Genomic DNA, 72,089 nt, shown 5'->3' on the forward strand with positions numbered 1-72,089 from the left:
TGCCTGCTACAGAGAACAATGGTAATTTGACTAATTCAGTAGGTGACAGTGTGTCCTCTAAGTGCTAGACTGCTGCAGGCTCTCGTGCACTGCCTCATGTGCCATGTAGGCAGACAGTATTTTCATTCCAACAGCTTTGCTGAAGATGATGTTTTCCTTCTCTGCTTCTCTTTCTTATAATGCTCCATCAATTTCTAAAACAATGCAATTAGCAGTAATTATAGGGAAGCTGGCAGAATGAATAGAGTTTTTTAGATTATTGTCTTAAAATTTCCTCTTCTAAATCACAACAGATCTTCCTCATATAAAAAAAGGATACAGAACAGCTCTGTCACTGCAGTAACTCCCCTTCCTAGAAGTAACTTCATTTATCATTTCAGGAAGCTGGTAGAAGAAAAATTGAGGAAATAAATAAACCAATGAAAAAATATTTTTTCCTGCAGCCACATTTATAATAGAGAAAGAACAGAAAATAGTTATTAAGACAATTATTTTTGTTTACATTCTCACTGTACATGGTGGGTATAATATAAACACAACTAGGCAAATATCCAGGTTTTCCATGTGATTAACTGAAAATTACACTGTTTGTGCAATTTTTAAATCACATTTGTAGTCCAGAAGTTTGAAAATGCATTTTCAAACCTTAGACATAGTTTCCTGTGTGAATATTGATCGATGATTTCTTTTCTCTCCAAGAAACATGTGATAGTCTTTCCAAAGAAACAAACAAACAACAAAAAATAGAAAAATTGATTGTTCCTTACATATTCATTCAAGATCAACATATGATCTTTTGATATTTTCAGTGAAATTTTGGATGTATTAAACATGTCTAAATACTTGTATACATATGATTTTATTTATATTTATAGATATTATTTTATTTATGTTTATATATATTTATATAAATATACATAAATGTCTATTCATAAAGAGCAGACCACATATTTTCACATTTTTGCATGATGTAAGAAATTCACAGATGTTATCAGTACAAGACAGTTAGAAAAGTGATTCTTATTTCAAAAACAAGTACTGTTTCCTTTCTGACATCTTGTTGTTTCCATGTATTCTGAGCTCCTAGTATAGGGCCTGAGGCAGTTAAAAGCTCTGTAGCCATGTTCATTACATTCATACAAACTGTTAGAAAATATAAAGGTGAGTGGCTCACACCATGGTTTTGTTATACTGCTGGGCATATTTCATCCTGCTCTATGCCCTGTCTCATATTTATAAAAAAAAAAAAAAAAACACCAAAAACATCACATCCATATTGCAAAACAGTGCTCTGTTCTTTTCATGGACAAGTTCATTACCAGAGATACAATTTCCAGGTAGATGCAGAGAACATCTTTTCAGCTGCTGGGCTCTTACAAAGCAACAAGGCTGACACTCTCAAAATGCTCATTTAAACAGTAAAGGTTATGAAAAATGTGTTTGTCACCGTAAATGTTTCACTGAATGTTATCCACAGATATCAGGTTAATCCTAAGTGACTTGGCAAAAACAAACAAATAAACAAATGAAAACACCACCACCACCACCAACAACAAAAAAACAATACAGGTTTCTTGTGAAAAAAAAAAAAAAACAGTTTTGATAGATGTGGAAATATGTACTTTGATTTTGTACAGTTACAGAAAAATAAATTAGATATGAAATTCTGGAAACAGGGGCCTTATTTATAAATAAACCTGGGAGTGCAGGGAGGGGATCAGGAAAGCCAAGGCAGAGGTGGATCTGAACTTGGCTTAAAGATGTAAAAAATAACAAGGTTTCTTCAAGTACATAGTATAACAAAGGAAGATAAAAGACACTGTACCACCCCCAATGTGTGAAACAGGAGACCTGGCTACAGCTGACACGGAGAAGGCTGAGGTACTCAACAACTTTTTTTGCCTCTCTTTACTGGCTCTAGCCACATTGTCCAATTCACAAAACCAAAGCAGGGACTGAGAGAGTAAAGTACAGCCCACAGTAAGAGATCAGTTCATTAGGCAGATGAAATTGCTAAGCCACTATCCATCCAATTTGAAAAGTTGTGGCTGCCTGGTGAAGTTCCTGATGACTGGAAAGGGGGAAACATAAACCCTGTTTTTAAAAAGGGAAATAATGACCCAGGGAACAACAGGCTAGTCAGTGTCACCTCTGTGCCCAACAAGATCATGGAGCAGATCCTCTTGGAAACTATGCTAAGGCACATGGAAAACAGCGAGGTGACTGGGGACAGCCAACATGGCTTCAGTGAGAACTAATTGTGCCTGATAAATCTGGTGGCCTGTGATGGGTTTACAGCATTAGTGGATAAGGGAAGAGAAACCGATGTCACCTACCTGGACCTGTGCAGACCATTTCACACTGTCCTGCACTACATTATTGTCTCTAAAATGGAGCTAGATGGACCACTTGGTTGACAAGGAATTGGCTGGATAGTCAGACTCAAAGAATTGTGGTCAATGGCTCGATGCCCAGTTGGAGACCAGTGATGAATGATATCCAAGGCTAAGTGCAAGGTCCTGCATCTGGGCCAGGGCAGTCTCAAGAACAAATACAGGCTAGGTGGATAATGGATTGAGAGCAGCCTGGGGGTGAAGTACTTGCAGGTGTTCGTTGATGAGAAGTTCAACATGGCCCAGCAATGTACACCTGCAGCCCAGAAAGTCAATCATATCATGATCTGCATCAAAAGAAGAGTGGCCAGCAGTTCAAGGGAGGTGATTCTCCCCCTCTACTCTGCTCTTGTGAGACTCCACCTGGAGTGCTGAGTTCAAGTCTGGGGCCCCCAGCACAAGTAGGACATGGACCTATTAGAATAAGTCCAAAGGAGGGCCACAAAGATGATCAAAGGGCTGGAGCACCTCTCGTATTGAGACAGGGTGATGGAGTTGAGGTTGTTCAACCTGAAGAAGAGAAGGCTCCAGGAAGACCTTATAGTGGCCTTTCAGTATCTAAAGGAAGCCAACAGGACAGCTGAGGGGGGGCTCTTTGTCAGGGGTTGTAGTGATAAGAAAAGGAGTAATGGCTTTAAACTAGATACAAGGAAGAAATTCCTTTCTATGAAGGTGGTTAGGCACTGGAACAAGTTGCCCAGAGAAGCTGCGAATGTCCCATCCCTGGAAATGTTTAAGGCCGGTCCGGATGGGGCTTTGAGCAGTCTTGTCTAGTGGAAGACATCCCAGCCCATTGCAGATGATTTTTTGGTCCCTTTCCAACCCAAACCATTCTATGATGCTATGATTATATAATACTATAATTCTGTGTTTCTGTGTTTCCATATTTCTATGTTTCTATGATTATTCTATGATTTTATGGCCATATAGCTATCAATAAAATAACTTTTCTCAAAACTATTTCCTAGTCAGAGGCCTAATGTGATACAAGTAATACCCTTTGGTATTAGGCATATAAAGCTCCGAGGTTTCAAGATGTACCCTGCCCTCCTGCACTGCTTAGAAGTGATCCTAGGTTTCCCTGTTGCCAGCATGCTACTTGTTATAAAAGACAGTAGAGAGGGTATGTATCTGGGTCCTGTGGAATTGATATATGTTCCTGGTGCTCACACGAAACGGAGAAATGGATTTCAGGATTTCACAGGTTAGATTTGGGCTTTTTAGAGCTATACTAATATACCTAAACACTCCCTTGAACATTGCAGTCCTTTGGAGATAATTTTAAATTAACTGTGTGGCAAATAAATAGATCTTACATACTTACAAAATCTCAAGACAAGCTTTTTCATTGATCAATAGATATTTGACATATAGTAGTTGCACCTTGTAATCTAATTAAAGGATTATCTGACATAGTTACTGCCTTGGTACCTAGCTTAAGAATTCCTGACACAGTTCTCCAGAAGAAAGCAAGGTCAATATTTTATAGAACTGTGGACTTCAACTACTTCACAGTGAATTAAAATATTCATGCTATTCAAAAATATCTTCTATAGAGTCCACTAGATTCCACAGAATCAGCTTTTATGACCCTATCAGGAAACTGCTTAAAGTAACTGAAGTAGCTAAATAGGGCAACCATGCCTCCAGGAAACTGACTTCTTAAGAAATATGGTTCAGTGACCTAATGGGGTTCTTTGAATCCTGTTACAGAGTAGTCCAGCCTTTTATTTATTAATTAATTTATTTATTAGTGGTGCCAGCTTTCTGCACAGGGATGTAATTATAGCTCCTATGTCACAAGGTACTGGACTGACTCTCTGTGTTCTTTCTGCCCTTTGTCACTGTCTGTTGTCACTGCTTTTGGTCCCAAGGCCAAGGAGCACCAGCTGGCACCCACTGGTAGAAATCATTGTCTGAAGTGTTTGATTCCGGAGTCCTGTCTAGACTATCCTCAGCCAGGCTTTCTTGGTCAGCAGGGAAATGATGAAACTGATCTTAGCACAAGGACTTGCACAGTATTTCAAAGCAGTACTACAGATTTTTAAAAACTAAGTTTAGTGCACTGTTTAACTTAATTTGACCTCATATCCACTGTGAGTCAGAAGTCTGCCTGAACTTCTGGTAAAGCTCCCCTGTCTTCTGCTTTCCATTTAGTACCAGGTATACAGGACACTTAAAGATGATAAGAGATTATTGCCATCTCCTTCTTCACATTTTTTTGCTCCAGTCAAGACTTTTTTTTCAGAATACACATTGTACCTTGGGAACACAGGCCTGTAATGCAGAGCTGATAACCTCAGAATTTAGCCCTGAGGGCTTTACTGTGATTGTAATTTAATGAGGTATTAAGCCTTGGACCTCAGGAGGGTAGGTATCTTGAACACTTTGGGAAAATAAGACAAGAATTCAAAATATAATACAAAATGACATCCTGGAACATTAAAGTGAGTTCTCATTTTTATAGAGATATATCTTGCTCTGTCAAAATTCAGTGTGCAAAATTAAGGCAAATGCTAGGCAAGTCATCAGCAAATGTCGTCATTATTTTCATCTGATCAATATGTTTACATAGAGGGCATTGCAAATATCTTCTTCCTCAGCCTAAAATGCTGATTTATGCTATTGACATAATACAGGATTATGTCATTCTGCAGTGAAATTACTAGAGTTAGGTTAGAGCAGATGCATTTTATCCCAATACAAACCCTACTTCAGGTTTTCCTTTGCTGTTGATGGCTTGCAATCACTTCCATATGGTATGAGATTAAAATGGGATGCTCAGGGGAATGAAAATAAAAGATATGGCAATTATGCCCAATAATGAATGTTTAAAGAAGATAAATCAAGAAATCCTGTATAGTCATTTACTGTTGAATAAAGGAAGGCCAAACATGCTGTGCATAATTTTTAGATACAATACAGCCTACTGGAATGCCAAACTTATCCTACAGGGTATCCTAAAATTAATAGAAACATTTTTTCAGTATAGGATGTGTCCTGTTTTTGGCTGGGATAGAGTTAATATTATTCCTAGTAGCATAACACCGTACCTTCCCTCTGGGTTTCATATAGAGACATTGCACTTGTTGCTAACACAAGTGCAGACTTCCAAAAAAGATGTACCCAGGTGAGTCCTTCAGATGGCACTAACTCACTGGACATCTGCTTTGAGTTCCAGCATCATCTACCATTTCAACACCTAGACTACACGAGGAGTCTGCCAAAACTTGTTGGTTATGGCAATCAAATGCTAATAAATCAGTTTCAGTCTTCAGTGTAAAATCACCCTTGGGGCATGCTATCACAGAAAGTCATTGTTGTCCTACAAAAGAAGAGACTTTTATATTTTCTCCCCATTACAATTTGTAGTTCATTCCATTTCTGAGCCAACAGTCCTTGTGAAATGTAAAGAGTGAAATGAAATGTAAAGGGTTATGACAACACATGAAGGTTGAAAATTAATGTAAGATTTAAGGAATTCTTGAGCTGCATGTGGCAGTACAACGATGTCACAAATATAGCAGGTGAGAGAATGTTAAAGAAAAAGCATATGTCCTGAATGTTCAGAGATATTTAATGGTTTAAGTGGACTTTAGTAACAAAGCTTGCTGTTAATCTAGATCATCATCTGCCACAGCCTCAAATGAATATTAAATTCTACTGGATTTTGCCTTCAAAACAATTACAGTCTAGGCAGCCTAGGGATGAAAGATATCTTTTCCTATGCAGCGTTAGATCTGTGAAATGGGTGATGACGTGGATGAAGTAAAATACTGATTTAAGTTTTACTATTTAGAACAGAACTGGGTTTCATTTAACAGAAATAGGCAAAGCACAAATTTAATGTTGTATATAAACAATGTATCAATCAAGATCAGTATCAAAACCCAGTAAACCTTAAGGAAAAATGAAGTGGCATGCACTGAATGTAATATTTAATCTGCAGAGAGAGATGTTAATGTTTAACCTGTCATAACATTATAAACCATGATTCATTTTTATTAAGGGGTCCATAGTGAAATAGAACACTCCAGTAAAATGTGATTTGTTGTTTCATTAATGCTAGATGTGGCCAGCCTTTTTTAAGTACCAAGTACACCAAGCAGGAGAAAAAGGGAATTGGTGTTGGTGAAAGGGGTGAGAACAGTGGAAATAGTCAGGGAAGGAGACAGAAAAAGTTTAAAATATCCATGTTAACATTCACATAGGAAACTCACAAGTCTCTGGATCTTCATCAGACATGACTCATACTGTGCTGGTTACTTCAGCATAAGAGCAAAGCTGGAAAGGAGAAGGCAAAACAAATATCAGGCACATATAATTTTGAGTGTAAGATGTAAGTCACATCAGACTTTCTGAGACGCTAATTTCTTCCCCAAAATAATTTTCTTACAAAACTAGTTCCTTCTTTAGGTGTACATGTGTGGCCGTCAAAATTATTATAATAATAATAAATAATAATAATTGTAATATAATAATAATTGTAATAATATAACTTCCTGATCTTTCTGTTACAGCTCTTCCCTCTCTAGGCTTGATAACTATGATGATATTTCATTTGTGGCCTTTTTCTTAAAATGGCAAGGAGTTACAGGGTTGAAAACTTTACATGAGGTAAGGAGTAAATTGATGGTTTGCTGGAGTTTCTGATCTGAGAAGAAAAATCTCAGAAGTTGCTTATCAATTATGTTGTACCAATAAGGAGAACCTAAGATTATTAATTGAACAGAAATGATACTTTGCTGTCGATTACGGAATGTGAAAGCACCTGACATTACCAGTCCCCAGAAATTGCAGGTGGCTCAACGGCTACTCATATAAAAACATGATGTGGGTAAAATTGTTACTGCTAGTCATACATGGGATGTTTGTGAAGTCCGTGCAGCATTTCAAGTTAATGAATCATGTTAACTGGAAGAGGATATAGGTAGCTGTTTTCTCCTAGAGGATAAATAAAACCAGGAGAAAAAGTTATGAAATAGCTCTGTAGCTGACTGAGCCTGCAGCATGGCTTTCAGGGCCAGACTTTTCAGGGTGTTTAGGCACCTAAAGATGCAAAAAGGTGCCTAATGGTGAAAGCTTTGCCAGCTTACTGTCTGCATCTTTAGGTGTCTAAAAACCTTTAAAAATTAATTCCATAGCTCCCAGGGATACAGACCATGTTTCTAAACAGTTGTTAATGGACAACCACTAGGAGCCAAGTGGAAGCATTTGAATGTATGCATGGCTCATTTTAAATGTTGTGCTTGGGTTTCCAGCCAAATAAGGGATCAGGTTTGGAACAGATAACTGAAGTCTTAAAAGGTATTTTTCATGAGATTTTGTATATGGGAAGGTACCTCAAGAAGATTTCCCAAAGAGTTAACATCCTTGCAGTCTGAAATTATCGTTTGTTTCCAAAGGGACAACCCTAACTACCAGGTTATCAGGTAGTTAACAGATTCCTGCAGCCTCTTTTCACTTTGTATAAATAATTAATTGTTTCCCGAAGCAAGACCTTAAACTAACTATCCAAATACCTAGGTGTATTACCAGCAGTTGAATTTGTTCTACTTTATATAAATAATGTATGCATCAAATATTACTGTATATTTTAGTAAATATTTAGTATGTATGTTAGGTATATCTCTTAGCAGATTATATGTTGTTGTGTTGCTGCAGATTTATTTTATTTTATTTTATTTTATTTTATTTTATTTTATTTTATTTTATTTTATTTTATTTTATTTTTTGTCATTTATGCCAAAAGCCATGGTTTTGCAATTTTCTGGTAATGCTGGAACTACAACTAGAAGGTCTTCTGTGTTTTTATTTTTTTTATTTTTATTTTTGTACCTGGAAAAATAGCAATCGGGACTGACCTGACAATTTACAAATGAATGCATTTACATTTGAAACAGTTTCAGGTTCAGGATTCTATTTTTTTACTATAAATACGACGGGTATTTCTTACTTCTAGTAACAATGATTATTGCTAGCGTAACACCACATTTTTTTTTTCCTAAGTCATAATTATTTCTTGTAAGTTTTTTTGTTCTTGCCAAAGTTGTAAGCTAAATTCAATAATGGCCATAAACCATTGACTATTTTAGATGTTAGGTACCCTAACTCTGAGTCATTTTTTCAGAAGCCTGTTACTGATGTCATTAGAGAAAAAATATGTTCTGTCTTTATGGAAAAGAAATTGAAATGTTCTTGAATAATAGATGTTAGTCCTACAGGGAAGCAGGGATTTTGTAGGCTGTGTCTTTTGTTTTCTCCAAATGAGATAATCTACTAAAATTTATGGCTGAAGTCATTACAAGAAATCATGTCTAGTCCAAAGGCCATATCGTAGTCCAAAAACACATAATACAGATGAGATAAGTCATCATAACTGAAATAATGTGATTGTAAGATCTGATGTTTCATGATCCATCAACAGTAACAACCTTCCTCTCCCCCCTCCTCCACATATAACACTGGATAGCTTTTCAGTATTTGGAACTTATTACAGTTTATAACAGTGCTGATTAGTGAGAACAGCATGCTTTGGATGATCATTGGGTTTGCAAATGACTTACGAGCTTCAATACCTTGTTCATATGTGGTGTGCTGCTGAGCAGAATCCGCAGCTGCCCAATCATACTAATTGGTAAGGTTATGACTGCAGAGCTAAACAAATAGGCTCAGGATCAATGGTGGGCTTTGAGACAGTGTTTCAGACTAGTTTGCACTTGCACACTCCATGGGGGAGTTTTTTTTTTTTTGTTTTTGGAGGGAGAAAGGCAGAACAGAGTGGACCCCTTTGCTTTCTGAACTCTTTGAATGAAAGAGGTAAGGAGTCTAGATGCAGCTGAATCCAATCCTATTCCCACACTTGGTCAACGGTTAGTTTATGTCTAAGGATTGTATGTGCACAATCAATCTAAGATATAATCTTAGTGACGCTCACAAAGTTTAGCAAGCTGTTGATCACCTGCCTAGGATCTGTTGCAACAAGGAATCTCTCTCAAGGAGTACAGGACCTCTGCAGCAAGCGTGACCTTGGGAGGTGTCACAACTCAAGGGGAGATCCTGTCGTGCTGTCAGGGGCTGTGCAGAATAGCTCCAGGGTCTCTTGACCTGCTCACTATTTATGGAGTAAGATGATGGACTGATAGTCATACCGTCTTTGGTGCATGCTCCTTTGGCCCTCTGTTGCTGAGCAAGATGTCAGTTTCGCCAGCACCAGTTTGAGACGATAATATCATCATCTGCCTGAACAAGGCCTCGGGTGCAATGACCACTGTTTGAGCAAGGCAACAGCCAGACTGAAGGTGGGGTGGGGAAGCACACCATCACAATAGATGGTTGTTCACAGGATCCAGAATATCTGGATGGGGCAGATACTGTTCACTAGATGCATAATTTAATTAACTGCATAAAGAAGTAAATGCCTGGCTTGATGGTTAGGACACCTCTTCTGCAGTGCTATTGTTGCAAACAGTGCTTTTTATCCTGTGGTGAGAGGTGTTCGACACACAAGGACACATTCATCACTGCACAGCTGGGTATGGTGGACACAGAGAAATGTACAACACATCATGCCAGAAAGTTTTATTCCCATTTTGTGTGTCCAGTTTGACACAGGAGGCATTTGCTGAAAATCACACTGAATTTCACAAACAAGATAAGCCTAAGCATCAGCTAGGATGCTAATAAAGGCATCAAAACTTGGAAGACTGTCTACCAGAAAGATAATACCTGTGGTTACACACCAGCTAAATGGGAGTTTTGAAAACTTCAATGAAGCATAAATGGTGGACTTCAATTTCTAAAGTTGTAGCTATGTTCTTAAATATATTTGTGATTGTACATCAGTCAGATATACTAAAAATCATAAGAAATGTCTTAAAAAATAATTACTCTCAGTAAACTGGGATTCACTGCTTACTAGTCTGAATAATCCTTGTGGACAGATTCTCAGCAGGTATAAATACCTCTTTTCTTAATAACTCATTTCCTGTCTCCTTTGTGCTTGGGAATCTTTTTTGACTGATCATCTCATCTCTTCCTGCAAGATAATCCTTTAATATCCTCAGTCATTTTCTGGTTTTTCTTGTCAAAACATTAGCAATAAATTAACTCATAAGATGTTCTGGACTGGGTAAATACTCTCAACCACATTAATTTGAAGGCATATTTCCATTCTGTAAAGAGTTTTACAGACATATGTAGTCATCAAGATTTAGTTCTGCTTATATTTTGCAGGGAACATTTGCTCTGTTTATTGACTTTCAAGAAGTTTGTGGCACATGTGCAGGTAAGAAGTATACAAATCTTTAATTGTTCAGACTACGAAGTTAAGATATTTCCTGCTGGACCAAGATCAATAAAGGTTTTAGGTGCCTGCCAATGGACTTTTAAGGAAATTATCTTAAACAGCCTTCTGGACAATGATCCTTGCAAAATGTAGTGGAGTCAGGCACATTTAGAGGTCGCCCATTTCCCCATTAGTTCTACCTTGCTGAGAAAAATGCTGAGGGTGTTACAATATAGCAAATACCTTTTACTCCATGAATAAATTCTCTTTTTCTTTTTATGCTACCAGCACATATTGCTACAGTTAAGCCACAGTTGGATGCAAAAGTACAATTATGTGCTCTACATTATTGTAGAAAAGAAAGGATTACTTCAAAATAAATGTTATTCAAATACCTTGGCAACCTGAATGGCTTTAGATGCATACACTTTAAGACAATTTTAGATGAGCATTTTGCAGTCCAAATTCAGTTTATTGAAGATGCTGTAATGCAAAGTTACATATATGGTCTTTTGAAAGTTAAGAATTGACTTTGACACATAGGATTAAATAAAGTACATTTAAAAAAAAAAGTCTATATAATTCTTTTTGGTCACCCTCTAACAAATGGGATCCTTAAAGAACTTCAGTTCTTCAAAGAACTGAGAACAATAACGTTCTCACAGAAATTTTCAGCTGGGCAGATTAAGGCTTCAAGTCCTCAAGAAAAGTTCATTAGATGGGAAGAAAGATTTTTATCATCTTCACAGATATTCGGAGCTGATCTTATCTTTTCTAAGGACCTTGACTAAAGATAAGATTTCCAAGGCAAAAATGAAACGAAGTATTTGTTACACTTTTCTACCATTCTCTTGTCCTAGAACAAAAAGGTTTATATTACAAATTCTGAAGGAAGTATTTTATCTCAGGAGTTCATTTACTGAGCAGGTAGGCTCCTCCTGTTTTTATCAGACCTCTAGCACAAGACATTCAAACATAAAGATCTGTACAACCTCTTCAGTTTGGAAAAGTCTCATACCCCCCTAATGTAGTTAGAAAGGCCTAATTATGTCTGACACTTTTCTGGTATGCTGTTATCGCTACTTTGGAGGCAGCTGAGAGATGGTTCAGCAATCTTCCTCCCCACTGAAATGCTACTTTCATCAAACAGAGCTCATCTCATTTGACCAGAGGAATATGAACCTGCAGATTGTTTTCAGATTTTCATGGAAAGTGAGCATAGGTGTCCAGAAAATTAAAAAGGTAAAATCTTAGTCTCTTCTTAAATATTTCAAATAAACAGTATCTGTGTTCATTACCACTGTCCTTTGTGTTGCCTGCTATGTTCCTTATTATTGTTGTTAAACCAAACCAAACCAAACCAAACAAAACACACACACACACACACACACACACACACACACACAAAAAAAAAAAAACAACTCCTAAAGACTTCCCTAGGTTTACCACTGAAACTTTGTTATGGATAGTCTTTCTGTCTGCTTATGCCTAAGCACAAATGATTGGAGAGTATACATAAAGCTTCAGAAAACTCTTGTTTAATACAGTTGTATCTCTAGGTTACCTCTTTTCAAAGTGACCTTGAGTTTTCAGAGGCACTGTTAGGAATATCTTGTCACTCTCCATTGCACGAGTGGTCATTTATGCTATTAGGGTAATAAGTAGAATGGATTTAACATGTTACAAACACTAGATTTGAGTAAGCTTCTGGGAAACCTCTGCAAATTCACAAAGTTAATGGCTTAACCTTAAAATTCTCAGTTGGAAAATAAATTTTAATGGTTTTGCAAACTCAATCTACATTTCAAGACCTGAATTTCCCCTAACTCCACACTACTTAACTCCTGTTAACAACTAAACCTAAACAAATAAAAAATTATTTTCCCATATGGCTTGTGGAACTATACTGACACAGTTTCCTATTCTGTGAATGAAGAATAGGGCATTTCTCACCAGACACTTGGAACAAGGGGGTTGGAAATTATAATATTTCAAGGTCATTTTATAGTGTCAGTAAATATATGTGAACAGAAAAAAAAAAAAACATGTTGGGACATGGGGAATGCATATGGCACTTACCAGACTAACAGCAAGGTGAGAGGTTATTAGCAGATGTAATATCTGGTTAAGGCCTGCAAGAGAGAGAAAGAAAGAAAAAAGAAAAAAAAAAAAGGTATTTCTGAAAAGTGAGAGTGTTGAAATTCTGCATGAAAAGAATCCTTTTCTACAGCTGTGCTGGGTTACAAAAGCCAAAGCCATGAGAAGGGTTTCAGAACTGTTACCTGCTTCGCAGCCGAAGACCTCAGAAGTCTATGCCAGCCCACGGATGGAAACATTTACCATGCTGGAAGCCATTTCCAAGTGTTTTGTGCAGCAGTATTTTGTTTGTATGATTAAATTAGAAGACTGGTACAAAGAAAATATTTCTTAGTGGGATACTAGATTTTCAGCAGGCATTTATAACATCCTAGATCCTAATTATTACTATGAAAAATTGTCTGTGAAATGCCAGGAAGCAAAGACTACATACTAGAAAAGCTATAACTTGTGGTAAAGACAGGCTCCAAGGCGATAGAAAGAAATTCTGATTTTGACATTCTGTTTTGGTAGTAATGAAATGACTTTCTGGTTTGTAGCTGCTCAGCTGCAACACAAGAGCATTTTCCAGCCAATCAGTGTACAGGACACGCTTTCATGGGTTTCTAATCTTGTTCTTTCTTTTTTTTGCCTTGTTCTCTGACTTTGCTAAACAACGCACATTGTATTAGCAGAGCAATGCATATTAATGTTTCCTAGTATTACAGTGAAAAGGGAATACTGATCTCCTTGCTCCCATTATATGCTAGTGTTATCTCTCTTCGGTGGATTACTTGGAGTTTATACATGTGCCCCAGAGTGATTTGTAATCACCATCTTTAGTTTCTCTGTCCTTGCAAAGTAAAATATTAAATTGTTCACTCACATGTTTTTGCTATGTACTTAAATGACATATTATATAATAATGAAGGGTCAGATTCTGCTACTTTTCATTGTGTAAAAAATCTTGGGATTGCTGGAAAACATAATATTACTTTGTATGTGAAAGGAAATGGAACACAACCAGCAAACAGCCAGAAAATCCCTGAAAACACACTGGGAAAGATTTTTCTCTCTTAAAGAGTTTAAGAGTTTAAACTTAAAAAAATTTGTAAGAAAAGTTTTAAGGCTGTCTTTCTTTTATACATCCTGGTGGGGCTGGCTTCTCCCTTGCTTACTTGGCCTGCAGGGTCCCGTTACAGTGTCTAACTACAAATCCTGTAAGATGTTAATTAGCAGTTTTGAACGACATTCTACTGTTCCAATCCAGACCTCTTACTTCTTGAAACCTTTGTCATAAACCTTTTCTTGCAGGGAGAAAAGTCTCTGAGGTCTGGGGTTTGTGCTACAAAGCATTAACTTGGAAACAGAAAGAGATACTTTAATAAACTGCTATGGTCATGCTCCATAGCAGAAATCAGGATGTGCTGCTGAAAGGTTTGCTTTAATGTCTAGACTATAGATGTTTGTGTTGGATACTGCTTGTTCAGCTATTGATTGCAGGGAGAAAAATCTCTCTTTTCCAAGTCAGCTTTTATGTGGGAAGCAGAAAATGTGAGATCATCCTGGCTATTTCAAAATATGAAGTCCTGATAAAATGATACATCTCCACTTCTATTAATGCTGTTCCTGAAAGCCAGACAACAGAAGATGGCAAAGACAGTAACTAATAATACAGTTAATGTAAGGGGAGAGCCAAGAAACACTAGTATTATACATTTTATTCTAGTGAATTTTATGGTGGGAACTTAACACATATGACAGATTAAAAAACAAACAAACAAACAAAAAACATACATTGCACACTGTCTCTACCAAAGAAATGCATATTAAACAGTTTTATGACTGACTTTCAATACGCAGGTAAAGATGACATTGCCAGAAAGGATCTGCTTGATAGTTACCAGAAGATGATGTTCCTTGAATCTGCCTGCTCCAGAAAATGCATTGAAAATTTAGTCATGATCCTTCAGTCTCATGCTTATGTCATTCTTGCGCTGGACTAATTTCACACAATTTTTAAATAAACTTTTTTTTTAATTGTTGTAATCTCTTATCTGCAGCATATTATTGAAGCGCTGTTAGACGTTCAACTATATATATATATTCAATAGATATAAGCATAAGTGTTGAATTATTTGCCTGTTATTTCCTTCCAAGATGCCTACATGTATAATAATGATAGCGAATTAAAAGCAGTTTTGGCAGTTTCCTTAGGTACATCAGATTTCTGCACCATTTAATTTGCTGCCAGCAGAAGCATGAGAAGTTGACGTAAGAAACAGTTACGAAGAGTACTTAAAATACAAATTTAGCATATGTTTTTCTTTTTTCTTTTTTTTTTCTTTTTTCTTTTTTTCCTAAACAGAACCAGGCAGTAATGACACTGACTTCACTGGCTGTCATACTAGATAGCTCGTGAACTTTAGGAGTTATCAATACCTACTGGATTATACACTGAAATATTTTAAAAATATCTGTTGATATGATGAGATGTGTGAGCTCTTCTGCACAATTTTTGAATTAGGAAGTGACAAGAAAAAAATGTCTTCCCAACGTTGTATTTTATTTGGAAATCACATCATTTACACCAACTGTTAGATCACTGGTGCTAGTTTGTGATGCATGGGAAAGGACCTTCAAGGTGGTGATGATGCTGGTGGGGAAATAGGAATGATTTTTATTTATTTTTTTTTTTTAAAAGAAAAAAGAAACACAAACACCTCAAACAAGTATTTCTTTTTCTTTCCATGTAATCATCCAAGACTGATTATCTGACTGCAACATTTACAGAATGCTCTTCTGTGTAATTTCTTACACAGCCAGCCAACAACTGAGAAAACTGATTTGTGTTTTGCATGAAGTCACTGAAATAAGCTTGCCAGGTTACACCTCTCCTAGGTGTCATGTTGCTATTTGGGCAGAAGGTGGTGCTGTTGATTAGTAACAATACAGCACAATAGTCTTCCAACAAAAATGATTAATTTGCTATCACTGCAGTCATTCTTTATTGAACTTAAAAGAAGCAGCCATCTGGAACTTATTCCAGTATTTGACTTCAGTTACTTTACTACTTAACAGTGACCTACAGAACAATTTAACTGTATTATTCTTCCCCTTTTTATGTAAATCGGAGTAAACAGCCTGAGAAAATGAGGTATAATGTGATACATAAAGTTTTGTGACTTGCATTAAAGCATAACACGATCAGTTGCAAAGAATTAAAAAAAAAAAAAGGCATCAAAATATCATGTGTGGAAGTCAGAGAAATGCTGTTATAGAACAAGTAAGAAAAATATTCAGACATTTTTTTGTCCAGGTGTTTCTAGACTTCTAAAGATTTCCATTCAGCATAGCCTTCATATGGGAAAAATCTTTCTTTTTTTTTTTTTCTTTTTTTTTCTTTTTTTTCCTTCTGCAATACAGTGCAGAGTTTTATTGAAAATGTTTAGTACCTTTAGTGCTTGTGAGACACTGCAGATATCAAGCCTGTGCTCAGAAAAATGTAGAGAACAAGAATCTGCATTATGATTTTCCTTCCTCACGCTGGTCTTATTATGTGAAAAAAATAACTTGTGATGAGGGCTGTAAGGCTGCTCTGCTGGCAGTATGGACATTTCTACTGACACCCTCAGTCAGGATTCCCACCGCAGTTGTATTTTTTTCCTCTGTTCACTACATCTAACTTCACTTTTAGGTAACTACTCTGAGACCATGATAGCCACTATATACTGGAGCAGAACTACAGTCTTATTTTTCCACTAAACGAGCTCAGGGAGCATTAACTTTTGGCCACAGGGTATTAGGACCTTATTAAAGAGCTTGACTGTAATTTGGAGCCTCCTGTGACATGTTACCTGGATGATGGATTCAGTTGTGTAGTGCCTCCTCCACCTCAGGCACGTGGAGGCTGCAGGGATGGCTCTGCACTCCTCAGCGTCTCCCCCAGCCTGCCACCCCTCTCACATCCTGGCCTCGCTTTCCCAGCACCATGACTGAGCTGGCTTGAGGACTGTGACCACAAGTAGTCGGGCTCTTTTTTCCTATTATTTTTTCTTCCTTGCTTTGTAAAGAAACACCGAAAGTGCTGTGGTTTTCATTTCCAGTGGGAGATAATCCTGTGGCGTGAGAATATGAGTGGTTCAACTAGGTCAGAACCAAGGGTCACCTTGTCTCATGGCCACCTGGCAAGGGCGCAGCAGTAACAGCATAAGAAAGAATAAAAGTATTAGGCAAGCCTTCTCCTGATAATATAATCTCATCCTGAGGAAGTCAGCAGTTTAGGCTGTGCCTGAACAAATTAACATCTACATTGTAGTTCCTGCCTCTGGAATATATTTCATTGTTGATTCCCTTTCTCCTTTTGACTCCCACAGAATGTTACAGAGATTGATTGAATTCTATCATTTAAAGGGATGATGTGTGGAAAATTGTTTTCTTAACTTCTTTCTAACAACTTCCTGGTAAAAGGACTCTTGGGATAGAGGTGGGTGTAGGGATATCTCTTTAGTAGTTTTAGGAGGCTTAATGGATAATCATGATTACCTAAATTTTCCACATACTATTTTCATGACTTGTCCATATTCCACTCCCAGTTTGCTTATTTCCTGGAGAATACTTCTCTGTTTTGGCTTTGTGAACTGTTCAGGATTTCATATGCACAAAATAGCCATCAGCATGTACCAAAAGAGAAAAATAAACCCACACCTTGGAATATCAAAATATCAAAATTAGTACATGCATAGTAGACATATCCTCAAATCTGTGTGTTAATTACACATCTTAGAATGTCTTTTAGAAACAAAGTATTTTTATTCCATATTTAGAGATGAGGAATCAGAAATGTATAAATCAGGCTGCTTATCCAAGTTCACGGTGTTAGAGATAGCTGATTTACAAGTCCTGAACCTGTAAAACAACACTAATTCCCTAGGTTACTGCTATTGCTCAGCGTTCAGGAAATATTTATTTTTCTTGTTGCATGAATTCATTACAGAAGACTGACAATTAGATTTTACATTTTAGGTGGCAATAGTAGAGAAATCCTGACTCCAGTCCAATGTCCTGGATGTCCACAGAGAAAGTTCTGTTCAAGGAAAGGTGACAAAGTTTAGTCTTCCAGGTGCAAAAAGATTAACAGTTTAATTGCCAGGAGATCCCCAGGTGGACAACCACTAGAGAGATTAGAGATGAAAAATAGTGACATTTGAAGATGCTGACTATATCTGAGAGTCTTCTGTACAAATCACAGAATGAGACTGCTCCATTAGGAACCCTCGGAGACCATTGTTATTTTTCATAGTGCTTTCAAGTTCTTTCACAAAATAGGCATTCCTCTATGCAACTCCTCCTTCTGTCCATTTGCTCCTTATGTGTTCTTACCTGTTCTTTTTGTGACCTGTATTTTTACTTCCCAAATTGATTTCATTTTTTTTCTTAATAAAAAAAAACAAAACTGTAAAATGGCTACTTTTTTTTTTTTTCTTTTTCCCCCTCAGGCTTCTTAATGCCAGAAAACTTTTTCAATTCTATGGCATAAAAGTAAGCTTTCCATAAGATTTCCTACATATTCTGTGCTTCACAGTCTAATACTATTAAAGTATAGACTGTACAGTTGACTTTTTTTAGCTTCTGCCCACACAACTCACGACTGCATCTATACATGCATAAACAAAATAAACGTATGAAACCATATCAGTGGTTCCAGGTTCAAGATCTTCTGTAAGAGGCTTTGACTCAGTGATTAGATTACATCACACTGGATTAGATTACTATGTATTTTTGAACAAACTCTCTGTTTTGGGGCACATCCATGTTTCTGAGAAAGAGCTGCAGTGAACTCTTGCCTTACTTGTCTTTTCTCAAAACAGGGTTTTAACAATCTAAATTGCAAGCTGAGGATCTTCAAAACATCAGGAAGCTGAAAAAAAAGGCCAGTGATACAACTGCCACATGCTATGTAGAAAGTATTGGTGTACCAAAGTCTGCAGTCATTCCCAGTTATGAGTAATTGATAAGGCTTGTCTTAACATCCCCATATTGCAGAATAAACCAGAAAGCCTTGACGTTGAGGTGTTTTCCATGATGGTCTTTGTATTGCTCTTATAAGCTTGCAACACGTGCAGAGGTGGTAAACTGAAGTGCAAAATGCTGTCGTTTGTCTTTTATTTATGGAACCGGATTGTAGGATAGGCACGTTCAATGTGACTTGTTACTTTATGTTCCATCACTAATATACTTGATTTACTGTGAGAAGGGTGACAAAATACAATCATTAAATATCGATACTTTCTGTCTTTGAATATTAAACCATTTTAATTCCGCCATTGCTCCCCAAAAAATGATAATTGTGCTTACAACAATATCAAGGGCAACAGTAAAAATAGTAACACTTTGTAACAGTGTCTTCAACTTGAAATTGGCACTTTCAAAACAAATTATACTGTGTATTGGAAGCAGTTCACATGGAAATTATCATCATCTGGGATAGTCTTGTTCATGGCTAGTAACCTCATGGCAAGGCCTCCACATGAGAGATTTCTTCTGATACTCAGTTTCCTTTGCCTTCTGACAAGCCCCATATTAGGCAGATCTCAGGACAGTCGGTGTGCGCGATACTCATTTATTTTACTATTATCAAATTCTGGTGAGTTGCTAGAGTAGTCATGTTGTTGAGGTACTGCCAGGCATAAAGATGATTACAATTTATAGCAAGAAAATTCTCTTTTTCTCTCATTAATGTTTCTGTGGGTGATATATGAGAGAAAGAGATGTGCAACTACTAGAGCTAGGAGACACAGACACAATACAAAGCAAACACTAGTGGTTCACTGTTATATTTTTTGTTTGTTTGTTTGTTTTGTTTTTGAAACAGCTACTCCAGAAACTACAAGTTTTTTATTTACAATTTACTGCACTGTGATATATTGCAGGATATTCTTGCTTAACTTTCTGTAGTTCACCAAAACATAGGAGCATCTTTGGGCTTGGTCTGAAATTTTTCCTGATGAAAAAGCTCTTTCTTTGATGCAAAGCAATACAACCCTGGGACAGCACTTCTGAAGCAGGAAGGGACTGGCAGCAAATGTCACAATAAATCCATTTGGCCTACTGAAACCAAACAGTCTGTTGGCTTTTATGAAGGATTACAATTCATGAAATATCTGCAAAGAAAATTAAATAATAAGTTTGATGCTGTATTTTTAAAACTTCCACTATTTTGACAGACATTTCTTTTAGGAAGGGAGAGGAGCACTACTGCTGTTTTTGCTCTTTCCTGCTATTTGGCAGTGCACAAAGACCCATTCCTTGCTATGTACAAGTTTACATTGATATCTGAAAAAGTTGTGCATGCGTGAGTAATAACATCACGAACAGTCCCTGAACTGAAGAGTTCTATACATGGCTACACTTCTATCAACCTCAATAATTACTTCTGCTTACAGCAGCACTTAATTTTTCCCCATGTAATTGCAGTGATGTGCCATGATATTTCAAATCTATGAACATTTGGCAAACTCCTGGAACAGTTTTTATAGGATGTCTTCCATAAAGTGCAGGTCTTCCCTGTATCAGAGATAATAATGCTGGTATGTATGAGATGATGATCAGACCTATTATTAGTTTTAACTTTCCCCAAAATGTTCTTCTGGAAAAAAAGTGCAGTTACTCATTTTCTTTTCATAATTTAAAAAGTGATTTACCAGTAACCTCTTTTCTCACAAAGGCTTTAATCTATTTGCTGTGCCCTTTTTTAAGCACACTTTCATGGTAAGTTACTTTAGTATTTTCTGCTTACGACATAAATAGGAAATGTTTCTAGATCCTGCGTATTAATCTCCTTATTGCCTCTCTTTGAAAGGAAGAAGAATGCACTGCCAGAGACTCAGTTTGGATGCAGTTCCCCTGATAAATATCTTTTCCTTTTCTTCAGCGCTGCAAAGTACTTTTGTCCTTTATTTGCCACTAATGCTTATGATAAAAAATTAAATTACTGTTCATCCTTTCAATACGTTTCCCTCAGAGAATCTCTGCTAAAGAACAAACATTTAAAAGGGATGCAGAAGCTTTAGTTTTATACACAGACCTACTATATTATTCATTGCAATGCATTTTTAATGTCACAGAAAGAAAAGTAAAATATATTTTAATTTCTGGGACTAGGCAGCCAAGTGATCCAGGGAATTGTAAATTCACAAAGGCTGTAGACAAATGCATATAGGGGAAAAAAAATAAAAATAAAAATAAAAAAAACTGAACCAAGTCCAAAGCCTCCTAACCTCTAGTAGCCCTAAGATTTCCATGAGAGATTTGTGAAAACTCTTACTGCTTGAAAATCTCCTGAGACTGTCACCATGGTGCACAGACACCGGGAACCTCTGACCTACAAGTATTCTATGTGCTTCAGACTTTTTTTTTTCTGGTAGGGGAATAGATCAGCAAGACTGAGACAATAAAGGAATAAAGGCTGAAAACAAAAATATAGCTTTGGGTTAATAATACAACATAGCTGTTGGGGTTATGATGAAGGCTCCTCCTGCCTCTCCTCCTTACATTTACTTGTAAAGGAACCAACCTTTTTTCTTTTGGTACATTTGTTCATAAACAAATTCATTTTGACTAAATAATTGCAATGATTTATGTGAGCATCCTTTTTAGTGTTTGAAACGTGGGTACTGTTTTACAAGAACAAAGAGTGAATAATGTTCTTTACTTTGTTTATGAATTGTCAAGGCTAATGGTTTTCTTTGTGTTGTATTCTCTTAGAATTCAGCAATTTATCTTCAATCCACAAGAGTTACAAAACCTAGTGAAGAATCGATTTACAAACCTCTCAGAACATAAAACTACAGATTAAACCTTATGGACACTGCATTCTTCAAACACGAATGCACCTTTTATGCTACACAATGATGGAATTGCATCATTGTTTGATATAATAAACGAAACGCAGAGCAGAATTTTCAGCTTTTGTTCTGCAATTCACAACAAAGAGTCTAATCAACTGTAATTTTCAAGGATGTATTTTGAAGTTGGGAAATGTGTACAGTTAATAGATATTTCCATAGGCTAAGAAACTTAATTTGCTTTTTAGTCTGCCAAACATCTGATAGCAACCCACCCATTAAATGAAACAAAACTGGTCAGAAATCCGAGAATAATAGGCACAGTTTACTTTTAAATGGTGACTGTAAGGGCTAATCATTTTAAAAACATAATTATTTTAATGATGAAATCATCATATTACAAAAACAATTCTCACAAGTTGGTAATGTGTTATTATTTCAGTGGTTCCGTATGGATTTCTGCAGCCTTATTTTAACAGATGATAAGACCATGTGTCAGTGCAGGTAGCTGATAATTCTCGAAAGCGGCCTTTTTTTTTTATTATTTTTACTTTTAAAGATGTTGTTATTCAGCTGCTTGACAAATGTATTAAAACCAAGTAAATCTTGGTAATATTACTGCATTCTGTCAGTCTTTTTTTTTTTTCTTCTCATCATGACCAAGGCAAAGTTGAGAGTTGCCTAATTATAGGCTGCAGGTGGATTTCTCATAAATACATCAGAAAGTTTTATGAAATTCACCACTTACCCAGTCTAAAAGAAAGAGAGAGCACTTTATTATTAGTAATGGCATTGGCTGGTAAAGACAGGAAGATAGAAAATGCCAGTTGTCATGAAAGGCCTGTGGGAAAGATTAAGTAAAAAAAAAAAAGAAACAGAACTCTGAGACTCCAGAAATGGTTGTAGTTGAAGTCAAATTTGATTTTGACAAAAGGAAAGCTCTATGCGGATGGCATACAAGGTGACATTTAGGCCATTTCTCAGCCCATTAATTTGTTTTGATGAAGAAATCTCATTACAGACTGGACAGGAAATATTCAGGGAACCAAAACTGAATGCAGGAAAGAATACAATTGGAAAATAAACTCAGAAATAGCTGGATAAGCTATGCAAAGATTAAGATACAAAAAGAAATCAGAGTTCTGGGGAAAGCTGAAAGTATGAAAGCATCACTGTAAGGCATGAAAATTATTTAAACAGGAGTAGTATAAATTTTGGAAAGAAAACTCAAAAACTTAAAAATAAGCAAAAAAAGTAGAATGAGTGTACAAAATGCATGAGTAGAGATGAGACAGTGGCTAATGCAAAGTCTGAAGTTAAAAGAATTTTTGGGAACATTATGACTCTACATTCAGTTTTGAATGAAACATGTTCGGGAAGCAGAAGAGAGATGAAAGAGCTGACTACAATTAACAGCTGAACTGACTTGATAAAAAGATTCTGCTGAGGTACACATCAGGAAAATCCCAGTGAAAGCAATAATTCACAGACAGAAGCCATTTTAAGAGCATAAGAAATGACACTTAGGGTAATTTCAAGCCAGACAGAAGTTGTACTTACTAGGTATGCATGATCTGATGGCTGATGTAGAAAGTGGGAAGTCCAGTAACGATGTTTGTCATTTTTTGTTGACTTATTTCAGCTTGTTTGGAAGCACTGTGGAAGGCTGCAAAATCTCACGGCATTCAGATAAGATAATTGCAATTATGAAGGTTGTGTTTGAAGACTCCTGCAGTGCTGCAAAAATTAATGAAAAATTAAACAGCTGGTTCAAGTCAAACCTTGGTATAATATAAGGAAGCATAGAATCACCACAGCTTTTCATCATATTCTTAAACTACACAGTTAGAATGATAAATGAGGTAGAGGGCATGACTTGAGCTGATCTAAAGTTAAAGTCCTTAACTAACATAGATGACATCATACAGCTGGGAAAAAATAATAATATATATATATATATTAAAAAAAGCTTGAGTTATTGATGAATCAAATTAGTAATTAACCTTAGAAGATTAGTTTGGTCAGCTTTGACTTATAATAAATGCCAAGAAGATGAAGTGGCTGCAACATGAAGGGAAAAAAATATATAATAATGGGAAGGACAAGTGAAATGTGGCAGCTGTGAAGTTAAGGAATAAGACTCCTATGTGCACTGAAGAAACTTGACCACTGCTGAGGTTTCCTTCAGGATGAGAATAAAAGGAGAACTGCTTCACAGGAACTGATGAAATTATAAACTGATTAAAAACTTACTTCTCAAAGTGCAAATATGTCAAATCTGTGCACTAGCAGAACAGCGATAGTTCAGAGAAAACTAAAATTTCCTCCTATTTAGGAGGAAATTCTTAACTCAGAGGGTGATGAAGCACTGGAACAGGTTGCCCAGAGAAGCTGTAGGTGCCCCACCCCTGGAGGTGTTCAAGACCAGCTTGGATGAGGCCCTGGGCAACCTGAGCTAGTGGGTGGCATCCCTGCCCACGGCAAGGGAGTTGGAACTAGATGATCTCTAAGTACATACCAACCTGAGCCATTCTATGATTCTGTGAATAGTATTACTCTACGGGCTGGAAATACTTACTTTAAATGAGAGAGACAACAGAGGAATTTTGCATGAGAGGTTGGGTGTTAAGTAAAAAGATTTTAAATGAAGAGTCTGAAAGGAAAATAGTAGATGAAGCCAAGGAAAGATAACAAAAATATTGAAACGACAATGGCAGTAAAACCTTAGAAGACTTAACTGCTTACATAAATGCCAAAATAAATCATGGAAATACACCAAAGTCTAGAGGTCAACTGTCAGTTAGCTGTATGGCAGGATATTAATTCAAGGATTAATAAAACAAGATGGCCTGCACAAGAATGATCTTGTCTGAAAAGATATTCTAATGATATAACTTCTGGGCAGGAATGGAGAGGAACAGTATCCTTTGGTATAAATTGTCTTCTCCAGACATACCTTACTAGGCATGTTATGTCTGAATTCTCTGCGGACACTTACTATATAAATTCATTATCTTTTTTTTCATGTTGCTAGTAGAGAGTGGAACTAGTAGTGCTGAAAGGAGACAACCACTCCTGGTGAAAATTCATATAAAGGGATTCAGATGGCTCTTACAGTGTATAAAATACATTAGGATATCACACAGCCCTTGCAGGATTCTTTACCCCAGTTCTGATTTTTCTGGTTTCATGACGCAGACAAGTGTTGTTCCGCTCATTGGGACTGGGTTTGGCAGATGACCAATTTAATGTGGATATGAAGTAAAAAATAAAGCCTCCTCATTTTCACCAGCCCTTTCACCACAAGTAGGAGAATTGCTGGACCATTACTAATTTATTTCCAAAACAGAATATTAACCTCTTTCCAGAACATTTTATGGACGCTGTGAAGGAGTCTATATAGCTGGGCCTCCGGGTTATAGAGGACATTGCAATAGTGTCAGTCCCTCCGGTTTATCAGCTTCTGTTAACTGATTTTCTTCCTACCCTCCTAAGTTGAAGTACTGTGTCTTCTGAAGGTCTACTTCTCTCCCTCCTCAGACAGAACTGTCTTTGTCCTTTCTGCTACCATACAATTTTTCTGCTAGAAAACTGGTACCTGAGCATTTATCTGATCATCTCTTCATTCTTTTTCATCCTGTTTGTTATGCAACTGAGTCTTCTGATTAATGTGAGTATAAGAACTACCCAAGACATCTCAAATCATTCCTATAAGAAAAATATAGGTTTTAAAATAGCTAGCAGTTTAAAGTCCCTATTTAAACAGTTTCATTTTTTTTTCTTAATCCGCCCATCTCTGTTCAGAAATGATCCACAGAATCCTGTTGCCTTATGTGAAGATGTATATATTATAAGCATAAGTATTGCTTCAGATGCCTAGAGTTCAATAATATAAGCCATTCTGCATAAGAACTAGGTGACAAATATTAAATTCAGAACACATACCCGGCATTACAAATTTATCAGTGCAAATAATAAATAAATAAATAATAAAAAAAATAAGCATGTTCTTTCTGTCAAAGATGGTGCATGGAGGTATTCCATTTTGTACTGGCAGCACCTAATAATATTTCAGTCTTCACATTCACTTATCTGAAAGAAACATACTTGCAGGACTGGAAATGAACACTTTCCCCCTTTTCAAATTCATATATTATTTAAAATTACGAAATATTACTTTAAAAGCCGCTACAAAAAATCTGGAAAATGTGTAATACCTACCCTACAGCATAACTAAGTTAAACTCAGATCCACTATATGTGGGGAACTTTGTCAGCCAGCTGACTAGAGTCTATAGATATGTGTCGATATACTTATGCAGTTTTCAAGGACAGCAACTAGGATCAAGTGCAAAGATTGAGGACAGTTAAGTCCCTTGCAACCAATTCTTTTTATTTCAAATCAGCATGTCTATAACACTGTGTCTGACACACTCCTTTGCCATAGTACTGCAGAAGAAGTCTTTGAAGTCTTATTATTCAAGTGTGTAAGATTGTTTTAAACATGCTGGTGTTTTGAGCCAAAACTTAACTTGGTCAAGTGATCTCTGGAAATTTTTTTACATGATTTTATTCTTTTTATTATAGATCATCTCAAAATAAGTAAGTGTATTTTTACAGACAAATTATTCAGAATCATTAAAGTGTGATGTACAGCACACTTTATGGCACAAAACCTGTTTTGATTGCCCAGCATTTTTTCCATTCTGTTTCTTAAATTCCTTTCTCTTATTCCTGCCGCATGGGTTAACACAAAGCATTACTAAATTGGGAAAATAAAACTCAAACTACAAAATAACAGAGTGAGTATTTTTCAGCATTTTTGTACACACAGCTTGTACCACCTCTTTCACCTCTTGGTAAGATTATTTTTTTTTTTAACCAGAAATGATCTGCAAAATATAGAACTCAGGAGTAAAAAAAGTCTGAGCACTAATTCAATGTTCTTAATTTTTTTATAGGTAACATGCATTCATCACAAACTTTTTACATTCTGTTTTCAGTACACAAATTTACAGAGACTTGAAGGTTTCCAAACCTCTGAATTTTCCAAAGAAGTTATCACTGTTTCCAAAAGCAGACTGACATATTTTTTCCTTTATGTGGGCAATGAATATGCAACATATTCATTCTGTTTTTAACAGAAGGTTTTTCTTAAAAAATATTTTCTCAGGATTCTGAATTGTAAACTTTTTATATAACAACTATTGGTTACCTAAAATATATTTTAAAATGTTTAACATTCTGCTTTTCTTTACTGAATGACTCAGTAGATTAAATAAACTTTTGTAAAAGCAATTTCAAAAATAATGATGAAGAAAACATAATTTTCTTGCTTTCAAGGATTTCTGATATAACGAATATGCAACAATGATTAAAAAACAACAACAACAAACAAACAAAAAAACCCCACCACCCTAAACCACAGGAATATGGATTTGAGAGTCTGACAAGAACATAAGAACATAATGCTCCCTGTCTTTCATGCCTTGCTTCCTGATCTGAAGAGGTTACTTGACCTTCAGTCTTCTGGAATGCTGAATATCAGTAAAAATATACTCTGGAAGTCAGGAAAAGGGAAGGTCTCCTAGCAGTTCATGCTAGTTGAATGGAGATGTCACAAGGCTAATTGAACTTCTATCCCAGCTCTATTAGTCACTATGACCTAAGCTACTTTGCTCCTCTGTTCCTTGCGTTTCCCTCCAAGTTTTAGAATGAAATATCTGATCAGGCTAAAATAATTTTGGGGACATGTAGTTTTAGGGAGTTTGACACACTGAGGAATTGATCCATTTCAAATGGTTACATACTGCTATGCAAGAAAGAAAACATAAAGGGCATTTAGAAGATAATTGTAAATTTTGTTCTTTGAGGTGACATTAGCTCAAAAAGTAGCCACTTCACCATATCCCAGACCACTGTTGCTACCCTTGTGTTGTGATTTATGATCCCCTATTTTATGCCAATGCCAGATTTTTTGTGGGTAGAGGATAATGGAAAAGACATTTGAAAATATGGATCTTTTCACCAATCTACTGCACAGGCTCAAATACATTTTTTGTGACCATTCAGAGGAGATGGAGAGATGTTGTATGAACCTGAATTCTGACAATCTCTGCCATTATTCAGGACTTTGCAAGAAAATGTGCTAAACCTTAATGAAACATTTGTAGATTTATGTATGTACATATAATGCAAATTTTTTAAACTGATAATCATTTCTTTTTTTTCCCTGCCAAGACCAAAGTCAAAGCTATTTCATATCTTTCTTCCGTAAAAACTGATGAGCAATTAAAAGCAATTAAAAGCAATATAAAAGCAATTAAAAGCAATTAAAAGCAATATAAAGACTGCAGTCTTGAGCTCTGCTCAAGGTGATTGCAGAAGAAATGCAGAATCCAAAATTAAAGCCTCTGAAGGAAAAAAAGTTTGCTGTTTTCAACTTTTAAGCAGACAAAGCATGTCACAAGCTGTTGTATGAAGTGATTACCCATATGGTTCCACACTTGTGAGTTACTGAATACCTTAGGTCTTAAAATATATAAATATACATTTACCTTTGCTGCAGTGTACTAAAATATTGTCTTTTAGAACTGGGTGAAATTCTGTGCTCAGATACTTCATTCAACAAAAACAGATTATTTTTGGCCAAAATTATTTGCAAATAAACATTACTTTGTTTGAGGATTATTTTTTTGTTGAAATTCTCTCTCCAACAGCCCTGAAAGCATATTAAGGTTCCAAATGTTTTGTATCAGTAGTATATACCTGATAAACAACTATATTTTGAAAGTCCTCTTGGAGCATTGCAAAATCAACCTCACAGGGACTTTTCATCCCATGCCTGTGACAGATTCAACTGTTCTGTTCCTATTTGCCATGTGTAGTTCTTGCTTAATACCTACTTTCGGTACATCCTCTTGATCTATTTTTACACTAAAGCCGATGAACTTGACATATTCTGAAAATAATAATATTCCAATCTTTCCTCTTTTTTTCCCCCCATGGATATATACCCAAGCTCCCACTGCTCACAGTAATTTGTAAGGCTTTGTTTCTGCTGACAGATGTTTCAAAGAACTCAGCAGAATGTGGAGTCTACATGGCACTGTGAGAACTTGAATGACCCCATGCAGATAAGCTCATTTGTGTTATGTGTTTATATCAATAACTTGTAGGAAGATGGTTGAGTTGCACAGAATTGTTAACCTAACCTTTGATAATGCACCCTGAAAATACAGTCCCTGGAGTATTTCGTTGTTGTTCAATACTAAGGAACACAACAGTAGCAAAAAAAATAGCAAAAAAAATAGCAAAAAAAAGTAGCAAAAAAAAAGCGTGGCTCTCTACATTAGAGAATCTTTTGATGTTGTGGAACTCCAGGCTGGGAATGATAAGGTTGAATCCCTGTGGGTTAGGATCCGTGGGAAGGCCGGCAAGGCTAGCATCCTGGTGGGGGTCTGCTATAGACCGCCGAACCAGGATGAGGAGACGGATGAGGAGTTTTATAGGCAACTGACAGAAGTTGCAAAATCGTCGGCGCTTGTCCTCGTGGGGGACTTCAACTTCCCGGACATATCCTGGAAACACAACACGGCACAGAGAAAGCAGTCTAGGAGGTTTCTGGAGAGCGTGGGAGATAGCTTCCTGACGCAGCTGGTCAGTGAACCTACCAGGGGTGGTGCCCCGCTAGACCTTCTCTTCACAAACAGAGAAGGACTGGTGGGAGATGTGGTGGTCGGAAGCTGTCTGGGGCAGAGTGACCACGAAATGGTAGAGTTCTCTATTCTTGGCGAGGCCAGGAAGGGGACCAGTAAAACTGCTGTCTTGGACTTCCGGAGGGCTGACTTTGAGCTGCTCAGGACGCTGGTTGGCCGAGTCCCTTGGGAGGCGGTTCTGAAGGGCAGAGGAGTCCAGGAAGGCTGGGCGCTCCTCAAGAAGGAAATCGTGATGGCACAGGAGCGGTCCGTCCCCACGTGCCCAAAGATGAGCCGGCGTAGAAGAAGACCGGCCTGGCTCAACAGAGAGTTGCGGCTGGAGCTTAGCAGAAAAAAGAGGGTTTATAATCTTTGGAAAAAAGGGCGGGCCACTGAGGAGGACTACAAGGATGTAGCGAGGCTGTGCAGGGAGAAAATTAGAAAGGCCAAAGCTCATCTGGAGCTCAATCTGGCTACTGCCGTTAAAGACAACAAAAAATCCTTTTACAAATACATCAACGCGAAACGGAGGACTAGGGAGAATCTCCATCCTTTACTGGATGCGAGGGGAAACCTAGTTACTAAGGATGAGGAAAAGGCTGAGGTGCTTAATGCCGCCTTTGCCTCAGTCTTTAGCGGCAATACCGGTTGTTCTCCGGACACCCAGTGCCCTGAGCTGGTGGAAGGGGATGGGGAGCAGGATGTGGCCTTCGCTATCCATGAGGAAATGGTTGGCGACCTGCTACGGAGCTTGGATGTGCGCAAGTCGATGGGGCCGGATGGGATCCACCCAAGGGTACTGAGAGAACTGGCGGAGGAGCTGGCCGAGCTGCTTTCCATCATTTATCGGCAGTCCTGGCTATCGGGGGAGGTCCCGGTTGACTGGCGGCTAGCCAATGTGACGCCCATCTATAAGAAGGGCCGGAGGGCAGACCCGGGGAACTATAGGCCTGTCAGTTTGACCTCAGTGCCGGGGAAGCTCATGGAGCAGATTATCTTGAGGGTCATCACGCGGCACTTGCAGGGCAAGCAGGCGATCAGGCCCAGTCAGCATGGGTTTATGAAAGGCAGGTCCTGCTTGACGAACCTGATCTCCTTCTATGACCAAGTGACGCGCTTGGTGGATGAGGGAAAGGCTGTGGACGTGGTCTACCTTGACCTCAGTAAGGCTTTTGACACCGTTCCCCACAACATTCTCCTCGAGAAACTGGCTGCTCGGGGCTTGGACTGGCGTACGCTTCGCTGGGTTAGAAACTGGCTGGATGGCCGGGCCCAGAGAGTTGTGGTGAATGGAGTCAAATCTGGTTGGAGGCCGGTCACTAGTGGAGTCCCCCAGGGCTCGGTACTGGGGCCGGTCCTCTTTAATATCTTTATTGATGATCTGGATGAGGGCGTCCAGTGCACCCTCAGTAAGTTTGCAGACGACACCAAGCTAAGTGCGTGTGTCGATCTGCTCGAGGGCAGGAAGGCTCTGCAGGAGGATCTGGATAGGCTGGAGCGATGGGCTGAGGTCAACTGCATGAAGTTCAACAAGGCCAAGTGCCGGGTCCTGCACCTGGGCTGCAACAACCCCAAGCAGAGCTACAGGCTGGGAGATGAGTGGCTGGAAAGCTGCCTGGCCGAGAAGGACCTGGGAGTATTGGTGGATAGTCGGCTGAATATGAGCCAGCAGTGTGCTCAGGTGGCCAAGAAGGCCAACGGCATCCTGGCCTGTATAAGAAGCAGTGTGGCCAGCAGGTCTAGGGAAGTGATTGTGCCCCTGTACTCGGCTCTGGTGAGGCCGCACCTCGAGTACTGTGTTCAGTTCTGGGCCCCTCGCTACAGGAAGGACATGGACGTGCTCGAGCGAGTCCAGAGAAGGGCGACCAAGCTGGTGAGGGGTCTGGAGAACAAGTCTTACGAGGAGCGGCTGAGGGAGCTGGGCTTGTTCAGCCTGGAGAAGAGGAGGCTCAGGGGCGACCTCATCGCTCTCTACAGTTACCTGAAAGGAGGCTGTAGAGAGGTGGGGGTTGGTCTATTCTCCCACGTGCCTAGTGACAGGACGAGGGGGAATGGGCTAAAGTTGCGACAGGGGAGTTTTAGGTTGGATGTTAGGAAGTACTTCTTTACCGAAAGGGTTATTAAGCATTGGAACGGGCTGCCCAGGGAGGTGGTGGAGTCACCATCCCTGGAGGTCTTTAAAAGACGTTTAGATGTAGAGCTTAGGGATATGGTTTAGTGGAGTACTTAGTGTTAGGTCGGAGGTTGGACTCGATGATCTTGAGGTCTCTTCCAACCTAGAGAAATCTGTGAATCTGTAAAATAAATAAATAAATAAATAAATAAATCTAAAAGAAAGCACATTGGTTTAAATAAGCAGATTAAATATTTGACAAGCTTACAAATTAGTTCAGCTAAGCAAAACAAATTAGTAGCATTATGGACAAATAAATATAAATGTTAAGACAAACACCAACCTTTAGGAAAAACAGTTTTCATTATTATTATTTATTTTTAACTTAGGCAAATAAAGACTGCCCCAGAGGAAACTTGCAATGTTTTCAAGTTCTATACTTCTACAGCTGACCTGTACCTGTCTTCCCACACCATCCCAAAGATGTGATCAAAGTTTCTCTTTATTAGACATTGAGAGAGTGATGGGTGTAATTGTGTTGGGTGGAATAATTCACTTTTAATTTAAATTCCTTTCTTTCTCTCTTTCTCTCTCTCTCTTTCTTTTTCTTTTTCTTTCTTTCTCTTTCTTTCTTTCTCTTTCTTTCCTTCTTTCCTTCCTTCCTTCCTTCCTTTTCTTTTTCTTTTTCTTTTCTTCTTCTTTCTCTTTCTTTTTTCTTCTACTTAGAGAAACTTTCCTGTAAGCAAAAAAAAAGCTTTTTCAGTAACAGTAGATTCCCATCAGAGATTATTGCATCTTCTTGTAATGCATTGCCAGGTAGCATTTATGCTTATTCACTTGGGGGAATTGCAGTAATACTAAATAGATGATTCAGATGTCTCTGCACACAGGACTAATAGTGATTAGTATACAGAAATAGCAAACACAGTTTGTGCATTGTCCATGGACCATGTTCCTCTGATATTTTTAAACAAATAGAAATAAAGAGAAAGTGGCTAAGTGAAATACTAAAATCTGCACCTTTCTATTGCATTTTATTTGACAGATTATTTGAATCTTTCTCACTTTTGATGCAGGAGATGATTAAGCCTAGATCCATGTCTGATACTATTGTAATACAAATTCTGTGAATTAACAATCACAAGTAAAGCTTGATATTGACTAAATAGTTTGCTGAAAGTACCTTATTCACCTCTTATACTTTGAGTCACGGAATAATTCCTCTTCCAGCTTTTCACTACATTAAATAACCTCTTATTTATCAGTCACCAAGCCTCCTGGAATCAGTATTGCTGTTTATTTTAAGAGAAGCAAGGACTTCTGGTTAATGACTAACTCTATGAATGTTCACAATGCATCCTTGGTAAAAACCAATCATTGAAGTAAACAAATTTTATTTATTTATTTATTTATTAAATTGTGCATTGTAAATTCAGCACATTGTAACTGCAAGGAATGTGGATGTTTTATATCACAACCCTGCATGCTAACATTATTCAAAGATAAATGCCCTTGATAAACCCTATCATTTTCACACTTTGAAAGTAAAGTGTTGAAATAAAAAGCTGATGAAGCATAAAGTGTTGAAGTAGCATGTTATTTTCAACATTTTATCTGTCATTTGACATTTATTTCAAGACTTTATGTAGTACATTAAATACTTATCTGTCAAGGAAGTGTTTGAAGGCCTGAGGATATGAAAATGCCTCTGAGCAGCAGCAAACACCACTGGTGGGTCAGAGATTGTGGAAGGAATAGTGAAGGTGCTACGGTTTACTATTACAGGGCTAAAGACCACAGGAGAATTTGTGGAGACCGAGGGCCAGTGGTGGTGTGAAGTACCACTAAGAGGATTCCAGCCAGAAAGCTTGACAGCTTTCTGAGACTAGCTGAGGATAGCAAGGCACAACCACATATTTTTTGCACTCTAGTATGAATGTGTGATGAGGAATCACTACCTGCTCATAGCAGTAGGAATTTGTAGGTGTCTTGGTACCTACCAACATGCACTGCACTGCACCTGCTCAGTCATGGATATATTGTGGGAAACCCTCTGACTTCTGTGCAATGGAAATTTCCTCAGATAGTGCCATCCATGTTTCTGAGGTCTATTGTCACCTTTTGTGTAATATCACAAATATTTCAGAAAAAAAGACAAATTTTAAAAGATTTTTACAGTCCACAAAGAGCTCTCAATCCAGTAGCCAAATTAATTCAAGATCTGAAATAAAAGCATATTAGTTAAAGTGCATTAAATCCTCCGGTGAGCATCTTTTAAAGTGACCTAAGTGAAATATTTCCACTATATTTCTGAGGCTGTCCACACGACTGTTTAATGTTCTTTAAATACTATACTTCAAATTCAGACCTTTAATTAATTTGAGCTAATTCATCTTGGTGTCTTTAATACAACACTTTTGGAAATAAGCTTTTCAACTTTTTTTTTTAGGGCAAGATTAGAGAAAAAGGTAGGAGTTGGCAGGCTAGTACTTCCCATTCCTTCATCTTCGAGATTTGTATCAGTACTTGAATATATTAGGGAAGGCAGAAAGGCTGGAAGAACAGCCCCTTCCTTTTCGTTCATTTTCCTCATCACCTTCCCTAGCACTATTTTGTCACTCACCCATTTCAGGTATCTTATGCCTATTATGATCATTATGTGGTACATGAGTGCCCAAGACAAGAGATGTTTCACCAGTATCTTAGTAAGCTGTGTTCAATACATGGCTTGTGGGCTTTTGTTTTGTTTTGTTTCATTATGTTTTTGTTTTGTTTTGTTTTTACCTCTTGAAACCTGGACGTATAGAAGATGGTAACATTTTCTCAGGATTCTCCAGGGGAGGGTTGTGTGTTTGGTCTAGGCTTGAGTATTAGAAATCCGAGGTACACTTCAAAAAGCAACTTATGCTATTTTATTGGCAGGAAAAGCAGAACAAGGAACCCAGGAACATCTCCCCACCCCCCACCTTATTTGTTTATTTATTTATTTTTTGGTACTTCCTTTTAATCCAAATTGATAAGAAGGAAGAGTTCTTTTATCTTAAAGGCCAATATGTTTCCATTTACTGGTTCTATAAACATACCTTTGTACAGTGGTGTGAATGTGATAAGATCCTGGCACAGGAGAAGAATAAATATAACAGCATGTACTCTACAACATCTGCTTGAGCACACTTCTATATTTTTCTGCTTATAAGGAAAGTAAGTGCCAGCAAACTATTACTCAGCTATTTCACAGACCAAACAAAATTAAAGCACAGAAAACAGTCTAATTTAGGTCTGATATTGCAAATAAGGCTACTCTTCTTTGGCACTTATCAAGGTAACCTTGTGTTGGAAAAACAATATAGACATATATTTTTAATTAATTTTTCCAAGACACAGAAGCTACATTTCCACAAAACAAACATATTTAAATATTAAAACATTACAGATAAAATATACATTTATTTGCTTTTCTTATTCCGGATAAAGTCTTTTAATAGAAACAAAAATTATGTGTTGTCCTAACAGTTTGATTTCTTTTCTGATAGGAGAACATGAACTAAAATATTTAAGGTTCTTCAAAGTATCCCCAATATGGGAGTTGTCTGCTGGGAAATTTTGAATCTTTCAGGAGCACGAACTGAGCTGAAGCCCAGCTGTGCAGTTACATTTGGTGACATCATATGGCGGTGTATTCTACACTGATCTGGCACTCCTCTTTGTTCTAAGGAGGAGTCTGAACAACTGTTTTTGTTGTTGTTTTTGTTTTTTGTTTGTTTGTCTAAGATCGTTATGATGGTGACATATTGCTTCCCAAATAAACCCATGATTCAACATAACAGTTGAAAGTTAACATGATGGCTAGCTTTAGCAGGTATCTCTGAATATGCCTAAGAATCCATGTAGATTCACAGAAGACCATAAAATCAAATATAATACAAAAGTACAGAAAAAATAACAATACTTTATTGTAGCCTCTAAAAATCTTTTCAGTGTGCAATTTTTTACCAGTCCTCTTCATATGAAAATAAATAAATAAATAAATAAGAGTAATGAAACTCTTAATCCCACTCAGGTCCTTCTTCTGCCTGTTTACATGCTGTTGTCTTGGTGTTCAGTAATGTCTCTATCCTCTCACTTTCACATATTGGGAAAAAAAACCTCATATCCACTGTTACCTAGAACAATTTCTTAAAGCCTGCAAGCAATAAACCAGAGATTACATTTTCATATACTTTTGATAATTCTTTGAAAATTCAGACTGACTGACTCTAAATTGTCCTATCTAGATTTGATCATTTTGTATTTTCTTAACAAATCTAATGACAGGTATGCACAATACTGTTTTCCTCTTTATGCAAAAATTATTGCATGTGTAACCTGTTTCAGTTTAAGTATATTGACTTGATACTGCAGCAGCGAACTTTTTGGATAGCTGTTAGGCCTCTCCATCTGGTACTTTCATCAGAGTCCATATTTCCCTTGGTCTGGGTAGAGAATAAATCTTACCTGTGGTCTCCACATACACACCAAGTAAACAACTTCCCCCTCAGAAGTCTTTTCCAAGTTTCCAAATCTCTTGTAAGCTGGCTACCTACATGCTGATCCTACCCAAGCATTTTTCATAGCTGCTGCATCCTACGCAGTCTGACTCACCCTGTGCTTTCCTTGGATTATCCTTTTCTCTCTTTTGAAGGTCTTCATGACAGTTTAAGCAATAACAGGGTGAGCAAAGAAAAATTGGAGGTAAGTATGCTTTACAGAGTGCAAAACATACAAAATCTGAAGTTTTATGAAAACACAGCAACTATCTGCAAATACCTTTCTTTTTCAAGCATCCTCATCATCTTGGGTTTTAGTTGTTCCTTTTATATTTATAAACATTTTACCCTTCCACCTAGCCTGGCCTTCGCTTTCTTTTTACTTTTGTGAATGTAAGTGAGATAGAGGCTTTGGTGAGAAAACATCTTCAATTTCCAGTTTTCGTGCCTCATCATGACTTTAAGAAGGCTCCCTGGGGCAGGGTGAGTAGATCCTGCTGCACACCCCAACTGATGAAGGGCAATCCCACTCATTTTTCTTTCTTTTCTACTTTTTCCTTCCCACTTCTGGCCTCATGATCCAGCCACATACTTTGCACCAGTAGTGGATTTCACTGTAAGCTAATCAAATTCATTAACAATTTGGAAAAACAAACAAATAAATAAATATTTTTTTTTTTTCCAAATTGAATCAGTTTCAGGAAATTTCTAATGAGCACTGGGGTCAGTGAAAAGGAGGTATGGAACTACAAAAGGGAGCAAAAATGCACAAGACAGGAACTACTTTTTTGGTGATGCTGGTCTCTTAGGCTGGTTAAGCTTTGTATGGAAACATAGCCTAACTATCTTTGTAAGTAACTCGTTTCTTGATTATCACTCACCTTCAGTCCAGACCGGGAGAATTAGTTCACTGTTGTAGGCTCCCACTAGAAAGAAAGATTATCCAAGTTACTGATTCTTAATTACACTCTCTTGTTTGCCTTTCTACTAACAACAAATGAAACAGCCTTTTGGCATGTCATTACTAATTTCAGACACATGAAAATGAAAGTGTGAAAATGAAAAGCCAATATTATCTATAAGAGAACTGGCATCCTCAGACAAAATTTATTTTGCAGACTGATATGGATATGGATAGACATGTCTGTGTGCAGTAACGTCCATCACATGGGATTCTATTTAACCACCAAAATCAAACTCTTACTACAGGTTAAAAATGGAATGTTTGGTCCTGAGAAAAACTTAGAAGCAGTAAATTGCTTGTAACCAAATGGCAACTTCTGACGCACTGTGAGGCTGAAACCTGAAAACATCAGAGACAACTATCTGATGCCACTGCAGATCAATATAACCAAAGACCAACCACTCCCTGTTTCATAAGCTTTATCTTTTCTCATAAGAAATGCCTGATCTTTCCAGTGCAGCAGAGGCTGCACCGAGAGGTTTAGTTATATAATAGGTTCCATATTAATAGTTCCTTGTCACAGATTTTTATATCCTGTGTCTGAAGATATTCATTTCAGAGGAAAGAATTTCTACTGTGCTGATAGCAGGGAGGCTTCTTCTGTGGAGAATGTTTCCAAGAGCATAATTAAATGATTTTCATTCATTCTAATGCCAAAACACTCATAGATTTACACCTACCTGCAATAGTTTGAGGTTATCTGCACTTGTGTTGAAGATAAATGACTAAATGCAAATGCAGGAGATTCCACAGGTGAAAACAATCCTTACTGCCACTGCAACACAATGAATACTGCTGCAGGCTGAATGCAGTAGCACATTCCCTTTTCCCTCATGGCAGGGATCACAGGCTGCACCTGCTCTGCTCCAGCACTGCCTACGGGAGGGATAAAGCATCCTCAGACCTTCCTCCCTGACACCCTATATCTAACCATTTTAATTGAACTCAAGTTGTGGAAATCTAACAAGCTGTAGAGTGTTTGCCATATAGACCTTCCAACGTTTAGCCCATTATTCCTTTCTTTAGGGTCAATACAGCTTCCACATTCATAGCACAGGACACTGTGGACACAGACGTGAAGAGGTGAGGCATAAACCAACATGCACCAGAGAAGCCAATGTAAGTGCACAGGCTGCTTGTTCTCTTTAAGACATGAGTAAAAGAAGGTGTTTGTGAATTGGAAAGGACACACTGAAGAGAGTGATCAGCTTACCCGTGGGTAAATAGGCAAGGGTAGGAGTAGTATTGAAACACTTGAAGGGCTTTGTCAAGTTTGCAGAACTCATATTTTAGGACTGGGTCAGCTTAAATGTCTAAGGGTCAACATATTACTTATTTTTCCCCTGACTGCCTTAAAAGATAATTCTGCATTTATTCTTACAAGTGACAGCTGTGGAAAAGGCTTTCATTGTATAATGCTGATTAGTACAAACCAGGGTTTTATTTTCTAGCAAATAAAACTTGAGTTTTGTTTCTTTCACACTATGATACTGAATTTCAAATCCTCTGTTGTTCCTCCTCAGCAGGAATACGCACAAAATCTTTCCATGTTTCAGGATAGAAAGCCATCAGATGGTATTTGGTCAGTCCTCCCTGTCAAAGCTGTTTCAGTTGGCATAAATTACTTCAGTACTAATTCAGACAGAAGGAAAGGGAGAACAGGAACAAATTAATGGCTTTGGAATGCCTCTAGTGCTTTGTAGGTGCTGAAATGAAGTAACTAAATTATTGGCTGAAGAAATTTACCTATTCTCCATGAAAATATAACACCTTAAGAGTATTTATATGACTTCTCTGCATAGCCAGATTTTTTCTTGTTTCCTTGCCTTTATTCAAGAAACGTTTCACTAACTGTGAAGAACCTTCTTTTACCTGAATTGAGAGATTTTATTTTGTGCTAGAATTCTAAATTATATGTGTAACTGAAGATGTGCTCTGATAATTCTTTGCCTAGCTACCTGGACAATAATATATTTCCAATTAGGCTTGTGCAGAAACAGTAACTACATTGGCACGCGGTATTTTTCTTGCAGTAGCAGCTAAACTAATAATGGGCTTTCAGAAGTGGGTTCTGGTTAGCTGGGCTAGCTACAGACTAGTACTGTCTTTTTTTTTTTTTTTTTTTTTTATCCTCTATGCTGAATATTTCAATACATAAGGCATCTGAACACCAGTCTCAGTATAGTGAAATAAAATCTTACTTGGAGATCTTTTGGAGATAAATTGCTTATGACCTTTCTACCTGCATTGTTTTCTCTATTTTGAAATAAAAGGTTACCGAGCTAAAAGATTACAGTTACTACAGATGCATTTAAAAACAAAGATAAGAGGTTAAAACACTGCAAATCTGATAGGAAATTCTTTTTCAAGTCATCAGAATAAAATATGTAAAACTTTTAATAAAATATTAATGAGCAACTCCTATAAAATAAACATAAATCAGGTACTGAATGGGCTTCATAAGTGAAGAAAGTGTTTGCATATCAGATAAACTACTGATAATCTCAGTCCCTGTAATGGATACAACTCATCTAGCTGATTTTCAGTGGATTCAAATATCAACCTTTAAGAAGCTAGAATTGAATCAATATGCATGTTACACATAAACTGACAGAGATGAATTAAGCTGTTTTATCTATCATAACCTCTGGATTATTCATACATTACCTTCACCATGTCTCATGCAGTAAGACTGATTCAAGTTTTCTATACCATTGTGCCTGTCATCCTGTCACATTTTAATGTCAACACTGTGTTTATTAAGGACATTTTGCCCAGGGGGATTTTCATTTTTGTCTTTCAGTCAGTGAAGAGAGAAAACACCACTGTGTCCCTGCTTTTTTTGCATAGCATCACACCAACAGAGTAAGTTGGTGACTAGCTGTGCTGTTATAATAAGTATCAAATCTTTATAAAATGTATTTTGTTGGAATTTATAATTCCATTTCTTTATTGTTTAATGACTTTCCTTTTTTATATCCACTGCTTCACATGGCACAGCTAAAAGTCTGCAAGCAAAAGGTGGGCTGACTAAACCAGCAAATCATTATGGTAGCGAAAAGTTCATGAAAAATCGTCTTCTATTAGGGGTGGAGGGAAAAAAATAAACAAAACATCAGAGAAGCAAGCCACTGAACTGACATGACAGCCATGACATCTCCAGTTAGAAGCTGAACGTCAACCGTACGTGCTGTGTAAAAACACTCCTAATTACTCAAAAAGTGTGTCCAACGTTTTCCATTGTGGCTATGAATCCATTTACTGAGACATAACTTATTAAGCAAGATCTGTAGCTATGACCTGTGTATCATTGATTTAATCAACTTTTCTTCTCTGTCACAGTTGGAATTGTACCTTTTCACCAAAGTAGTCTCTATTTTAAGTCTGAACATTAATTGTTGCCAAAGATCAGGACAAAACAAGCAAAATGCAAAATGCACGCATATCTTGTGAAGCTACAAGGGGGTTTTCAGAGGTACAGATCAGATATATGCATGTATCTTTCATAGCCCTCAGAGAGGAGCTTTTCCAGGATGCTATTTACATCTAGTTCGAGTCTAGGGATAAGACATTTGCTTAACAGTTTTACTAAACTGAATTCATGAGCAACAGAATTCCACAGAGCTGTTCATCCTAATAAAGAGAAACAAGTCTCTGTAAAAGTCGTTCCTTTATTCTTAAAAAAAATGTTGTATCTGCTTGACTGCAAGCTCTAGCAAAAATATAAAATACCTTTTCATGCCCCTTCAACCTCCAATACTGAATACAGCAAATATTTTCAACCTTTTTGGTACTTTATTGACTTTGATGACATATAGTTACATGTAGAAACTAGCTGTTTTGACCACAAGTCCCTCATCTTGCAAAGGCTAGGCTGGGACAAGCAATTTAAGTTTGAGACAAGGTAATTTAAACAAAAAATTACTGAACATTCAGCCATACAGGAAAAAATGTAGTGTCAAGCTACGTAAGGAAGAAACCATCTTTGCATAACTAATTCACTTAGTTATTTGGAGGAGTATCTTTGATTCACTTTATATCCCTCAAACTTGACATAAGAAGAATTTAAGCTCCAAAATTCATTATTGAAAGAAGAGTACCTTTTCCTGTTCCTGGCAGTCATGGGGCTCCGTGGGCGTTGTCTTACCAGAGCTGTGAAGTTCTGGCCGTGACTAAAATCAAGCTGCTGTCCCTATGTCAGAGCTGGGCATAGAAACCTTAACTCTGCTCCAGAAGCTCTTTATCTCTAGGGAGTAGTCTGACAGGCTGTGTACACTAATGAAAGAAATCAGGTTACAAGACTTATTTACAGTAGCATGAGTTATGAGAAGTAAGGATAAAATTAAAATGGGAAAAAGACTAGCCTTAAAAGAACTAACTTATGCTTTCTCTGGACAGAATGGCTAAGAATTAAGAACCCTTTCATAAGAAATAAAATTAAATATTTGCTAACCACTGACAGGTAGATTTGTGGGTGAATGGCATATTGTTCTTTGCATTCTCTCATTGCAGTCTTGAGGAAGACTGTAGTAGTTACTTAAACATACTTCCAGCTAATCAAAATCAAGTGGCCATAGAACAGGGAAGAATAAGCAGCAAAGTTAATGTATTTGAATCTAACATTAAAATTCATCAATAATCCTTCGCTCCTTGAGTGTGCCTCTATTTTATTGAGTATTTCAATGCAATATAATTATTTTATTAGTAGCAATTAACATACTGTTAGCAATATCCTTGAACAAGGGCTGTAACTCAAGAGATCATGCTTAATAAAAGAACCTACTGTGCTTCTCATGATTCCTGCATAAGGGAGACCTGATACCCAAATACCTGATAGTAAATATGAAATCAAAACATATTAATCAGAAGATAGAAGAGGACTTATCATACACCTGGTATTCAGTATTAGAAATAACTGCTATACCACATCCACAGTATAGGCTGATGAGAGAATTTATCGTTTTTATTTTTATTTTTTATTTTTAAATAAACCACCTACAGGCATGCATAGTCCCTTTGTCTTCTTTGTGACAATCTGACACAGCTTGTGAAGACAAGTTCACTGTTCATTAGAGAAATGCCACCCAGAGGGTCGTTTCAAAAAGCTTTGTGCATTCCAGATGGAAAAAAACAAGTCTGAATGTTTTCCATAGCCCTGCACTTCAATTCTGATGTACCGTCATTACCAACATTGCAGAAAAAAATGTGATATTTCTTATTGTATTGCCTTGTAGACCAGTGTCACTAGTGAAATATCACAGCCTACTTTACAGTCAGCTGTCCTATTTTATGTAGGCATATCATAAAGAGCTTTATATCTTACAGGTATTCTTGGAGTGCAATGCTTTCTACCCAGGTAAGAATCTCCCTTCATTTCCCCTGTATGATAAAGTATATTCCCTGTTTACCACTTTTTTTTTTTTTTTTGTGTGTGTGTGTATGTGTGTGTGTTTATCTGCGTTTATAATTTAGCAATATTTTTAATCTCTCTAGTTTTAAAAAAATCAAACAGTCTCTTTTTAGGGTGTTGGTCACTGCCCTCCATTTTCTTTTTACCTTAAAACCTGCACAATTAACTTCTGTCACCTTAAAAGCCTTTCACACAACACATTGCTCTAGCTATTGAAGCATATGTAATTACATCCAACAGAACCTGTCCTGGGGCAAGCTGATTTCATACAATTTTTATACCACCTTTTTTCATTATTTAAGCAGAGTGAAATCTTTAGGACAGTGTGATTAAACTGAAATTAGAACTATTCAAGGTACGGTACTCTGAGAAAAGACAGACTCCTGCCAACTTTAAAAAGAAATGAATTTTTTGTCTATATTTTTTTGTAAGAAAAAGTTCAATACACTCGACACAGATATTGGTCACATATCTAAGACTGTCATCATTATGATTTTTCATAAGTCCATATTAGGGTTCATTACTACTTTATGGCCTAGGTTGTAGCTTAATTCAGTGGAAGTAGAGACAGTGGTTAATATCACATTATAGGCATATCTAAAACTCTTTTCTGACTCTGCTAGACAAAATCTGTATAGGCCAATCTGAGAAATTAAAACTAGTCAAGCAAATGTTATGTTAGCAATTCCAACAAAGTGTTTCTTCATTCTTAAGAACTTGTAATTGCCACTGTGGAATACGCAGATAAATGTTGTAAACTGATTACTAAAGCTTGCTGGGATGGGGATTTCTGCTCCATGGGACATTCCAAATTGGATGAGAACAAAACAGCAACACTGTGTTCTCCTGCTTTGCAGAACAAACTATTTTGGGCCCATAACCTCACCCACTATCAGGCAAACTGGGCAGCCTGCCAGTCTGCTGGGGAGCTGGGTGGCAGGTAAATCGGCCAGCAAGTAAAAGGAATGCTAGGCAGGCAGCCAGACAGACAGCTTGCATGTCCATCTGCCAAAAAGCTGGCATGCTAACATGCTGGTTGTCTCCCTGGCTGCCCAGAAGGGTTGGCTGGGAGCTGGTCAGCCAAGCAAGCCACCTGCCTGCCAGGGCAATGAGCAGGATAGCCCTCCTGCCTGCTGGTTTCCATCAATGACTCTGAAGGAATGCATGTATTCTTGTGGAAAGTGTCAGTTCTAATCTTCTGACACCAGACTATTCCATGAGAATACATTTAACCAGCTCTACTTCTTACAAGAAATATGTATATTTAATATATTGAATTACATGCAGCTACAATGAAGGACTTGCTTATCTATAGAAAGACTCAGACGCAATTTAGGATTAAAAGTATGAAATGTGATATACCTGCTGCTCAGCTGCATATAGCTCACTGCTTAAATTTGCTTTTCCAAGGTGTTCTGCTGTTGTGCATTTGCAGTACTATGTCATGTTCAGAAGCTTACCACCTTCTGCCAGTTAATTTCACATGGGATCAAAGAATTAGGTATATTTCTGCCTAAGTTTCTGATTAGATTTTATCTGGTGAATGTTCTTGGAGTATATCCAGGTCTTCCTAGAATACATGTAAGTAATTTTACAAAAAGCACTTGCAGTTGCTGGTTAGAAAAAATGTTATTCCATTTACCTAAGGCAAGTCAGACCTGAGCCTTCCTCCTTCTTGAAGGATTTAAAACCCATATCTAATTTTCTGGAATGATGTCCTAATAATCACAAAGTCTGAAGGAAGTAGAAGGTGGAAAACTTTGCCTGCCTAGCAAATACAGCTCTATGGCACAAATTTTTGAAGATGGAGGACATGAAGATTACATCATGCACACTGTCTGGGATGCTGGTGCTCTGATTCTTACTTCAGGAGTGTTTCTGTCTTTAATAAGACAGTCTCCACATAATAATGAAGAAGGCCATGAGAATCATAGAAACATAGAATGGTTTAGGTTGGAAGGGACCTTAAAGATCATCTAGTTCCAACCACCCTGCCATGGAGAGGGACACCTCCACCAGACCGGGTTGTTCTCTGGGCAACCTGTTCCAGAGCCTCACTGCCCTCTGAGTAAAGAATTTCCCCCTTATATCTAGTGAAAACCTACAATCTTCTAGTTTAAAGCCATTACTCCTTGTCCTATCACTACACTCCCTGAGAAAGAGTTCCTCCCTAGCTTTCCTGTAGGCCCCCTTTAGGAACTGGAAGGCCACTATACGGTCTCCCCAGAGTCTTCTCTTCTCCAGGCTGAACAACCCCAGCTCACTCAGACTGTGATCGTAGGAGAGGTTCTCCAGACCCTTGATCATCTTTGTGACTCTCCTCCAGACTCATTGTAATACTTCCACATCCTTCTTGGTCTGGGGCCCCAGAGCTGAACGCAACACTCAAGGTGGGGTGCCACAAGAGAAGAGTAGAGGGGGAGAATCACCTCCCTCACCCTGCTGGCCACACTTTTTAATTCAGCCCCAGAATACAATTGGTTTCTTGGGCTGCAAGCGCATATTGACAGTTCATGTTGAGCTTCTCATCAACCAACACCCTCAGGTCCTTCTCCTCAGAGCTGCCGTCAGTCCATTTTCCACTCACCCTGTATTTGTGCTCAGAACTGCCCTGGCCCAGAGGCACAACCTTGCACTTTGCCTTGTTGAACATCATGAGGTTCACACGGACCCACTTCTCAAGCCTGTCTAGGTCCTACTGGATGGTATCCCTTCCCTCCAGTGTGTTGACTGCACCACACAACTTGGTGTCATCAGCAAACTTGCAATTGTCATCAGCAATCCCGCTGTCTGTATCACTGGCCAAGGCGTTAAATAATACTGGTCCAAATACCAGCTTCTGAGGAACACCAGTCATTACTGATCTCTACCTGGACATTGAGCCGTTGACTGCAACTCTTTGAGTGTGACCATCCAGACAATTCCTTACCCACCAAGTGTTCCATCCATCAAATCCATGTCTCTCCAATTTAGAGAAAGGGATGTCATGGGGAAAAATGTCAAATGCTTGGCGCAAGACCAGGTAGATGACGTCAGTTGCTCTTCCCCTATCCACCAATGCTGTAACCCCATTATAGAAGGTCACTAGATTTGTCAGGCATGATCTGCCCTAACCGAAGCCATGTTGGCTGTCACCAATCACCTCCTTATTTTCCATGTGCCTTAGCACAGTTTCCAGGAGGATCTGCTTCATGATTTTGCCAGGCACAGAGGTGAGATGAACTGGCCTGTAGTTTCCCAGTTCTTTATTTTAGCCTTTTTAAAAAAGGGGGTTATGTTTCCCCTCTTCCAGGCAGCAACAGGGGCTCGTATATGGGCTGCAAATTTTTGTAAATAAGCACCCTCACCATGGGGCATATATAATTATTCATATTGACCTTTTCCCCTGAAATATATCATTTCTCTTGAGTACCCCAGCTTCAGTGGTCAGAGTAGATGGTACTGCCCCATCCACCCTCTTCTATAACCTCAGGTAAGTACGCTTCATCCAATCACTGATGTGGATTTTAACACCAGCCCCTCAAAAATGCTCTGTTCACAAAGAAGGATGCCAGTAATCTTTGTGTCCTGAGTGAAAAAGTCCCAGTTCCACAAGGCAGCAGTTATAACAGACACATCTGGGGCTATCTGATTATTCCTTTGAATTCCTTCATAAAGTGGTGAAAACCCACAGGACTCACTTGTGACTGGTTAGGCATTGGAATGGGTTGCCCAGGGAGGTGGTGGAGTCTCCACCCCTTGGGGTGTTTAAGGAAAGGCTGGATGTGGTACGTAGGGACATGGTTCACTGGGTAATATTGGTGGTAGGGGGACAGTTGGACCAGATGATCTTGAAGGTCTTTTCCAACCTTAATGATTCTGTGCCTTTCCCAAATTGTCCATGCTACTTTTAGGGCTATTATACCAAAGTCAAGAGGGTATAACAGCAGCATGTCCCCAACTTTTTAATTTGTTATGTGTGTGTAATTGTGTGTGCATGCGTGTATGTATAGCAAAGCATTGGGATTATACTGTAGACCATATTTCAGGACAATGAGAAAAACGCTATAACAGCTACAGACCTCAAGGTTTATTAGCACCATTAACTGGTCTTATATCAGCATCACAGAGCTCCAATTCAGTCATATAGTGTGAAAATGTGTGGCCTGGGATCTTTCTCATATTACTACAAGCAGCATCTGGGATCTAACTACATATTGACTAATGCAGACTATCTCATGTCTATTTATAAAGGACTTGGTATATTTTCAGTTATATACAAGGTCAAAACCAGGAATGAGTAGGACGAGGGAGGAGGAATCCTGCTGGTTTTGACTTCAAACAGAAAGAGAAGAATCAAGGGGCTGACATACAAGAAAAAGGCTTAGGAAGACAAAAGAAAACAAGCAAGATGTAAACAGAATTAAAAACACAAAATGAGGTTAAAGCATTAACAAGGAGAAGATTTAGAATTCATGGGAGTCATATATGTAAGAGAGATTTTTCTTTTCTTGTGTTTATTTGAGCAATGCAGACAATCTAATCCCAAATAACATTAGCAAACTGACAATATAAGTAAGCGTATTATAAAATACTTAATAAACCAACAATATGTAATTTTAGTTTATTATTAGAAAACAATCTGAATATTGACTACAAAAAGGCAGGTATGAGGCATGAAGGCAGCAACTCAGGGAATGGAGAAAGGCTTTTTCATGACTTCCTTCCACCAGTGCTTAACCTGAAGATTGTCATTGCTTGATAAATATGTTTATCCCACATGCTCATAACTACAGTCTTTTTTTTTTTTTTTTTTTTAGGGCTCAGCATGCTACTGCAACATCAAGGAATAATACTCACTATTTCAAGATATCTCTTCTGATTTTCAGAAATTTTGCTTTTCTGAGGGGTGAAAAATTTGAAACTCTTCTGTTAAAATATACATTGAAAAGTCACAATAGCACAAAGATTTCTCTTGCTTTGAAATGCTGGACAAGTAGTCCCTAGCATTTTGGGAAGCACAGGTGAGGGTGGATTTTTTTCCCTTATTACTTCATGCTACTTAGATGACTGCAGAGACAGTAGGAGAGTTTTGGGACCTATCCTTGGACAGAATGTTCTCAACTTGGCCAGATTTAGGTGAACATCTTAGAAACAACACTGCAAACTTAGAGTCCTAAGACAACAGCAGTTACAAGAATTATTTTGGAGGATGTAGTTTCAGGCAGCTCTGGGTATCAGGGAACCCGTTCCTCTCTCACCCAGTCCTACAGAATATAGGAGCATTTTCCCTAGACTCTGTAATTTCTGTCCCATAACTCACAATCCAATTTCCTTTACTGGAAATGAACAAGGCAAAGGAGTGGGCCAAGTCATGGAGAAATAAAGGGCAGTAATAATGGTAATGTCATTGCATAATTATCTGATTGAATTTGGTATTATAACTTTAGAATCACTGCATTACCATGACTTCATATGTTACTCTTTTGTACCATTTCCCTAGTGCAAAAGGAGTTAATTCTCCTGCTGGGAACTTCCCTGACACAAAAACAATCCCTGTCAATTGGAAGACCAGTTCAATAGGAAGACCAGTTAGCCAGCTCTTTCTCAGCAGCCCTGAAAGAGAGCTGTAGATCTGTTACAGAGATAATTGTACTTGGTCCTACTAATATGTGACAGAAAAAGACACTATTGGCAGAAATAAGCAAAGAACATAAAGGGTTTGACTCACAGCTTCTCTTGGGATTTATTTGCATCTATTCAGCTGTATGGTGATTTCAAACATGTAGTCCATGGGCTATTATTGAAGGACTGGGAGATTTGCAAAAGCTAGCAAAAATTCAAGCCTGTTGTTGAAAGCATAAGCACACCAGATAAGGATCTTTACCTCCACTGTGATTTTTTTTACAGTCCACAGACTGAGATGCAAAAGTCCTAAATCACAACAAAGTTACTTTGTAACATATTGGGTGCAAAGAAGAGGAAGACAGGCTCTTTTCAGTGGCAACGGGCACAAACTAAAACACAGGAGGTTCTGTCTAAACACCTGGAAACACTTTACTGTGTAGGTGATAGAGCACTAGAACACATTGCACAGAAAGACTGGAAATCTTCAAAATTTGTCAGAACAGGTGACCCTGACTGTCCAATGGGATATTCCATACACAGGGCATCATGCTCAGCAATAAATCTGAAGTAAAGAAGAAGGAAGGGGAGAATGTTTGGAATGATGGCATTTATTTTCCGAAGAAACTGTTATGCAGGATGAGCCCTATTTTCCTGGAAGTGCCTGATCACCTGCCTGTCTACGGGAAATAGCAAATGAATTTGTGGTTTTCCTTTGTTTGCATGCACAGCTTTTGCTTTACCTAGTAAAATGCCTTAATCTCAACTCATGAGTTCTTGGACTTTTACCTTTCCAATTCTCTCTCCCAACCCACCTGGGAAGAGTAAGAGAGTGGCTGTGTGGTGCTGAGCTACTTGCTGGGGTTAAACCAGAACACCTCGAGAGATCCCTTCTAACCACAATCATTCTGTGATTCTGTGATATTCACAAAAGCAATGCAGAAGAGATGGACATAGTTTCTCTGGGTGAATGCTGATGAGCACATTATAGAAATAAAGCACCGCTGCAAAAGCTGAGCGCAGCTTCAGAGGTGACACATTTCAAAAAGTTCTCCTTCATTACAATAGTAGTCTTGGTGGAATTGCTTTCTAATTTAAATGCTGAATCTGTTTTAATATTAGTCTAGCCCCTGATGATGGTTTTCATAAATCTGATGAAGAAAAATTTTGCATATGCTTTCCTTCTTCTGTGAGTTGAATATTTCCTGTTTACAAGATTTCTCTTTCACTTAATTAAACATCTCTATTCTTACAGAGTTCCTGTGTAACTCCTACTTTGTGGGAAGGAGGACAAAGATAAGGCTGAAGATAACACCTTTCTTTCTTTTTGAGCAATAGTTGCTCAAATTATAACACTCAAGCAGGATGTGATATTGATCTTTTACTGTTATTTGGGGCAAACATAATTATAGCTCTCTTGTGTTTGCATTGCTCAGTAACATTACAAGACCTGACAGCTGTACGAGCATCACAGAAGAAAAAAGAATTTTGCAAGAAGATTGTTCAGATCAAGTTTTATGAAGCATATGCATTTTTTATACCTTGCTTTGTACTGCAGCTAAATTCACTAGGCAAATTCACATCTCAACTTATTTACAAATAAGTAGTATTCTTCCTACATGTACCAGATCTGAATATAAATTATAATCTCTTGCTGAAATTTGAAAACAAATGGAGGAAATACTGGAAACAGAAGGCTCGGTTTCTCTACCTGACTGCCTTTATCTTATTTCACGACCCCCCCAAAAAGTACCAGTCTTCAGCTCTACTTTTTCTGCAGTCTGTATTTGCTCTATCTAGTTAGGCTGTAGACTTCTGGATTGGACACTGTCCTCTCTTCTCCCTGAGAAGTAGCTAGTACTGTAGTGGTTGGAGTAGTGTCTTAAGTGATACATCAATAAGCATAAAACTAATAGATAATTCTGCCAATACATTTGCCAACACAAATTATTCTGAATTGGTAAAGTTTTTAATAATTAATGGAAGGACTCTGACTTTAAATGATGCACTTCAGAAAACTGCAGATTAAAGCTAAAAAATCAACTCTGCAGCATTAAGACGGAGAATATGAACCATGAGTAAATCTTGCCGTTTTTAATGTTTAAAACTGAGGAAAGGAGAGGAGGATATTTGCTCTACAGATGAGAGAACCGATGTTGTAGACCAGTATTACAAGCTGATCCTATGAAACACAGCCTGTTAGGTTTATAAAGAATCCTTATTAGAATGACAAAGGTCTTGGTCTCGACACAACAGTCAAACACAGGCTTAAATCAATGTCAATACATGCATAATTTGCTAACATCAAAAGAAATGCTTGTGTTACTGTAAAGTTAAGCATGGTTGTATTACGTTTCCTCAGCTGGCTTTGAATGAATCTTGTACATTTGAATGAAAGGTTTACCTTAAAAAAAAATCTCCAAAGTTCAATATTACAGCCACTGGAGGTCAAAAACCTTGCCTGGACATATGACCATGACTTCAATGACAGTGACCTTACCACTAGTGCATGATGATGTCATTTAAACTCTCTGTCTTTCTGTTGATCCATTTAAGAAATGATTAAGACTTAAACATAGCACCTGACAGATTATTTAAATAATTAATTAGAAAGAACATACAGATCACTGCATTAAGTTACTGTTAAAGTAACTAAAGAAGTATTGTGTTGTTACCACAGATGCAGAAATAAATATCCACATTTGGAAGGTGGCTGTTTTAAGGCTTTGCATGAATTTCAGATTCACAGACAAGACAAAAACTTGACTGTTGGACATTAGCAACTTGGTTTCCGTGGTTATTGCCCCAAGTGTTTTACCATGCTTTTTTTTTGTTCTGGATATTTTAATAATTTGTTTTATAGCCTTGTCCTACTTAAGTAGTTTCTGAACTAAGGAGAAAAATGGGATTTTATTCCTCTATCTTCTTTGTTACATGCAATTTATGAGTATAATCCTGTAGCACAATTCATAGGTTAGAGGACTAAACTTCAGGTAATCATTCAAGTTTTGGGAGGTGGCAGAAGCTAAAAATAAAGGCTGCTTCACAAAGAAGGAAGAGTTGATGAGACACTAGGAGGAATGGTCTTGCTTGAATCCAGTTAAGAAACATCTGAAATGTGGATAATTTTTAAAATGCTGAAGAAATGCAACAAATCTAAAATCTTTCAATTGATTGATTGATTGATTGATCTTTCATTGATAATATAACTCTCAAGATTTTTGACAAGACAAGGTATTTTAGGGGAACTAGCAATACATCTTTATTATTTGACAAGAATTACACTGACTTGGTGGCATCGATGGCATTTGAAATAAGTCTATGAAGACATAATAAATGAGGCTAGATTTTGCAGAAAGAAAATTTATTTTACCGGTCATGGAACCTACTTGTTTTTCTTATGGTTGCATATACCTTCATATATATATATTGATATATATTCATATATATATATTCATATATAGCTTCAAATAGCTTATTGACTAACCTCAAATGAAGATCATAAAAAGTGTTTCATCTTATGATCATACCGGCTCACTCCTGCACCATGTTAAACAACTGAAATTAGCTGAGCCACCATAGAAGATGTCAAAGTTCAAATCAACAGCTTTTCTTTTTCTGAGAAAGATATTAAAGTATAATGGCTTGCTTGTATTTAAAGATGTATTTCAGAGACCAAAAATATCAGATTGCAATTTAAGATGACCCAACTCCTGTGTAAAAGTACTTTGTATAAAAGCAGTAGGCAAATAGAGCAGAGGGTTGTGCATTTGCAGAAATATTGCAACAGCATGAAGAGATAACTGTCTGTGTGAGAAGATAATGCAAAATAAGTAAGCACAGGTGAAATACGGTAGGTATCTTTTTGTTTTGATCATTTCTGTGTGATATTCCTGTTATTTCTTGGGCCATGACTTAGATAACTTTTCATGCCTGTTGGGGGTCTTTCAATTTGATTTGGATTTTAGAATGCTTTCCATTTTCTACATCAATCTGTAAGAAGAACTCTTTATAAAGATGCAGAATCTGCAAAGCACTTGAAAAACTCATCTAATTCATCCTTGGCTGAAGGCAGGTTCAACTGTACCTATGTAATTCCTAAGAGATTTTTTTTTTCTTCCTAATTTTCACTGAGAGTTACATTACAAACCACTTCTACAATTCTTTCTCAGGGCTTGAGATGATAACAATTAGCATTTTCTCTTATGTTTAAACTGAAAATGAAATTGCTTATAATTCATCATCTGCTTTTTTCAGTACTTTAAGATGAACTTCAGCTCACCAGTTCCAACAGATTAGAAAATATTTTACACAAATACTTTCCAACCTGGAGCACGCAGAGAACACAGTCCTACGTCATTGATACTGGTTGTGATAGCTGTCTGATGGCAGCTAGCCTTCTTGACAGTGTCATGAAGATTTTTTACACCATTGTCTTTGCAGCATAATTTATCAAGAGCTATTCTTATCCACTTAGTAGTGTATAAGGTTTTCTTTCCCGTTCTTCAAACTTGTTGAATTTATAGGTTCATATATGTTGTTCCTGCTCACACTTCACACTTTATTGCTCTTCCTCAATGTTCATGCCTCATTTTTAATTTGTACTTAAAAACCTAACCCATATGACTTTTTTTTTTTTTTTTTCCCCCTGTGGTCAGTGAGTACTTAAAGTTGTTTTCTTGTAGCAGCATTTTCACCTTTTCCTCTGTAAAGAGCAACTTGCATCCTATTCTTTTTAAACTAGCAGGCTCCAACCAAATGGACAAAGTTCCAATGATATTTTATTTAGGAATTCTGAGTTTAGCGAAGTTACTTTCCTGAAATCTTTTGGTTTTACTTTGTATCTTAATCCTGAGAATAATAAACTCCATCATCTTACAAACATTTTCTTTGCCCTTCCTTTAAAAATCTTTTAGGTCTGTGGAGAATAAAACCTATTCTGAAGCTTTTGTCAAGAAAAGCCTCATTTTTATTCAGTTCTGCTGTGTTCTCCCACCTTAGTCAGATTAACACCTTCCCATCAGTTGACAACTAACTGGGAAGGAATGCTATCCTGTACTCCTAAGGTGCAAAACCCATCCTTGTTCAACATTCAGAGCATGTCATCTTATTATCAAGAGAGCTGAAGTCTGATAACAGTTACCTTAGGGATACACCTGTCACTTGATCCTCTAGTAAAAGGACTGACAAAAGCACTACTTGAGTTCAACCTCTATGCACGGGCCTCAGAAAGCACATATGTTTTTACATTCATGTATGATTTTATATTGATTTACATTTACATACGTTATTAATTTGAACATGAGTCAGCAATGTTGAACATGAGTCAGCAATGTGCCTGTGTAGTTAAGATGGCTAATGGTATTCTTGGCTGCATTAGGTCAAGAGAATTGATTCCTCTCTCTACTCAGCATTGGTAAATCACAGAATCACAGAATCATCTAGGTTGGAAGAGACCTCCAAGATCATCTAGTCCAACCTCTGACCTAACACTAACAAGTCCTCCACTAAACCATATCACTAAGGGCTACATCTAAACGCCTTTTAAAGACCTCCAGGGATGGCGACTCAACCACTCCCCCGGGCAGCCTATTCCAATGCCTAACAACCCTTTCAGTAAAGAAGTTCTTCCTAATATCCAACCTAAACCTCCCCTGGCGCAACTTTAGCCCATTCCCCCTCGTCCTGTCACCAGGCATGTGGGAGAATAGACCAACCCCTACCTCACTACAGCCTTCTTTAAGGTACCTATAGAGAGCGATAAGGTCACCCCTGAGCTTTCTCTTCTCCAGGCTGAACAATCCCAGCTCCCTCAGCCGCTCCTCATAAGACTTGTTCTCCAGACCCCTCACCAGCTTCATTGCCCTTCTCTGGAATCGCTCGAGCACCTCAATGTCCTTCTTGTAGTGAGGTGCCCAAAACTGAACACAGTACTCGAGGTGTGGCCTCACCAGAGATGAGTACAGGGGGACAATCACTTCCCTAGTCCTGCTGGCCACACTGTTTCTGATACAAGCCAGGGTGCTGTTGGCCTTCTTGGCCACCTGAGCACACTGCTGGCTCATATTCAGCCAACTGTCAACCAATACTCCCAGGTCCATGTCTGCCCGGCAGCTTTCTAACCACTCATCTCACAGCCTGTAGCACTTTGGGGTTGTTGTGCCCCGGGTGCAGGACCTGGCACTTGGCCTTGTTGAACTTCATATAGTTAAGGATGCATCTAAAGTACTGTGTCCAGTTCTGGGCCTCCCAGTACAAGAGAGATATGGACATACTAGACCTTTCATCAGACGGCCTTCCATCAGAGGGCCAACAAGATGATGAAGGGACTAGAGCATCTCTCCTATGAGGAAAGGTTGAGAAATCTTGGGCTTTTCAGGTTGGAAAAGAGGAGGCTCAGTGGGATCTCATCAATGTCAATAAATACCTGAAGTGAAGGTACAAAGAGAGCTATGTTATTTTCAGTGGACAAGAAGCAATGGGCACAAACTGGAACACAGGATGTTCTGTCTAAACACCAGGAAGCATTTTTTTACTGTGTGGGTGACAGAGCACTGGCACAGGTTCCCAAGGAAGTTTTAGAGTCTTCCTCCTTGGAGATCACCACGAGCCATCTGGACATGGTCCTAGGCAACCTCTCTAGGTGACCCTGATTGAGCAGGAGGGTTGGACCAGATGAGTTCCAACCTTAATTATTCTGTGATTCTGTAATTCTGTGATTCCCTATTATGTTGCTACTGTTCCCATGGAAAGCCATGTTGGGCAGCAGTCATGGTGTTAGATCAGCTACCACAAAATTTCAGAAAATTTCAGTGCTTTATTCTCAAAATGCTTGATCCATTCATGTGGAGTACTTCTGTACTTTTGCATCTTCTTGATCGCTTTGTGGTGTCTTGCTTTTCCTTTTCCTTCTAGCCTCCTTTGTTGCCTATAGGGCATACACTTTCTCATCTTAGAGAGTGACTGGTTGCAGGTGGAACAAACCTGGTTCTGGTTACTTAGTGTCATATTTGACTGTTTTTAACACATTGTCCTTAATTTTATAAATAATTTGAAGAATGTGGCTTTAAAATCGTAATTATGTTTGAAATAAAAGAGAAATACAATTTTAATGTCATATCATGTAATAAGAAAAGACCTGAGCCAGAATCCCAGAGACTTTTTGAAATACTTTCATATTCTATAAAAACCATCCCCTTTTCTTCATACTCATGTAACTACCTCTATCTATTTACAAGGTGAAGACAGAAGACATAGACTTGAAATTCTCTGAACATTTCCATACAAGGAAGTTATCCATTAGGAAGTTACATATATCTATAAGACATCCATTTCTTCTTTGTAAATGGTCCACCAGATGGTTGCACTCTATAGCTACAGTTGTTTGTGGATTATTGCTAATTGAAACGTCAACACTTATACAAGGAGTCTGCAGTGGTGCTCCCGTCAAGAGCTCTAAACCTGTGGATTTACTGGGTAGTGCATTATGTGTTAATTTTTTCTTTCATATCATAAACAAACAAACAAAAGCAAAAACTGAAAAAGCAATGCTGACAGAACTTTCTAGAAATTGCTGTTCAGCTGGGGAATTGGGGGGAAGAGGAGGGAGAGAACTTTTCCTTTATGATTTTATATGGAATCTTTATTATTTGTTTTAAAGGTACAAGAAGATAGTGATTATTTAACAGTTAGGTGTCTTACTGAAAATTTAGCCTATGAATATAAAAAAATGTCAGAAATGAGAATACATTCTAAAACAGCAGAATCCAAATCCAGTGACATCCTTAAACAAAGCATTTGTAAATTCTAAAATTTATAATTTTAGACACAGGATGCTTCCTGCATTATTTTAAAAGATACAGATCATTTGAGAATATACATTAAATAAGACTGAATCAGATCTAAATTCACATCAAAACAAATGTCTATAAGTAAGTTTGTAGATGACACCAAGTTGGGGGGAAGTGTCAGTTTGCTAGAGGTTAGGAAGGCCCTGCAGAAGGACCTGGACAGGTTGGATCGATGAGCAGAAGCCAATGGGATGAGGTTGAACATGGCTAAGTGCTGGGTCCTGCACTTTAGCCACAACAACCCCATGCAGTGCTACAGGCTTGGGGCAGAGTGGCTGGAAAGCTGTGCAGAAGAAAAGGATCTGGGGGTGCCGACTGATGCTCACCTGAACATGAGCCGGCAGTGTGCCCAGGTGGCCAAGAAGGCCAACGGCATCCTGGCTTGTATCAGGAATAGTGTAGCCAGCAGGACCACGGAGGTGGTCGTCCCCCTGTACTCTGCTCTGGTGAGGCCACACCTCGAGTACTGTGTTCAGCGTTGGGCTCCTCAGTACAAGAAGGACATCGAGGCTCTGGAACGTGTCCAGAGAAGGGCAACAAAGCTGGGGAAGGGCCTGGAACACAAGTCCTGTGAGGAGTGGCTGAGGGCATTGGGGTTGTTTAGTCTGGAGAAGAGGAGGCTCAGGGGAGACCTCATTGCTCTCTACAACTACCTGAAAGGAAGTTGTGGGGAGCTGGGGGTCAGCCTCTTCTCGCAGGTAACTAGTGATAGGACTAGAGAGAATGGCCTCAAGTTGTGCCAGGGGAGGTTTAGGTTGGAAATTAGGAGACATTACTTCTCTGAAGGAGTAGTCAGGCATTGGAACGGGTTGCCAAGGAAAGTGGTGGTGTCACCGTCCCTGGGGGTGTTTAAGGAAAGTTTGGATGTGGTGCTTAGGGACATGGTTTAGTGGGTGACATTGGTGGTTAGGTGATGGTTGTAGCAGTTGATCTTGAAAGTCTTTTCCAACCTTAATTATTCTATGTGTAGTGTTAACAGTACAGTTCAGAAATGCAGATAGGATAAGGAAACTAATACCTAGTAAGGTTGACAGTAAAGAGATGACAGTCGGAATGAAGTTGTTTTGGTGTGTGACAATAGAATGAAATCTGAAAACTGTCACTGAATGTGACTCTTGGTTCTTCATTAATTGTCCTAAGTCTATAGCAATATCTATGTTCTCATTCATAATTCCTGGAAAATAGCAGGTAAGTTGATCACCAAATTTGGAAATGAGAAGAAATGCTGTTTCACATGAATATTGCCAGAAAGAAATTTAGGGAATTCAGTCATCAAGCATGGGAAGGCTTGAATAATACTGCTTTTATTTTCTCATTACTATTGGAATATTTAGGCAATACTTTTGTTATTAGACAGAAGTCTTGTTTTAGGATAGAGGACATCTACATTGGAAAGTCTGCCCTTCTTCTGCAGCTCCACTTGCTAAAGATTATATCTACTTTGGAGGAAGTCAAGACAAGAATCTTAATTTCTGAGGGTTCCCCAGAAGCTAACGTAGTTTAATTTAGTTTTCTCTTCCCAGGATACTTGGTAAGTCTGCTTTCTTATTTGCATCTTGCTCAAAATGCAGTGCCAGTACTGCTCAGTGCTTTAATTTATAAACAACTTCCAGTATTGTACCTCTTATGCATTCTTCACATTCCCTTCCCTGGCTATGAAGAGGAAGATTGATTTTCAATTCTTAATCCCAATTTTTCAGATCACCTAACTTAATAAGGTCGGCCCCACTTACATTTAAAGCTTTTTTCTGGAGTCTTAAGCTGAATGGCAAGCATCTCATTAATTTTTGGTATCCCTATGTTGTGTCTCATCTCAAATAACCAATGTCCAAGAGGGGTGCATCCTGAAATCCATTATATTTTGCATTTCCTCACTTCTAAAAAGCATTTCACTGTCCTCCTCCAGTCATACCCCTAATGCAAAAAAAAAAAAAAAAAAAAAAAGTAGTTTTCAGAATGGCTGTTAATAGCCTTTGTATTCGTTACTTCCTTTCTGATAACCTACCTACCCTTGTAGGTATCATACTTAAAGGATAACCTTTTTCACTATCCTTTTATACTTCCTATGTGAACTCAAGAATCCCACTGTCAACTTGGAGAAAACCCTTTGTTTTGTGTGTTAATTTAAAAATAAATTCAGAACCTCAGTTTATCTGCCAGATATTATCCTGCCTAAATGTGTGGTGATATATCAAAGGACAAGGGTGAAGAAGGAAGATCCATACGAAACAAAATAAAAGCAAACTGAAGGTGCTGTCATACAGGGTAACGAAGATGTTTTTAGAGAAAGGAATAGATTGTTGTCTACCTGGCAATTCAAAGCCTGTGCATTTCTCAATCCACATTTAAACTCAAAGTGTCTGTTCCTTAAGGATGCTGGCTTGAGGGGCTGGAAGTGCATGGGTGGGTGGGAAATACAGAGTGAATCAGGAAATACTGACATAGGACAAGGATACCTGCCATCTGGGTTGGAAATGAATGGCCAGTTTTCCTCAGCGATATCTGAAAAGACATAGCTGGAAAGATGATGGAGGTGTCGGGGAGAGGGATATATATGGACCATTATTGTTCTTATCCATTGCTGTGCATGCTACTTACTTTTGGATGGATAAGTAATGCTCCATTTTGAAGAAGATATTTTTAATTCACTTTAATCTTCCTCTGTCACGGGCTCCTGTAGCCATGAATGAAAGGACATATAGATACCAAATTAGCTTAATGGGGAATGACCCCTTAATCAGCAATATGATTCCAAAAAATACTTTAAAACAAACAGCTACAAAAATCATCACTTGAAACAGTATAATAAATATTTCTTGTGAGACAATATCTTAATGGGATGTAAGAAAGTTAAAGCTGTTTATATGCATCTGTCATGGGTAAGCTGGTAATACAGCAGACTCAAATAGCCAGTAACGTGATTCAAATAAATAAAACCATTGCACAATTTCTATGCAATTACTCTTATTTCCCATCAAAATAGATATCCTGTACAAAATCATAAAGTATATTGTATAAATAAATATATTATAAATTATATAAATAAAATCTGTGTCTAGTGAAAAATCTATGCAATGCCAGTCTCTTTTCTTCATGATGAAAATGCAAATGAAACTATTAATAGTTTATAAACGAGACTTAGCTAGAAGACAGCTAATGTGCATACTGCTCTAAGCTAAATAAAAAATTCTATTAAATTCATTGATGTAAAATCCCAAATCATTTTTTTTTTTATTATTTTGAAAATGCATCCTTAAATATTCATCCTTCTTTGGGTTTCTCTTAGGGGAAAAAAAAAATTAAAAAATGTCTTTGTACCCTAACATCACAACACCTGAAAAAAAAATTAAAGGAACTGATGGTGATTTTTTTTCCCTACAGAATCTTAGCACTATGCAGTGAAATAAAAATGCTCCTATAACAACCTAGCCTCTTATCTCATAAACAGAATGCAACTTAAACAGGATATAGCTGCAATGCAGAACCACCTATTCAGATTCTATGCAGGAAAAATATTGTGCTGCTGCAAAACCATGTGATGGAAAAAAATTAAATACCTGTCTTTCCTGTAGACTACAAAATGAATAAAAAACTCAGAGTTTACAATTTGCTTAGTGTATTAACCTATGGACCTCAATATTGTAAAGTGAAAATATGGATCAACTCCGACAATTTTCATAGGACAAATAGAGTCTGGATTAAATATTTCTCAGGAATCTGAGGGAAATCAATACTGTTTACAGAACTAGTAAAGCTTAGTTTGGATGCCAAATCTTAAGCCTTTCATTTGTAAGTTCTTATCTATAAAGCCTTTAAGGTAAGCTTTGTTCCTAAAGTTTTGATGTTGTCTCAATGACTCCAATTGTGAATGTAACAAGACAAAAAAAAAAAAAAAAAAAAAAAGGAACTGAAACTGGCTTAATGTGTTTTATAGATTTTCTGTCACCAAATTATTATTACTGGTCCCCTGTTGGCACTATTGCACAAAGATGTCTTAAACGCAACTTCCAACCATTTGATTGAGATTTTTCTATAACAGAGTTAAACCCCTGGGTAATTGTCAGGAACCTCCCTGGAATACTGAGAGACTCTAAGAGACAAGAAAACACAAACATCCAATGATCTGAACTGAAAATAGATCTTCTTTGCTCTGAGATAATCAATGGAATCCTGCAAACCCTTGCATGCATAGACTGTATAAGATTCACATGAAATAATAATTTAATATTTAAGATAGATGGGTAATATATAAAGATGAGGGACATTATAAAAAATTAAATTTTAGAACAGAATCAGTGATTGATAATGTCGTTTAAATAACAGAATTAAACACTTGTCTTCTTTTCACAGTGCTAGGTGATTATTTTCTTTTTACAGTTCTTCCTCTGAACAACTCACTTGGAAGGAAAGAGAAGCACTGAAGTGAAAAACGACTTCATCTGCCTGCTTGAAGAACTTCTTATCTGGATGGTGATAGTCCTGTACATTACAATTAACAGCAAAAACATCATAGATTAAAAGGTTATCTTATAGGTGAACGTACTGAAAAATTTTGTCTCTGTGTGAAAGTGTAGTAGTTTACTTTGTGCTAAACAGTGAGCTAGAACAGCAGCAAGTGAAGAAGGTTTCTTCAAAACAATAAAAGCCTTATAAGCTAACAGAGGCACATGTCCCTAAAAATGATTTGAACCTTTTTGTTTTTTTTTTTTTGAAGTAAGGACTTCAGTTTGGTTTCCATTTAAGTTACTAGAAATTTAGGACTGTGTAGCTTATAGCTCAGTATTTTGAACGTTAATGCCTCCTATGGCCACACTGTAGGATTGTTGGATAGGCATATAAGTATATCTTATTCCAGAGGAAAATGCTCACTTTATTGTCTGTGGATGATGTCATGCAGATGATGCCTTGCTTTTGAACTTTAGTTGACTATGCTACTACTTTACTTGCAACATCCTGGTGACTTTACCCACAAACTTCAAATAAAATTAACTGCTCTGTGGATATCTGTTTCTTTTCATTCATATTCAGAGAAGCCTAGAAAACAAAGAAACAAACAAAAACCTTCAGTTAGGTAAGGAGAATTTCTACATTCTTGCACAGAATTCATTCCTTCACCAAGTAACTTTCTATCCTCAAATCATGTATCAATTCATTTCCTTTAGGATAGTTTTATAAATCCTACTTTTGCTCTGAAAACAAACAAACAAAACCAACAACAACAGCAACAACAACAACTTTATTTCTGGTTAAGGTGGAAGTAAAAATAGCTTCCTGTGCAGATCTGTATAGGCTCACAATCACAATAGTGCCAATCGCATCTCATCCCCTCTTCCCCGTCTCATTTTAAGATCATGGATTTCATGAACAAGGAAAAAAGGAAAGCCTTCACTATCTGTGTCATGTGATTACATGACAATGGTAGGACAGACCAAATAGGGAAATGGTTACGATGGTGGTGGGAAGGTAGCTACCAGGTCAGAAATAGACAGCGTAACAAGACAGGAACTGAGTAGAGGACACAGTTCAGTTCCACCAGTGCCTCTGCCAGAGGAGTGTGCAACTCGGCAGGATGAAAGAAGCAATAGATGAAGGCAGGAAGAAAATACCTTGAACTCGTGAAGTGTTCCATATAAGCCGCTCTCTCACTTCCCCTCCTCAAAGGGAAAGGGGGAGAAAATATAACACAAATGACTCAAGGGTTGAGATAAGGCCGGGGAGATCACTCAACAATTATCATGACAAGCAAAACAGACTTGGAGTAGGGAGATAATAAGATTTATTGCCTATTACTAACAAGCTAGAGAAGAGAGAAACAAAGGAAAGAAACAAAAAAATGCCTTCACCCCATCCACCCTCTTCCACCTCCTCCCCCCCAAGTGGCACTGGGGAACGGGGGAAAAGGGGTTGTGGTTAGTCTACAGAACTTCGTCTCTGCTGCTCCTTCTCAGTCACTCCCTGCCCCTGCTCCCCGTGGGGTCCCTCCCACGGGATGCCGTCCTTCCCGAACTGAGCCTGCGGGGGCTGCCCACAGGCAGCAGCTCTTCAAGAACTGCTCCCACACGGCTCCGTACCACGGGGTCCATCCATCCCCCAGGAGCAAACTGCTCCAGCACGGGTCCCCCACGGGCGGCAGCTCCCCCCAGACCCCCTGCTCCTGCGTGGGCTCCTCTCCACGGGCTGCAGCTCCGGCCCGGGGCCTGCTCCTGCGGGGGCTCTCCATGGGCCGCAGCCTCCTCCAGGCCACATCCACCTGCTCCACCGGGGGCTCCTCCACGGGCTGCAGCGTGGAGATCTGCTCCGTGTGGGACCCATGGGCTGCAGGGGGACAGCCTGCTCCACCAGGGGCCTCTCCACAGGCCGCAGGGGAACCTGTGCTGCGTGCCTGGAGCACCTCCTGCCCTCCTGCTGCACTGACCTTGGGACCTGCAAGGCTGTTACTCACTCCTCTCTCTCTCCCAGCTGCTGTGTAGCAGCATTTTTTTTTTTTCCCCGTCTTAAATCTGCTCTCACAGAGGTGCAAACAATATTGCTTATTGGCTTGGCTCTGGGCCGCGGTGTGGCCCTTATCTAATATGAGGCAGCTTCTGGATTCTTCTTGCAGAAGCCACCCCCTATGGCCCCCTGCTACCAAAACCTTGCCACATAAAACCACTACAGTAATAAACTCATATTCCTCCCCAAAATGAGTGGCAGCATGCCAGAATCATCTGAAAAAAGATGTGATAAAAGTAATGGTCATCTATGCCCCATTTTTCCCAGCTTCTGAGGGACTGTATAAAAAAATAAAATAAAAAGCCATCTGTTCTGGAGAAGCTGTCCTGAAATTTGAAGGTTTACCAGTTTGGGGACTGTCTGGATGCCTATTTTCTAATTATTTTGGGGACAGTCTAGATGCCTATTGTCTAATTATTTTTAGGACAGAGATCTGTTTTGAGAAGCAAATGTATCACTGAACTTTCTTTAATGCATTAATGAAAGTAGTCAGAGAAGGAAAAAAAGAGAACTACCAGTGAACTTAAGACTTTTCAACTGAGGGATGGATAAATACCAATGTGTAAAGCTGTGTAAAGCTATGCCTAAAACCCACTTCCACTTTCTTTGGGCTCCACAGCTGGGTTTCATATAATACGGTTTTAGATACCATTTGCTTTTAGATAGCTGCAAGGCATGTGTCTGCGTTCAAGATAGTCACTTTGGCCTCCCCATACTTAGAGAAAAACAGAACATTTACACTGGGCCTGTTCTGGCTTACATAAATCATGCTTGGAATGGATGAATCACTCACTAAAATGATGTATCTTTCTCCACTAAAAATAGTTCATGACATACAGATATCCCAATGTGGAGAGCTACAGTTGGCCGAATGAATCATGAACTATACCTCTGTATGTCCAGTACATCCTGAAATATTATGGAAGGAAAGTAAACTACCCGTTGACCCTTAATATTCACACTTTGCTCATATCATAAGATCAGATCATAAAATTTTCCATGTTATGAAGACTTTATCTGAATATGTTTCCTGGAATGTCTTCACAAGAAAATAATGGGCCTGTGAGAAAATACTAATTTATCATCCTACTAGTTCAGCTAATCTACTTTTTCATCATTTTACTACAGTGAAGGAAGATCGCTGTCTATGAATTCATTTAAATTCTTAAATAGTTATGTTCCAGAAAAGCTAAGACAAAGAGGAGATTTTTTTAAATTATTATTTTTTTTCCCTAACACAGCTCCAGTTAGATCTATCCCTATGACTTTGTGAGCTGGTTGTTTCATTATTATTATTATTATTATTATTATTATTATTTATTATTATTATTTGTGTGTGGTGTGTGTGTGTGTGTGTGTGAAGGGTAAGTGGCAGATATGAAATTATTAAATTCATAGCTGTTACCCATGGAGTATATAACGCTGACTAAAATGGGACATGGCTCAAGTGAAATCTTTACTGATTTAGTATTTTCCCTGAGCAGACTCCACTAACCAATTAACACACTAACTGCTTATCTACAGAGAAAACTGAAAGGAGCCAAGTATCACTTTTTTTTTTTTTTTTTTCCATTGCCATTGAAAATCAAAAAAGCCATCTAAGGCATAATCACATAAGTGCATCAACTTAATTTATAGCCATCCATTCTATGAAATAATTAAAATGGACTTTTACAGTCAGAGGGGAAAACAAAGTATAAGTGATTAATAATTCTTTAATAAGAAAAAAATATCCTGGTTTATTAATAGCTTTTGTGTGGTTAATTAACACTCTAGCTTGCACTAGACAGTAACCTTTTAGAAAGTGGATTCTGCTATGTGTAATGAAAACAGAACTGGGAAATGGTGAAGTAATAATGGTTTCCTGGGTAGGGATAGGTAGTAGAGACTATAGAGGCTGTAAAAATCATTCTGCTTACAATGTGATATCTCAGCACTCCTCCACAGGATTTCAATAAAGACAATTTGGTCACATGAAAGAGAAGTACTTAGAGTTGTCGCCCAGAAAAGCACCAGACATTGTAAAACTCACAGAGCAGTGCCTTTTAACAACAATCTGCGGGTAGCAGACATGAAGAAAAAGAGTTTGGTGTCTCAGTATCTAGAATGTTCCAAGTAGATAAATCACTTCTTATTCCCCTTCAAATTTCATTAATCCATTTTACAAAACGATTGCCTTATCTATATGAACCTTAAAAATCTTAAATGACTCAGGTATTTGTTTTTACTTGAGTGTGTTTATCTGGCCAGTTCCCTAAAAGACCTATTTATGGCCAGGAAAGACATTGCTTAGTGAGCAACTTGTATCAGTGGTGAAGAACTATAATAATTTAAGTGCTTTTCTGTATTACCATCATTTAACTATTTGCTTTACCTTGGCTGCAGTCTCTGTTACACTGAGGCCAACAGTACCATTTGAATCCAGGCAGAAAAGAATTCCAGCAATATAAGTGCCAGCTACAAAGCAGCTGTGCCAAGAGAAGAGCAGTTGTTGTGAATAAATGAGATGAAGAGCAGTTGCGATGAAAAACTGTAGCATATAATACAAATGTGGAGGACAAGGGAGAGGGAAACAAAAGAGACAAACACTCAGGTGTCCAAACCATAGAAAAACAAAGAAGAAAAGACTGCAATTCAAAATAAATAATCTATATATTTGTCTATATATCTATAAATCCATACATATATACATATACATATATGTATGCATATATTTATAATATGGATATGTACAGATATATTACACGTAGAAAAAATATAGAAAGAATACATACATACTATAAAGATATGTATATTCTCTCTGTGCATATATACATATACAAAGAAAGATGCAGAAAATAAACCATAGCAGTAAGTTAACTAACATAATGGAGCTGAGCAGAATTAACAAATTCAACATCCAGAAACTTTGGAAAGTTTAAAACTATAAAACAAATATGTAACTATCACACCAGACTTATGCTTGATAACTATCATTTTTTGCAAATGGCACCTAGGGTATACGACCCCTCTTGTGGAGGGGACACCATCCTTCTGTGGAGTCATGTGCTTCTTCTTTCATTCCTGTAGAGTCCTTAATCCTAGTCAACAAGAACAGTAGCAGAAGAAACTGTTCGTGCTTCAAAGGAAACAGGTTTAAGCATGTTCTACTCTCCTGCTGCATAGTCATGGTTTGGATTAGGAAATAATAGGCTGTAGGAAGCCAGGAGTCAGAGCTGAGTACATTTTTAAAATCTTTAAGGCAGGCAGAAAGCTTGGAAGCTGTGCATAATTTATAGCTGTCTATCATCTTCCATCTCTTGATAACCCAGAAATGTGAACCTGGGAACTAAAGTAACTACTTAAAAAAAATCATTGCAGATCTATGTCTGCTAGCTGTTATTGATTTAAACAATTTCAATTTGTTTTCTTCTAATCTCAGCTCATAAAGCAACAGCACCCAAAATACTTCTGATAGGATTGCCATTGTAAATTTTTAGTGAAATAAACACTTTTCGCAATTTCTAAATGTGACATTAATCTTATTCCAGGATATTCTTAGGGCTAATGATTTTTCATTATTGTGCTTATCATATACTGTATAGTGAATTAGGCTTTAAACTAAATACAGACAGTCCTGAGTCACAAGTTTAAAGTCAGAAATTTGTTAAAATTTGTTGCTGTCAGGGATTTTATTAGTATTCTTGAAAAAACAGTGAAAAAGAGTGAAAAACAGAAAGAGTAGAAAATAACCCATTATATACTGAAAAAATAAATAAACAGGGAGTTATGTTTTATTTCAATAAAGCTGATGTCAACTGAAAAAAAAAATAAATAACAATAATAATAAAAAAGACCTGTAAGTAGAACAAATGGTCTTTTGGCTACAATTTAGTTTTATTTATTTAATTAATTATTTTAGTTTATTTTATTGCATTACACTTCATTTATAAAGGTCAGTGATTTAAATGTTCAAACAGAATTTTAGTTGTACAATAAAGGTAAATTGAATAATAAAAAATTTAAAAAATGGTTGAACACCCATAGTAATTGAGATTACCATGATCTGTCATATGATAAAATATGTTTTCTTTACCTCCAAAAAGAGTAATAATGAAAACAAAACCACTACTATTTATGCCTGTTCTTTGAATCGGATATCTTTATCACTTCTTGTATTTTTATTTATTTTTTTTTCATTCTAGAATCTTTACTAGTGTCTTAGGCAAGGCTTATGATCAATACTTATTTGGAGATTATATGATTGAAAAAAACTTATGATAAATCAGCATTGAAAACAATATTTTGATTCCTAAAGCATCATTTTAATCAGTCTTATCTCTAGATTAGTTTAAATTATCTTAAATAAGGATGTATAATTTCTAATAAATACTCCATGCATAGATGCACAGATATGGAATCTGGAGGTGAAGCCCACGTGCACTGAAAAGAGTTTGGTGGCAGAAGGTACTTATGACATGGAGACTGAATGTGGTTGTGAGTTCTATGGTTCTCTTGCAACAGCCCACTTGCTAAAAAGATAGTTTGCTTTTACCATAGAATCTTTCTGTGAAATTATCCAGTATATAGTAGTTGAAATACTTTATCCTGAATTCACATTATCAATTTAAAAGTTTCCTTTTCACTTAAAAAAATATTTATTTACATCCCAAATTCATAATTTCCACACATTTCAGCAACAACTTTTTTATTTTCAAGCTATACTCCCACCTCAAATAGGGAGAATAAAAATGAACATCCAAAAAAGGTGTCTTGCTTTATCTTTCATGTTATAGCTTAGAGAAAATAAACAAAACTAATGCAGTCCTAACTATAACAGCATCACTCAACCTCATTGCCAAAGATAGTATTTGCCAAAGATGGTATTTGTAACAGCTTTTTAGGAGTGACTTTATTATACAATCCATCATATAGGTTTTGTCTCCATGGAATTAAGGTTATTGCACTATGTCAGCTTTCCTTTCTGTAGTTCTACTCACGTGAAACTTCTGAGCTGTTCATTGGAGGACTGGATTCAAAATATGTCCATCCCAATTACACTACATCATCAACAATATTACCACACAAAATTGCCTATGAACAGAAAAGAATAGCTTGGGCAGTGGTTCCTATTGTGGCAGACATTTAATAAGCTGGTTTGTGTGCAGTAGAGTTTCTTCCATTAAGATCTATGTGCAGTTCAGCTAAAATTCATTTGGCAGCAAAGCCTGCCAAAGGAGCAATTTAAAAACAATGCATTGCCAAGCAGCATAAATACATAAATGAATAAATAAATAAATAAAAGTGTAATTTTATTTAAAAAATATCAACTGAAAGATAGATCCAAGAGGAACAGATGGTTTAGGTGCCTGGACATCATTTGTTAAATAACTGAATAAACTGAATATAATAGAATTCATGTTATAAAGTGCTAGTGATCATGGCACCCACATGCTGATATACAGAAAAGACCCCGAGGTCTTATAACTAATTCATCTACTCCTTATTTTCCTTTAGTTTGATAGCCTTATTCTTAACTTTCCCATGTCTTTGGTCATTCAAATTAGGCTTCAATGTAAGGTCTTTGCCATACCATGCTGGTAAGTTAAAGTGATACAGTTTTGATTATTACTTATCATGATGGAAAAAATGCTTTGTTTCCTGCTGCTAGACATGTCAGCACAGTCTCTGTTGATGCCTACACTGTATTTTGGGAAGTAACCTTAATCAATCCAAAAGCCATTGGCTGTCCATGCAAAAAAATAAAACTGGAAATGTGTTCTCAGGTGCAGTCAGAGAATGCCTGCCAGAACGCATGGGATCCTGCCTGCCAAAGCACATCTTTGGCCTCTTTGTGTCTGCTAGCACAACACCAGTTCTGGCCCAAAGCCCTGCAGAGAGTCCGCAGGGCAACTACATAGAGAGCAAAAGGCAGAGATTATTGATGGCTACACTCAAAACTGATTTTTAAAAAGCTGGGTTTCCAGATCTGAAGCCATGCCTCTAGGAACAGTGATGTTCCTAAACAGTGCAAGAACTGAAGTGGTCTGCTCCCTAAATCCCAGGGGTTTGTGATTTTACAAGCAAAATCTTAAACTGAAGCTAGAATGTAATGACTCGCCTGGATAAACCTAGAAGATTGGATTGGTGTATTTTTATTGACAATTACCTCAAAAGAGATGAATCTGTTAGCAAAACTAGAGATTCTGGCATGCCCTGCCCAACAGCCTTGCAATGCAGAAGTTAATAGCACTATGTGCTATTACAAATTTACAGCATTAGTGGATAGGGGAAGAGCAACTGACATCATCTACCTGGACTTGTGCAAAGCATTTGGTACTGTCCCCTATGATATCCGCAGCCTCCTCCAGGCCACATCCACCTGCTCCACCGGGGGCTCCTCCACGGGCTGCAGCGTGGAGATCTGCTCCGTGTGGGACCCATGGGCTGCAGGGGGACAGCCTGCTCCACCGGGGGCCTCTCCCTTCACAGGCCGCAGGGGAACTGCTGCTGTGTGCCTGGAGCACCTCCTGCCCTCCTTCTGCACTGACCTTGGGGTCTGCAGGGCTGCTTCTCACTCCCCTCTCTCCCAGCTTCTGTGGTGTTTTTTTTTTGTTTGTTTTTGTGTTTTTGTTTCTTTTCTTTCTAAAATCTGCTCTCTCAGATGGACAAACAACATTGCTTATTGTCTTGGCAGCAAGTCCCTTTGGAGCCAGCTGAAACTGGTCCTTATCTAACATGGGACAGCTTCTGGATTCTTCTCACAGAAGCCACCCCTGCAGCCCCCTGCTACCAAAACCTTGCCATGTAAACCGAATACACCCCTAAAGGACATGGAAGTATTAGTACAAGTCCAGAGGATGGTCACAAAAATGATCAAGGGTCTGGGTTTGTAATACAAACACAGGCTGAGAGAGTTGGTGTTCAGCCTGGAGAAGGAAAGGCTCCAGTGAGGCCTTACAGGGACCTCCCAGTACCTAAAGGGGGCCTGTAGGAAAGCTGGGGAAGGACTTTTCATCAGGGACTGTAGTGATAGGCCAAAGGAGAATGGCTTTAAATTAAAAGAGGGTAGGTTTAGATTAGATATAAGGAAGAAATTCTTTCCTCTGAGGGTGATGAGGCATTGGAACAGGTTCCCCAGAGAAGCTGTGGATGCCCCATACCTGGTAGTGCTCAAGATGCACTATCAAGGGTAGATGGGGTTTTGAGCAACCTGGTCCAGTGGGAGGTGTCTCTGCCCATAGCAGAGGGTTGGAATTAGATGATTTTGGGGGCCCCTTCCAATCCAAGAACCATAGAACCATATTCTATGGTTCTATGATTCTGTGTGATGTAAAAAAAAAAAAAAAAAAAAAAAAAAAAAAGGCGTTAATCTGGGCCTGTGTGACATGGATGAGGTCTTTCATGTTGGAAAATATGGAAAAAAAAATCCAGTTTAATAACATTATCTCTTTGAAAGAATTAGGGGTCAATATGATTGCACTTTGAGAGTTCACATCATTTTGGTAACTGCTCAGCTGGGACCTATAATGGAGCGTAAAGTTAGCCTTGGTACATATCATTCTTATATTCCCAGTAGCATCACTTTTATTAAGTTTTAGCCATCTGTTTTGTACCCAAGGATACTAGCTGAAACTTTGTGAAATGCTCCATATGATGATTATTAAAAAGTAAATGCAGATTCCTCCTTCTATTTGCCAAAGAGGGATTTTTGGAGTTTTGCCCTCTACCAGTTACACAGGACAGGTCACATTCATGTCCAGAAGAAAAATGAACAGGAAAGTTAGTTCCACTGACTGCAATGAGATGCTCATTCAGTATCAGATGTATAAGCCAAAATTAATATTTATATCAGTGCTTTTTCTAGAAATTCAGGATCGATCTCAAACTAGCATTTCTACATTTTTAGTGTTGGAGAGAAGAAGAAGGAGATAACACTAATCTGAAGAAATTGCCTTGGCTGGATAGTCACTTCAGAAGCAATGGGTCATTCTGTGATGATGGCAAGACTACACATCCCTTTAAGTGATCTTTAACAATCTGGCCTTAGCCCCAGCCACCACTTGCTGGGCTCAGTTGGGCATGTTGAAAGACAAGACATGGGAAAGCTGTGATCATATAGAGGGTTTTATTTCCCTGTCAGGTTTCAAATATTTGGACAGTGTTTTGATTCCAGAAATGACAATGGAGTCACCTCTTGGTCTCTGACTTCCACTCAAAAGTAGTTATTTTAAGCAGCTTATTTAAACATGTCTAAAATTAGTGTTGGATTCTCTGAAAAACATGAGTGCATTTCATAGTGAAAATAAGCCACTTATGCTATAATTAGGAATAATAAGTCTCCTATAAATAGAGAGCAATATAAAACTTCTGCTAGATTGGGATCTCGTAAGTTACAGTGACTGAAGTCCAAATCATGGAAAAGGAGAAGGGAAGGGGGAAAGGGGAAGGGGGAAGGGGGAAGGGGGAAGGGGGAAGGGGGAAGGGGGAAGGGGGAAGGGGGAAGGGGGAGGGGAGGGGAGGGGAGGGGAGGGGAGGGGAGGGGAGGGGAGGGGAGGGGAGGGGAGGGGAGGGGAGGGGAGGGGAGGGGAGGGGAGGGGAGGGGAGGGGAGGGAAGGGAAGGGAAGGGAAGGGAAGGGAAGGGAAGGGAAGGGAAGGGAAGGGAAGGGAAGGGAAGGGAAGGGAAGGGAAGGGAAGGGAAGGGAAGGGAAGGGAAGGGAAGGGAAGGGAAGGGAAGGGAAGGGAAGGGAAGGGAAGGGAAGGGAAGGGAAGGGAAGGGAAGGGAAGGGAAGGGAAGGGAAGGGAAGGGAAGGGAAGGGAAGGGAAGGGAAGGGAAGGGAAGGGAAGGGGAATTTCAGGCCCTATATTTCATTATTTTACAAAACAAAACTAATCATATTAACTTAACTATCAACCAAAATTTTAGCACAGCATGAGGAATGAACACCTTGAAGTTGCAGGGCCTTTATAAACAAGAGCTAAATTTTAATGGAGGTATGATTATGTTAGTATAAAAGGTGCTTGAGGTGTTTGGTTTTGTTTCTTGGTATAAATTATTCATGGAAAAATAGGTGAATAGGGACTATTTATATAAAGTACACATTTATTAATGTACATAAATAGAATGTATCTACATCAGAGAACTATTGTATTAAAAGTGCCATCCCCTAGCTGGAGCTGTTGAGAGTTGCAAAATCTGTTGAAAAATTCTGTCCAGACAGCAGGAAAGAGACACCACTTGTATGCTGAGGGGAAGCCTCTGCCATCTTTTCTTCTTTTTCTGGGAATAAATAAAGTTTAACAAAGCAAAACAAAAAGTAAAAAATAAATAATAATAAAAAAAAGCAGAAAATCACCTACAGTGAGTTTTCTTCATGATCAAATGCTTTGTTCCTTTAATTTTTTTCAGGGGTTGACATGGTACATTTTATTTTTTTCTGTTAAATTATCAAACCTAAATTTCTACTTTAATATACTGTGTGGAAAGCTAACTCTTAAAATGTTATCTCCAAAACCATATGTCCTGGTTTCAGTTAGGACAGAGTTAATTTTCCTCCTAGTAGCTGGTAGGGTGCTATGTTTTGGATTAGGATGAGAAGAGCGCTGATAACATGCTGATGTTTTAATTGTTGCAGAGCAGTGCTTACACCAGGCCAAGGATTTTTCAGCTTCTCGCTCTGTCCTGCCAGCGAGCAGGCTAGGGGTGCAGAAAGAGCTGGGAGGGGACAGACCCAGGACAGCTGACCCAAACTGGCCAAAGGGGTATTCCATACCATCTGACGTCATGCTAAACAATATATAGGGGTGGCTGGCCGGGGTGGGGGGGCCGGCTGCTCGGGGTAGGCTGGGCATC

The 72,089-nt window shown here is 38.1% G+C and overlaps 2 long non-coding RNA genes across 2 annotated transcripts; one reads left to right on the forward strand and one right to left on the reverse strand.

Moving 5' to 3' along the window:
* Nucleotides 1–19,044: 19,044 nt before the first annotated feature.
* On the reverse strand, nt 19,045–41,130 carry LOC310893399. The gene is made up of 5 exons (XR_014578957.1): nt 41,002–41,130; nt 36,819–36,863; nt 23,163–23,339; nt 22,351–22,443; nt 19,045–19,919 (listed from the first exon to the last, which is right to left on the reverse strand). It is a non-coding gene; the product is annotated as an uncharacterized lncRNA (long non-coding RNA).
* Nucleotides 37,588–40,646, forward strand: LOC310893400. The gene is made up of 3 exons (XR_014578958.1): nt 37,588–38,020; nt 39,705–39,766; nt 39,902–40,646. It is a non-coding gene; the product is annotated as an uncharacterized lncRNA (long non-coding RNA).
* Nucleotides 41,131–72,089: the final 30,959 nt, after the last annotated feature.

The sequence above is a fragment of the Anser anser genome, assembly GCF_964211835.1.
Source record: "Anser anser genome assembly, chromosome: 2".
In the NCBI taxonomy this organism is placed as follows: domain Eukaryota; kingdom Metazoa; phylum Chordata; class Aves; order Anseriformes; family Anatidae; genus Anser; species Anser anser.